Here is a 60948-nt window from a genome sequence, read left to right on the forward strand (position 1 = left end):
CCCTGGGCACAGAATTACAGAGCCCTGAGCTGCCTCTGGAGGGGGATTGCCAGAGACAGGGCTGCCTTGGCTAAAACACTGGCCGCCAAGCAGAGAACTCTGCTTTTAAACACGAGTTTGTTGAAGCCTTTGTGTCTTTCTCCCACCACATCCCCAAATCTGCTTCTGTTCCTCCAGGGCCCAGTGCTGCCTACAAGGATGAACATCTGTAGGATGAACATCTGTATGTTTATTAGGATAGAGGACTTAATTCTTTAGGAATGCTTGGATTTGGAATGAGAACTCTCAGGAACAGCCCAGCAAACCCACCTGGTCTGTGTCTGACACCTGGAGTGCTTCCTAGAGCTGCCACATCAGCTCTTACCAATAAAGGGGGAGCAGGGAGCTGAGGGTGAGGTGCAGTTCCCACAATTTCTGATTGTGGGGGGTGATTCTGGATCTTCTGTTCCTTGTATCTTCATTTTTAAACCTCTGAAGTGTGTGGATGGAGTGTGGGAAGGGCAGGGAAGCCGCTGGTTCAGGGCAGGACAGACACTTCCTAACTGCCTTTAATCTCATTTCCTGATTCCAGTACCTCATCTGCCCCTCTGCTTTAAACCACAAAACTTCCTCCTTTCCCCATAAATAAATATCCCCAGCACAGCTGGGGCATGACATGGGCACCCAGCAGGCTGTGGTGTGGGGCACTGGGGCAAAGGCAGCAAAAAGGGGGGAGCCTGGCCCTGGCACCCCAGAACTGCAGGAAAAATGAGGCAGAAACATGAAAATGCATCAGAGCACAATAGCTGATGAGTTTCAGATAAGATTCAACATTGATAAGGGTTTAATTGCTGACAAAGGCGGGAGTCTGGCACTGCCTGTGCCATGGGAGGGTCACAGAGCTGCATCCAGCCAGGACTGACCTGCAGCTGCTGCTGGGGGCACTGGGGTAATCTGGGTGAAAAGAATTCTTTATTTTCTCCCTTTCTCTGGCACAGGGCAGTTTTAGAACCACAGCTTTCAGCTGTCACCTCTAAAGCAGCCAGGGCCAGCAGTGAGATGTGTCTCTGGAGAGCAGTGCTGCTCAGAGGGATGGCAGAAATGAAACTCCAGAGGCAGGGTTATCTCCTGTCAGGCTGAGAGGAAGCTTCCAGGATTCCTTAGCCCTTCTTTAGCCAATTTGTTTGTTTTGGAGGGGAATGCTTGTGACCACATGGCTGGCTGGCCACGGTGACCATGGTCAGTCCCTGCCTGGTCAGTGCCCCCAGGACAGTTAGGGGGTGTCTCTACCCTTGACCAGCTCTGGCATTTCTGTGGCTGCTCCACTTGGATGCCACCACAACTGGGGTGCAGCCAGAGCACTGAGCTGGGGGCTGGCAGGGATGGGGACCTGGGTGACATCCTGTCACCAGCAATGATGGGGTGCCAGAGGTCCTCAGTGCCAGGAGCCCCAGAGCAATCGGGATTTTCCTGGTGCTGTGCATGCTGGTGAGCACACAGGGGGCACGGGTGGGGTGGGGACTCCACGGGGCGGAGAGCGTGGGGACATCGGTGATGCTGCGGGCAGGTGGCACGGGTACAAGGCGGGGAAAGGAGCACACGGGGACACCCTGGGCGGGGGGGACAGGAGAGCACGGAGAGGAACAGGGGGCACACCCGGAGCGGCTGCGGGGACACAGAGGGGAAGGGGAGCGCACAGGGACACCCTGGGGCGGGGGACAGGAGAGCACGGGGAGGAACAGGGGGCACACACGGAGCGGCTGCGGGGACACAGAGGGGAAGGGGAGCGCACAGGGACACCCTGGGGCCAGGGACAGGAGGGCACCGAGAGGGAGGGGAGCGCACACGGAGCGGCTGCGGGGACGCGGCACTGAAAGGAGCGCGCAGGGACACTCTGGGGCTGGGGACAGGAGAGCACCGAGAGGAAGGGGAGCGCACCCGGAGCGGCTGCGGGGACACGGCGGGGATGCAGCGCACGGGGCGGGGACACGCGTGGGGCAGGCGGGGGTGGCCGCGGGGTGCGGGGGGGTCGGGGTGCGGTGCCGGCTGCCATTGGCTGCGCCGGGCTGATGTCACGGGCTGCTGTCACTTAAAAAGCTCCGCGGCGCCTAACGGGCTGGGACACGGGCTGGGACAGAGCCGGGACACGGCCGGGACGGGAGCGGAGCGGTGCCCGGTGCCCCAGCCGAGCGGCCCCGCACCTGCCCCGCACCTGTCCCGTATGAGCGGCTCCCGGAGCGGCGCCGCGGCCGCGGAGCCCCGAGCGGAGCCCCGAGCGGAGCCCTGAGCGCAGCCGAGCCGCCCCCGCCGCCCCGGGGCTGTCGCCGGGCCATGGCCGCGGCGGGGACGGAGCTGCCCGGCGGCAACGCCAGCGCCAACCAGAGCGCCGCCGAGCCCACGGTGTCGAGGGACGTGTGGATGGTGGGCATGGGCATCCTGATGTCGCTGATCGTGCTGGCCATCGTCTTCGGCAACGTGTTGGTGATCACGGCCATCGCCCGCTTCCAGCGCCTGCAGACCGTCACCAACTACTTCATCACCTCGCTGGCCTGTGCCGACCTGGTCATGGGGCTGGCCGTGGTGCCCTTCGGCGCCTGCCACATCATCATGGAGATGTGGAAGTTTGGGAACTTCTGGTGCGAGTTCTGGACCTCTCTGGACGTGCTGTGCGTCACGGCCAGCATCGAGACCCTGTGTGTCATTGCTGTGGACCGGTACTTCGCCATCACCTCCCCGTTCAAGTACCAGAGCCTGCTGACCAAGGGCAAGGCACGTGTGGTCATCTTGGTGGTGTGGGTGGTGTCGGGCCTGACCTCCTTCCTGCCCATCCAGATGCACTGGTACCGGGCAGACCACGAGGACGCCATCCGCTGCTACCAGGACGAGATGTGCTGCGACTTCTTCACCAACCAAGCCTACGCCATCGCCTCCTCCATCATCTCCTTCTACGTGCCCCTCGTGGTCATGGTCTTCGTGTACGCCAGGGTCTTCCAGGTGGCCAAGAAGCAGCTGCAGAAGATCGACAGGAGCGAGGGGAGGTTCCACACCCAGAACAAGGAGCAGGAGCAGAAAGGGGGAGCCGGGCACCGCCGCTCCTCCAAGTTCTTCTTGAAGGAGCACAAGGCCCTCAAAACCCTGGGCATCATCATGGGCACCTTCACGCTGTGCTGGCTGCCCTTCTTCATCGTCAACATCGTGCACGTCATCCAGGACAACGTCATTCCCAAGTACCTGTACATCCTCTTGAACTGGCTGGGCTACGTCAACTCCGCCTTCAACCCCCTGATCTACTGCCGGAGCCCCGACTTCAGGTACGCCTTCCAGGAGCTGCTGTGCCTGCGCAGGTCCGCCCTCAAGATGTACGCCAACGGCTACTCCAACAGCAACGGCCGCAGCGACTACAACGAGGAGGACACCGGCTACCCCCTGGCCCCGGATAAAACCTGCCAGCTGCTCTGCGAGGAGGGCTCCTTCCCTCGCCCCGAGCACTTTTTGCACGGCAAAGGTACTGTGCATGGAGGGGAGGGTGCTGGGGGCTCGGGAGGGGGTGGCACAGAGGAGATTTTGCGAGGAAAATCACCCTTCTTTCAGAATAATAGTGATTCTTTTATAGAGAGTGACTGAAACCTAACAGCTGGGAGAAAACCCCAAACTCCGCCAAGCGGGGCTGGCCCTGGCAGGGCGGAGGGGCTGCTGGCAGCCCCCCAGGTTTGGGGCACAATCCGGGGGTCTCTTAGCAGGGAGGGGGATGCCAGGCTGTGCAGAATGCTCGTCCTCGGGGGGACTATCTGGCCGTGGCCGGGACTGAACTGGCCTGGGACTGAGCTACCTCATGACCTTGATGGGAGCAGGCCCCCCCTGCCCCGGTGGGACTGCTGCCTGTCCCCTTGTCACTGCTGCCTGTCCCCAGGCCAGGAGGGCGCCTGGGGCGGGGGTGGCAGGACTGTCCAGCCCGGGGCACTTTGCCGAGAGCCCTGGATTTGATCTGCCACAAGCCGGCGGGGAGGGATGCAGGCGGCGGGGCAGACCGGGGCTGCCGGCTCTGGGACAGTTTGATCACAGCCCAGAAACTGCGAATGCTCTGGGGGGTTTTGCTTTGCCAAGTGCTACAGGGTTTTCTGTAGGGGGAAAAAAAGAAAAATAACGATAGAAATAAACGGAGCGTCTGCCTAGAATGTGAGCCTGTGACTGTGGGACTCAGGAATGTGGCACTGGGAAGTCGGGTGACAGGCGGCTGCAGTCACAGCCCAGCCAAAAGCTCGTAAAGCGCCCGGTTTGTTTAACTGCAGGGCTCGGATGACAGCGAGCCGGGGCAGCTGGGACGGGACGAGGCTCGGATTGTCCGGGGCACCCTGGAAACGCCGCTCCGACCGCGGCACGGCTGCAGGACCCTGGGGCTGGTGTGGAGGGGGGTTTGCCCCGTGTGCCAGGCTGTGCCAGGGGTGCCCGGGCAGGGTGGGCTGCGGGACAGGAACGGATAGGAACGGATAGGAACGGATAGGATGGGATGGGATGGGATGGGATGGGATGGGATGGGATGGGATAGGATAGGATAGGATAGGATAGGATAGGATAGGATAGGATAGGATAGGATAGGATAGGATAGGATAGGATAGGATAGGATAGGATAGGATAGGATAGGATAGGATAGGATAGGATAGGATAGGATGGGATAGGATGGGATAGGATGGGATAGGATGGGATAGGATGGGATAAGATAGGATAGGATAGGATAGGATAGGATAGGATAGGATAGGATAGGATAGGATAGGATAGGATAGGATAGGATAGGATAGGATAGGATAGGATAGGATAGGATAGGATAGGATAGGATAGGACAGTCCCTGGCTGGAAAGGAACAGCGATTTGGGCTGGGGGCTCACCCCGGTGTGACAGGCTGGACCCGGGGCAGGGAGGGTGTGCAGTGCCGGGAGGGTGTGCAGTGCGGGGTTCTTTAGGAGTTCTCGGGAAAGGGGCAGGAAAAGCTGCTCCCGGCACCTCTCGGGCCGCGGTGTCCCGGGGGATTCTCGGGGCACGCTCGGGCGTGCGGACCCCCCGCATTTCCACGCGCTGGGGATGTTGGTGGCGTTGTCGCATCACGGGGGTGTTGGTGGCATTGTCGTTGTCGCTGTGGTCAGTTTGGGGAAGCGGGGCTCGCTGGATGCCCGGGAGACGTGGGTGGGCGGCTGAGTCCCGGTGCAGGCGGAGGCAGAGCGGCTTGGGGGCAGCCGTGCCCGTCCCGCAGGAGCCGGGGGTAGATGGGGGTTGGTGGTACCGACACCCCCGGCAGTCCCTGGCTGCTCTGAGGGCTCGCCCCGAGCGCTGGTGCCGGCAGGGCTGGAGGGAATCCCCCGGCCGGGAGGGGACGTGGCTGCTCCAGGTGTGGCGACAAACTGCTCCGGCTGTCAGGGCAAAACGCAGCGCTCTGGGAGCTCCTGCTGCTCCTTTTCCTCCTTCCCAAAGTGCTGCTGATCCTGCCTGGGGAGGAGGAGCAGCTCCAAGAGCCCTGTGCTCCCCAAGCCCTGTGACTGACTGCGCTCCTCTTGTCCCCTGCGCATCCCAGCACCGCAGCAGGGACAGGGCATGTGCCCGGAGCCCTTCCCTGCCCTCTGCCCGCCCGTGCCCTCACTGCTGCCCGGGGAGTGGTGCCAGCAGTGCCCCAGGTGCTCGGAGTGCCAAGGAAGGGTGCGGTGACACGGTGACACTTTGTGGGGTGAGAGGCTGCGGGGCAGCCCCTGGGATAAACACGGACAGGAGAAGGGCAGGAGAGGGGCTGGAAGGGCAGGAGCAGGGCTGGCAGTCGGGCACTGCTCACTCCGTGCTGCACTGGCACTGAGAGAGAGCTCAGAGGCTGCATTTGCACTGAGAGGGGGCTCGGAGAATGTGCCGGGGTGGGGAGCTGGTGTAGGAGCACTCGCTGTAGGAACATACTCAGTGTAGGCGCACACGGTGTAGGTGCACACTCAGTGCAGGTACACACCCAGTGTAGGAGTACAATTGATGCAGGAAAACACTTGGTGTAGGAAAACACTCAGTGTAGGTGCACACTCAGTGTAGGAACATGGTGCAGGTACACAGTGTAGGAACACACTTGGTGTGGAATCACCCTCGGTGCAGGTACACACTCAGTGCAGGGGCACACTCGGTGCAGGTACAGGGTGTAGGAACACAGTATAGGAACACAGACAATGTAAGAATGGATTCAGTGTAGAAACACACTCGGTGCAGATACACACTCGGTGTAGGTACACAGTGCAGGCACACATTTGGTGCAGGTAAACACTTGGTGCAGGTGCACACTCTGTGTAGGCACTCAGTGTAGGCACTCGCTCTTTTGCTGCAGATGCAATTTAGCTCCGTGCAGGCTGTGATTACCAAACAACACTCAGGGAAATGAGAATTAACCTCTCGATTGCAGAGATCAATATCTCTGCCCTGCTTTCTCTCCTCTATCCCTTTATCTGCTGCCAGTCCCTGCCGCTCTGCAATGCCCAGGGCACCGTGGGTTTGAGGGGGCACAGAGGGACTGAGGTGTCCCACAGTGCTGGGGGTCAGGCCAGCCCCAGCAGGCTCCAACCTCCCCAGTTTGAGCCAGGACCCCGTGGCACAGGGAATTCCCATGCCCACATCTCTGTTGTGGTTTGTGTTTTCACTGTGATGAATTATTTGCATTTCGGTAGCACTGGCGGAGCAACAAATAATCCCCATTATTTGTTGTCCAAATAATTGTTCTCTTTTTTTGGCTTCCTCTTCTTACTTCAAATATTGTGGCTGTGGGTAGCCAAAGCTGAGAGATGAGCGTGTGTTTATTTGCAGAAGCACTCCAGCACCCAGAGCACGTGGCTGTGGAAGGGACAGGGAATTTTGGGCTGTTTGCACTGGACAAATGACCTCAGTGCTGCCAGGAAACCTCAAGCTTGCATGGGAGTCTGGGTGTTGAGGAACTGATTTCTTTTCTCTAAGGCAACATTAGTAAAACTGGTGAAATATAAACTGTAAAGTTCTGGGGGCAGCTGGAATCAAAAGAGAGAAATAGTGGAGGGAAAAATATTATGGCATCATCAAAGCCAAACCTTTCCATGGCTGGGGAAAAAAAACCAAACAACTTAGCCTTGTTAAAATATTTTATATTAAAAAGTTTCATAGACATATTTAAAAAATGGAGCACTGGAGTCAGGATCACTGTTTAAATTGGATTTTAGGATTTTCCACTGGCAGAGTTGGCTCAGGTTAAGCACATCTGATAAAACACACGGTGGTGACTTCATTTGAGGGAAATCAGTGACAAACATGAAATTCTTCCAGCAAACAGAGCAGGCTGAAGCAAACACTGTGCTGCTGGCTGTACCCTGTGCCCCTGCCACAGAGGAGGGGACACAGAGGGGACACTGAGATTTTTTAAACTTTCTCCATCATGAAAAAAAGTGGATTTGCTGCTTCTCCATGCATGCAATTTCAGTTTTGCCATTTTCCCTATGGCAGGAGCATCCAGCTGAATTTCTGTGCAATATTTCCAGTGCCAGGGAGAGTGGATTGGGAAATGTTCACTCGTTTCCTGTCCTTTGTAAGGACATTTTTGCACAAGTGCACATACAGATATGTGTCTGTGTGTATATATCCATTATCTCTATACAGCAATACTCAGAGCTTACATAAACAAGGAAATGGAAAGGGTTTGCTGTGCCAGATAAGTACAGAGATGAAGATCTGTATGTTCAAAACTCCAAGTATTTACTGCAGGTCCTACTGACTGACATGTTAAAATAAAGAGGATTTATGGGATTTATGCTGTAGTCAAGTGTCCTTGCTTAAAGCCGTTTCTCCCATATTTCCCAGCATTTTCCCAGTGAATCCCTCAGGTTTTATTAAAGAAAACCAACACCTCGAGGAGCAGGGAGGAAACACAGTGTGGACAAAAACTTCCTTAATTTATTATTATTTATTATTTAATTTATTTTTATTTTTATCTTTAATTTTATTTTTATCTTTAATTTTATTTTTATCTTTATTTTTATTTTTATCTTTTTAAATTTTAATTTTCATTTTAATGTTAATTTAAATGATTTACTATTTTATTTATTATTCCAGTGCTTTGAGCCCTGGCAGGGGAGGAGGCTGTGGGTGCTCAGCACTCTCTGGTTTTCCCCTCTCCCCCCAGGATCTGCAGACAGGGGTTTCAAACCCACCTGCATCTCTGTTTGGGCTGGCAGCACTCCCGTGCCCCCGTGGCAGCACTCCCAGCAGCTGGCAGGGTTTGGGATTTGGGAGGGCTGGGAGGGAGCTGCAGCTTCCCCATCTGTTGGGGGTTCGGAATTTGGGCTGGGAGAAGGTGAGGAGGTGACCTGTCCTGCAGGAAGGGGGTGGCAGCAGCACTCCTGCCTGCCCCAGGTTGCTTCACCTTGGAGAAGCTCCTGGAGGTGTTTCTCTGGACAGGTACCAACTCCTGTTCTCTGCTACCTGGTGTCCTGGTGTCCCTCCTGGTTCAGGTGAGGGTGAGGACAGAGCAGGAGTGATGCAAAGCAGGATGCCAGCCCAGAATGTTGCAATGACCAGGATTTTGTGTCCTCTGTGCCACTTAAGCCCAGGATGAAGCCTTGGCAGCACAGGACACTGTGCCCTGCACATTTTGAGGCTTCTCCTTTCCAGAAACAACAGCAGGGAATTGTTGTGCAGCTCAGACAGGGAGATTGCAGCAGGCACTTCCTGCCAAATTACAATAATTTGTGCTTTCAAGGGATGGAGAGCCCCAGCCCTGGCTGACTGCAGGAGGAAAAGATCAGCCAGACCTTCAGCATCTGTGGGGGAGCAGCAGCTGCCACCCACCTTTCCCTGTCCCCGTTACAACAGGACATTCCTGACAGGGAACATCTCACCTGGAAAGGTGCTTGGGCCTAAAAGGTGCTTAAATCCAGCCCTTATTTCCCCTGAGGATGCAGCAACCCCTCCTGGCTCTGATCCCCCAGGAATGCCAAGGGAAAGGCCTTGGGGAGCCACAGTGGCAGAGCCTGGGGGCTCACAAACACAATCACACTGGGGTTGTGCTTTCCCTTCTCCCCAGGGTTGTGAGTCCCAAACCTCCTCCCTGGGGTTGTGAATCCCAAACCTCCTCCCCGGGGTTGTGAATCCCAAACCTCCTCCCTGGGGTTGTGAATCCCAAACCTCCTCCCCGGGGTTGTGAATCCCAAACCTCCTCCCAGGGGTTGTGAATCCCAAACCTCCTCCCTGGGGTTGTGAATCCCAAACCTCCTCCCTGGGGTTGTGAATCCCAAACCTTTTCCCTGGGGTTGTGAATCCCAAACCTCCTCCCCGGGGTTGTGAATCCCAAACCTCCTCCCCGGGGTTGTGAATCCCAAACCTCCTCCCTGGGGTTGTGAATCCCAAACCTCCTCCCAGGGGTTGTGAATCCCAAACCTTTTCCCTGGGGTTGTGAATCCCAAACCTCCTCCCTGGGGTTGTGAATCCCAAACCTCCTCCCCGGGGTTGTGCTTTCCCTGCTCTCAGAACTCCCCTTGCCTCAGTGCTGTGCCAAAGGGATTTTTCTCTCTGTGAAGCTGTTGGTGCATCTGAAGCCAGCTCTGAGCCTGGCCTGGCTCTCTGGAGGAGCTCAGGAGCCCCTCTGGTGCCAGGGCAGGGCTCAGAGCAGGATCTGGGCCCCGCTGAGGCCTCAGCCCCAGGCCAGGCTGGTTCAGGTTTATCTCAGCATCGCAGGGCTGGCTGTGCTGCTGACACTGCTCCTCTCCAAAACCACCACCAGCAACAACAACTGATGCTCATGAGGCAGAGCTCAGCTCTGAGGGCTGGAGCAGAGGGTGGCAGCCTGATCCCAGCCTTCCCCAGCAGGTGAACAGAGAGGGAGGAAAGCTCTGAGCAGCAAGAACAGATTCCCTTGTGAACTGACCCAGTTCCCCCACAGATATTTTGGGGCTGCCACCAGCTCTGCTGTGTGCAGACACACTTCCTCTCACTACCACCAGCAGAAAACACACACAGCTCCCACTGAGACATCTGATCTGAAGGCCAGACTGCAAGAAACTTATTTAGGTCTCCAGTTTTTCTCAGAAGAAAAAGCCACACATTTCCACTCACGTGTCAAACACAACAGGGCGGGACTCTCAGCCTCTGGAATCCTGAAACCCCAGGGATATTTTGCACTGCTTCTGAAGTCTTCAAGGCTGCCTCACAATGTGCTGTCCCGTGGGACCTGCATCCAAGAGCCACCAAGGAGGTCATGTCCTGACAGGCACCATTAATCTGATTCCTCTGTGGCTTTGGGGGTGATAAGAAATGTTTTCAGCAGCGTGGTTCTTGCTTCAGCTGCAAGATATCAAGATGAAGCTGTTCCCACCCGGGGATGAACAAGCATTTCCTTCAGCCAGGCAGAAAAAAAAGAAGATTAAGGAGAGATTTTTCACACTCGCATACACTTGAGAGGAAAAAATATTTACATGAGGGAGAAAGGACTTGGCAGGGGCTCCCCAGAGGCCATTTGCTGTTTATGCATTTCTCAGGCCTGGGCTGAGGCTGCAGAGCCTGAGCCTCCCTGAGCCACTGGGGGATGTTTTTGGGCTGGAGATCCCTAAAACCAGTGGGGTTGTGTTTGTGAGCCCCCAGGCTCTGCCAGTGTGGCTCCCCAAGGCCTTTCCCTTGGCATTCCTGGGGGATCAGAGCCAGGAGGGCCTGCTGCATCCTCAGGGGAAATAAGGACTGATAATGATAGAACCGCACAACTCTTTTAGGACAGGTTGGGATGTCCAACGAGGCTCCCATCAGCTCTGCCAGGAAAGTCATACATCCAGCACAGACTGGTGGTGGGAAGAGAAGGAATCTGTGGAGGATTGTTACATGGAAAGATGGATGCAACCCAATAAGAGAGACAAAGTAAAATACAGCCCAAGGAGAGTGTAAAGAGATGGAGAAACAATTAAAGATGAGAAATCAGTCCTAGGAGGGAAAATGATTCAAGCACCAGCAGGAAACTCAAGAGGCTGGATCCCCTGAAAGGGAGGGAGAAGGAAGGAATGGATTGCAGAAGAGGAAGCAGGGCTGGGAAATGCTGTGAGGGCAGGATCTGTGTTTGTGTGCAGGATCCACATTTCAGAGCAGGATCTGTGTTTCTGTGGATCTGTATTTCAGGGCAGGATCTGTGTTTCTGTGGATCTGTATTTCGGTGCAGGATCTGTATTTCTGTGCAGGATCTGTGTTTCAGTTCAGGATCTGCATTTCAGTTCAGGATCCACATTTCAGAGCAGGATCTGTGTTTCAGTTCAGGATCTGCCTTTCAGTCCAGGCAGCCTGGCTGGTGCCTGTGCCCTCCCACGTTCCCCTCTGTGCCCCAGAGCTCTGGGGGATGATGGCTGCCTCTGGAATGAGCAGCAGCTTTGCTTCCTTCTCTGGGCTGCCCTGCTGCCTGCCAAGGCATGGCAGGAGGGCGTGGGGCAGGCGTTCCTGCCATGCTGGGGCCGGGGATGCCTTTGGGGTGAGTGTGTGACAGGTACGGAGACAAACCAGGACAGCCGCCTGGCCCTGAGGATAGAGAGGTGGGAATGGGGAATCACAGAGCCACTGAGATGGGAAAGACCTCCCAGAGAACCCAGCTCAGCCTCTGACACTTTGCCAGCCAGGAGAGTTGAAGGGGAAATGGGATTTTCCCTGTGGAAGGGCTGTGGGTACCTGGGATGCTGCTGGGCTTTGGCATCAGCGTCACTCCCAGGAGTTTTGCTGGTCTTAATTTGCTTTTTGTTTGTCATCTTGGGGTCTCCACAATGCCAGCCAGGAGCTGTGGTGTGTTTGGGAGGTCAGCGTTGTCACCTCTGCTGGTGTGTCCAGCACGCAGATCTCCCTGTGTGACCAGCGCTGTGGCCCTGCTGTTTCCAGTGCCCCTGGAACACGAGCTGTCACTGTCACTGTCACTGCACTGTCCCTTTGCTGAGGTGGCTGATCCACGGACAGCCCCAGGGGATGAGTGGAGGTTTTGAGGTTTCTCCTTTCCCCAGCTCACTGTGCCCCAGGGAATTCCAGGCTTCCCACAGGAACAGGGCAACCCACAGGATGGGGCATGGGAGGGACCCTGGCTGTAATAGGGATGCAAACCATGGTCCAAATGTCCATTTTTTCAATGGGACACTTCTGAAAGAGATCCTTTCCTAATAATGGAATAGGATTTTCTCTATTTTCTAATAATGGAATAGGATTTTTCTAAAAATACTACCTTGATTAGGCATTGCAAAATTCAGATGCTTTGCAACATGCATTGTTAAATTTTTCAGGTGTTTGTTCTATTCATTACCCAGCCCATGAATTATTGCAAGGAAAATGAAGTTTTAGAGGGAAACCCATGCTGAGTGAGGAAGTTTTGAGTGCCAACACTAGCAGGAGCCCTTGGAGCATGGGGATGTCTGTCCAGGGCCACGTCCACCCTGAGAGCAGCTGCCTGGGTTGTGCAGTCCCTGGGCAGGGATTGTGCTGCTGCTGACACACACACACACACAGGACTTGGAAAGGCCAGACTGTCCCTCCTTGGCTTGGGTGTGACTCGTCAGAACCTCCTCAGCCCTGTCTGAGCCTTGTCAGTGGCAGGAAGAGTGAAAGGCAGCATGAAGGTGTCACCCTGCTCGTGGTGACAAACAGCAGGGCCCAGATTAGAAACCAGCCTGTGCCCTGGTGAGTCACAGCCCAGCCCGGTGCCACCTGCCACTGCACCTGCCAGGACCTGCCACTGCTCCCTGCCAGGACCTGCCATGCAATCCATGCCTGGCAGCAGTGGAAATCCATTTTATGTTGTATTTTTTAGGATGAAACCCTTCTCTTCCTTTGCTGCTTTTGGGGGTGGCTGTGAGACAATGAGATCTTCCAGATCACAGAGGGGATGAGAGCTGGACCCCCAAAATCCTTCACTCCCAAATGTGCAATCCATGCCTGGAAATAGTAGAAATCCATTATATGTTGTATTTTTTCAGACTTTAAAAGTGCAGGCAGCCCCTGCCAGCTTGTTCCATGGACCCTGAGCACCTGCTGAATTCTCCTCCTCCCCGAGGGCCCAGGTTGTGTTTGCAGCAGCTTTCCTCCCTCCCCTCCCCTCCCCTGGGTGATTCATTCCTCGGGCAGTGGAGAAGGCATTGCATAATGCAAATAGGGCTGAAAATGGCAATTTCTGTACAAATGCTCATTCCAGGAACAGCCAAGCCAGGTCCCAGGCTGATAATGGCAATTTCTGTACAGATGCTAATTCCAGGAACAGCCAAGCCAGGTCCTCTGGGGCTTTGCTCCTCGAGGAAATAAATCCCTGTGGGTTTAGCCAGGAGTTCCAATTCATTTTTGTTACAATTAATGAAAGAAACTTGTGGATTTATGAAGGGTTTCTCTGCTCTAGTGCAGACCCAGAGATGGTTTATCCTGCTCAGAAGTGGCCTGGAAGTTTTTCAGGCTGTGTCTTTGCAGAAGGAAGGGGTATCCACTTCTCCCCTGGATAAAAGAATCTGGGACAAACCATAATTTCCTAAATCTGCGTGTCCTGCCAAGGCAGAGGGATTCACCTCCTCCATCAGTGTCTCCTGCCCCACCCCACAGGAATCCTCACCCCCATCCACGGCACCTTCAAAGGATGGTGATGGCAATAACGAGGCCTTTGTTGTTAATAATAGAGACAATCTGGAGAGGAGCTGCTGAGGGATTACAGGGCTGCTGGACTGGTTTTGGGGGTGAGAATAATGGAGCTGAATAAATGTGTGGAGCGGAATAAATCCCACCCGCTCCTCCTTTCATCTTCCTTACATGGAGTTCACTGAAGTTTGGCTTGCAGTCATTTATGGGAGGCTCAGTTATCATTCCCACACCCCTCTTGCTGATTTCTGTGCACAGAAACCATTCTTTTATTGCATAGAACAGGGGTTTTTGGGCCACTTTATGTGATCCTGAGCCCTGCTCTGCCCTCCTGCCTTTGCAGTGAGCCCAGGGCCAGGTGTGGAGGAACCAGAGGACTCCCCCAGCTCTGGGCTCCTTCAGATTTCAGTGCTGTCGTAACTATGAATCTGATTTAAAATAAAACACGCCTGAAAATCTCCCATATCGGACCCTCAGAGGGCTGTAGTGAGCTCCTTGAACTCTCCTCCCATTCCTGCACCAGTCTTGGCACCCCCCATTCCCAAGTGAGGTTTCAGGTGACAGCTGGGCTCCTCAACCTCCCTAAACAGGAGGGAAATCGCAGTAAATAAATAACCAAAATGAAAACTTTGTGTGCCCCTAGCATCCTGCCCCTGCCATTTGGGCACATTCCTGCACTTTTCCTCCTGCAGGGAGTGTCTGTGTCACTGTCAGCCCCATCTCTGGGGTCAGGATTTGCTGGCCCTGCTGCTGTGCTCAGAGCTGGGTTTGCCCTGAAAGGGGCTGTGCCAACATCTTGTTTTTTAAACTTTAAAAGTTTAATAGTAATAAAATGGTTATAAAAATAATAATATAATTAGAGTAATAATAATTTGGACCATTTGGATTAGGACAATATGAGACAATAAAAACAAACAGTTAAGGACAGTCCAGGTACCTCTTTCTGGGAAAAAGAAGCCCGAAAATGGACCCATGTTAACAGAGGATTAACCCTTAAAAGCAAGAACCTGTTGTATATTCATACATGATGCATAAATTCCATTCAAACACAGAATTCTATCTGGGCAGTGTCAGCTTCTTCCACTGAATCCTGAGAGCATCGTTCTGCAGAATGAAGTGGGAAGAAGTTTATTTCTCCTGATAATGGGGTAATAAATTCTCTTTCTCTGAAAGATTCAGGTGTCCTGTGGCTGCTATCTCAGTGCTAGTCCTTGCTTTAAAAAGATGTCTTACATAACATCGTTTCTATTTTAACATTTTGCTATAACCTAAAACTATATTTAACACACTACTTAAGAAAATTAATACAGCATAACTTTCTAACACAACACATATAATATTACTAATTTTAATATTAACTTCATTTTAACAATAACTTTGTAACACAAGAGCCAGCAGCTGTTCGATATTTCATTTAATTATTTTAATATTATTATTATTATTATTATTATTATTATTATTATTATTATTATTATTATTATTATTATTATTATTATTATTATTATTATTATTATTATTAATATTATTATTATTATTACTATTATTACTATTATTACTATTATTATTAAATAAATTGAAATCCAATCATAAAACAGGCATTTTTCACAGGGGGACAAGGCAAGCCCAGGCTCCAGCAGTGCTGCTGCTGGCAGGGGCACAGAGCAAGGGCTGCATCCATCAAGTGCAGCAGGTCACCGTGACTGGAGCCATGAGATCACCACCACAGGCTCCACCCCGCAGGGAAATCTTTTTATATCTCCTGGCAGATGCCAACCATTTGCTCAGTGCCTGCGGCAGGGGCTTGGTGGGGAGCAGGGCAGGAGAGCCCAGCCCTGGTGCTGTGAAAACAGGCTGTGTTTGTCCAGGTGTGATGGGTAAACAGCCCTGGGTGCCTGGCCCTGCCTGGCTGCTGCCTGTTGTGTCTGCCTGTGATAGCATCAGCACCTTCTGCCAGCCCAGCTGGGCTGTGCTGAGACAAAGCCTGGGGTGAGCCCAGCCAAACCAAACTTGGTGTGAACCCAAGCAAACCAGAGCTTGGGGTGAGCCCAACCAAACCAAACCAGAGCTTGGGGTGAGCCCAGCAAAACCAAACCAGAGCTTGGAGTGAGCCCAGCAAAACCAAAGCTTGGTGTGAGCCCAAACAAACCAAAGCTTGGGGTGAGCCCAAACAAACCAAACCAGAACTTGGGGTGAACCCAGCAAAACCAAAGCTTGCTGTGAACCCAACCAAACCAGAGCTTGGTGTGAGCCCAACCAAACCAAACCAAACCAAACCAAACCAAACCAAAGCTTGTGGTAAGCCCAACCAAACCAGAGCTTGGGGTGAGCCCAACCAAACCAAGCTTGGGGTCAGCCCAACAAAACCAAAACTTGGTGTGAACCAAACCAAACCAAACCAGAGCTTGATGTGAGCCCAGCCAAACCAAATCAAAGCTTGGGGTGAGCCCAGTCAAACCAAAACTTGATGTAAGCCCAACCAAGCCAAAGCTTGGGGTGAGCCCAACCAAACCAGAGCTTGGGGTGAACCCAGCAAAACCAAAGCTTGGTGTGAACCCAACCATGCTGGAGCCTTTCCCACCCATGTTCAGCCCTGGGAGTGTTACCAGGCTTTGGCACAGCTCCTGTGCTCCACCCTTTGATGTGGGTGAGAAGGATCAGGGAGAAAAGTCAGGATTTTCTCTCAGCCAGGAGCAGCTGCTGCCATGAGTGATTGCCCAAGGAGGTTTTAGGAATGGGGTTTGAGCTCTGGAGCAGTGTTGGAAAGTGTTAGTGGGGATGTGGTGCACAAGAGGCCAGCTGGGGCTCTGTCCCCCTCCCAGCCCCTGTAATTGTGCATTTCTGACCTGCTTGTCACTGATTTAATGGATGGAAGATCCATGAAACCCCCCAGGAGCAGCATCCTCCAAAATCCGGTGATTGAACCGTGAGTTGGAATTGCCAGGAATTGCAGGAATTGCCAGGAATTGCAAGAATTGCAGAAATTTTCCCTCCTCCAGGATGAAATAAATGTGTTTTTTCTGGGATTGCTCCTGTGGGAAGTGAGGAACAGGGGCAGTTTGAATCCCTGAAGTTCCCTGAGGAGGGGATGGAAGGAGCTGAGGGATGCTCCCCCCTGGGCAGGGAATTTCTGAGGGGCAGGCCACACTGCTCAGGCTGCAAAGGAAGATTTTCTCCTTGTCCCCAGGTGGGAGACAGCAGCATGAGAGGATGGAGAGCATATCCCTGGTTTTTGTGCTGGGAGGCAAAGCCCTGGCTGAGCACTGATTTTCCAGGCTCTGTTGGAATTCCTAGAATAAAAATCCTTCTGCATTTCACCCTGACACTGAGATATTTCACATAAAACAATCAAGCTGACCACCCCACGTCCATTTACAAGTTTTCCAGGAACTCCTCGGGGCAGTCAGAGGAAATCAGAGCCCAGAGCTGAATTCCACAAGCGATGACGCCGAGCCTGGGGAGGGATTTTCACTGCTGGAATCCAAATGTCCACAAACGCTGATTTCTTACAATGTGGGATGTTTCTGGTGTGGATCCCCTCCAAGCATTCACAGGCACCTGCTGACAATCCCATTTCTGTCAGATCCCTGGCTCTCTCCCACCTGGAGGATCATTGTTTGCTATTTTCTTGTGAGGATTTGGTGGTGTCTCCATGTTTTTGACATTCCTGAGCTTGGCACACAGCAGTGCTCTGTGTGTCACAGGGCTGCAGGAACTGGGAGGGAACCCTGGAGATCATCCCAGCATCCCACCAGAACCCCCTGCCCACAGCAGGGACAGGGAGAGCAGCCTGGCAGAGCTTTGGGTTGGAAATCCCACCCCAGATCTTCCTTTGTGTGGAGTCAAGGCAGATGGAGGAGAGAATTCAAAACTCCATCCCAGATCTTCTTTGTGAGGAGCCCAAAGGCAGGTGGAGAATTCAAAATTCCATCTCAGATCTTCCTTTGTGTGCAGCCCAAATACAGGTGGAGGAGAGAATTGAAAATTCTATCTCAGATCTTCCTTTGTGTGGAGTCAAGGCAGATGAAGGATAGAATTCCAAATTCTATCTCAGATCTTCCTTTGTGTGCAGCCCAAAGGCAGGTGGAGAATTCCAAATTCCATCTCAGATCTTCCTTTGTGATAAGCTCAAAGGCAGGTGGAGAAGAGAATTCAAAATTCCATCTCAAATTTTTCTTTGTGAGGAGCCCAAAAGCAGATGGAGGAGAGAATTCAAAATTCCATCCCAGGTCTTCCTTTGTGAGGAGTCAAGGCAGGTAGAGAATTCAAGATTCCATCCCAAATCTCCCTTTGCGAGCAGTCCAAAGGCAGGTGGAGAAGAGAATTCCAAATTCCATCTCAGATTTTCCTTTGTGAGCAGCCCAAAGGCAGGTGGAGGAGGGGATCTGTTGTTCCTCCAGGGAGAAGGTTGTTCTGCTCATTGTTAACTTGTTTGGCTTGGGTTTAAGTCCTGTGTTAGTTGGAGTATCTGCAGAGGAAATTGGGTGTGAGCCAGGCTTAGGGACACATCTACACTCTGCTGGCATCACACCAAGAAAAGGAAATTACAGTGCCACAAAGCAAGGGAAAGTGTTGCCTGCATTGGTTTAGGTGGGATATTGGGATTAAATCCTTCTATGTGAGTGTCCAGGGAAGGGTTTGGAGCCACCTGGGACAGTGGGAGGTGTCCCTGCCGTGGCACGGGTGGCACTGGGTGATTTTAAGGTCCCTTGCATCCCCAGTCATTCCATGGTTCTATCCCTGCTCCCTCTGTTGGGATCAACATCCAATCTGCTCAGTGATTAAAAACCCCACAAGACCCAAAGCAAACAACGCCCTTCCATTTCCCAAAACTGAACAGAGGAAAAAACCCCTCAGAAAAGCTGGGGCAGGGGAAGGAGAGGGAAATGGGGTAACAGAGCTTTTAAAATCCTGTTGCTTTGCAGCTGTTCCCACCCTGGCTGCTCTCCAGAGGGACATGCATGATCTCTGCCTGGAAAAAAAGGAGTCCTTCAAACCCATCACTGGATGGGGACATTATTCCTCAGCAAAGGAGATTAAAATATGGGTTTGGGGTTTAGGAATGGAGCTGCACCAGTGTGGAGCCAGGGATCTTCCCTCAGGTGGATTTGAGTGATATCCCAGTGCTGGTGGGAGTGACGGGCACAGAGGACTTGGGTCTCCAGAGCAGTTTGACACCACAGCCAGCAGTAGATATATGGAGGTTATTTGGTGCTTGTTCATGGGGAAAGCTGTGCTAAGAACTACCTGGGAATTTGTGTCCCACTCTGGCTTTGTGGCTGCTGGACCAAGAGCCCAGCCGGGCTGTGCTGGGCTTGGCACAGCAAACTGGAAGGGATGAGCTGGAGTTTTTCCTTTCCTAGGTAAAAGTCACCATAAGCCAGACTAAATCTGGGACTGGGGCACTCTGGGGTTGTTTTTTGTGCTACACCTTGGCTTCCTGTCAGGCATTCACAGGTTTTTCTCTCCCGTTGAGCTGTGCAGGAGCACCTGATGGTTCCTCTCCTGTTGCTGAGCCCCGGGGCCCCTCTCACACCCTGCACTCGCAGCAGATGCTGTTTAAACGTTCCAGGAGGAGCTGTTGGCAAATGGGGAATGACAGGTTGCAGAAACAGGATAAAATAGCAGGAGTTTCCAGGGAAAGCTTGGAGAGGCAGGAAAGGAAGGGGGCACAGTCTGGGAGGGGCTGTGCCAGGCCTGGCTGGGTTGTGAGACCCCTGTGGAGCTGCAGGCGGTGCAGGGCAAGGCTGGCAGATTTTCCTGGCTCCTGGAGGGCTGGGGCAGGAAATTCTGCCTTGCTCTGCCCTCATTCCACCCTGAATCCTTGGATTGCCTGGGGAGGAGCTGCTCAGTGCCTTGCGGAGAGCTCCATGTCCATGGACATCCAGCTCCCATGGAGATTTCACAGGGCACAGGGCTCAAATGGAGTGAAGCAAATCTAACATTTATGGAATCAGAGATTCCCAGAATGGTCTGGGTTGGAAGGGACTTAAAAATCATCTCATTCCACCCCTGCCATGGGCAGGGAGAGCTCCCACTGTCCCAGGGTGTTCCAGGTCTCATCCAGCCTGGCCTTGGGCACTGCCAGGGATCCAGGGGCAGCCGCAGCTGCCCTGGGCACTCTCAGGGCCTGCCCACCCTCACAGGGAAAGATTTCTACCCAACATCCCACCTAACCCCTGCTCCCTTGCAGTCTGAAGCCATTCCCCATGTCCTGTCACTGCTGTTCCTGCTGATTTGTAAAACCACTTAGTGCAAAGCACTGAGACAACCCACAGGGAATTTGTTTTCCTCTTCATCCTCTCCTTGACCCCCTGGGAAACGTCCCCTGGGAGCCATTTCAAGCTCCTGCCGTGACTCTGTGGGCAGCAATCCATTCCATTGACTGGGAAGGGAATTCTGACTTTCTCGTCAGCTCCTCACCCTGTGCAATGGCTGTCCTTGAGCCTGGGATTAATTAGGACTAATGACCAAAAACGTCATCATCATCATCAGGCCTCCACCTCTCCTAGGAGTGTCTGAACCAAAACAGGGAATATAAAGGAGAGGATTCCAGCTGGGAAGTTGCTTTGTGGGGTGTGGATGATCCATCCTGCTGAATCCAGGATTCCCACAGGTGACCAGGCACTGCTCATTACCAGAGCCTGCAAGGTTTCCTCGGCCAACTTCTGTTTTCAGTATTAAGCTTTGCCTTGTGAACCTTGAGGAACTCGGCTCCCAGGGCAGAGGAAATGTTGGAAGGGGTCAGGCGAGCTGTGCTCTGTCCGTGTCACTGGGAGCAGCCAGCAGCATTCCAGGACAACATCTGATTTTGTGCTTTTACGAGGCAGATGTTTGGGAGAAGGGCTGTGCTGTTTATTCCAGCTGCCATCTCCCAGCCCCGCTCCCTCCGCACAGAGCAGCCCATAAATAAAAATCCTTGGGATTTTGCCACCATTTGGGCAGCCCTGCCTTCCATCAGGGCCTGCTGCAAACCCCCTCCCCCTGCACCTCACTTTTACAGGGGAATAAATCAGTGAGGGCTAAATCCTCTCTGAGAGACACGAGGATAAATCCGGAATGGCCGCGCTGACGTCGGCGCCGCGATGGAATTGTGAAGGGGGTTTGATTCCTTCATTGCAGAGTCCTGCTGCTGATTTCCTGCAAAGGAGTTTGGTTCCTTCATTGCAGAGTCCTGCTGCTGATTTCCCGCAAAGGAGCTCGGGCTCAGCATGTCCTGGGACTCAGCAGCAAGGCAGGGCTTGCTCTGGGGTGCAGAGCTGATGGCAGAGCAGTTCCATGGGTTTTGCTGGAATTGATTCACAGAATTCGCAGAATGACACAATCACAGAATTCACAGAATCACAGAATCCACAGAATCACACAGAATTCACAGAATTCACAAAATCACACAGAATCACAGAATTCACAGAATCACACAGAATCACAGAATCACACACAGAATTCACAGAATCACTCTCAGAATTCACAGAATCTCACAAAATCACACAGAATCACACACAGAATTCCCAGAATCACTGGGTTGAAAGGGACCTTCAAGATCATCGAGTCCAAACCCATCCCCAACACCTCAACCAAACCCTGGCACCCAGTGCCACATCCAGGCTTTGTTAAACACCCAGGGATGGGGACTCCATTCACCTTCCTGGGCAGAACATTCCAGAACTCCTATAGACTGTGTGGCCTGGATTTGGAGCACCACAAAGTCATTATTGTGACCATCTTGTGGTGAGACATCCAGGAACTTCCTTTGTTTTCCCAGGAAAAGCCAAACCAGGATCTCAGCCCTGCAGGGATGGGGGTGGTGAGCAGCACCACCATAATGAGCAAAACTCCCCAATTACAGCAGCAGCAATTAAACCCCAGTGGTGAGGGATGCAGAGCCTTGCTGAGCTCCGTGGCTCCATTTCCTGAGCACAGAAATGGAATTATTTTGGATCTTCCCATTTAATCTCCACCAGTGCTCTGCCCTGGGAGCTGTGTGAGAGGTTCAGGTTTCCTTGGAAGCTGACAAGCACCATCTATAGGATTGCTGCAGAAGAGGCCTCGGGCTGCCAGCTGATGGAAAAGGGCAGAGGAATTCACCCTGAATTTCCAGATTTGTTCTGGAGAAACCCCAGTGTGCCCAAAGCCACAGCTGCCCTCATCCATCCTCCATGGCTGGGGCATTGCCCACCCTGGATGAGCTGCTGCTCCTTGGTCCCCTGGGGGAATGCTGCCTGTGGAATTGCTGGAATTGCAGAGCTGGGATTGTTTCACACAGGGATTTCCTAAAGGGCTCATAATCTGCAAAATTTCCAGTTTTCCTCGGGAATTGTAAGGACAGGACAAGGGGGAATGGCTTCAAATCAACAGAGGGGGAATATTGGGAATAAATCGTTCCCTGAGAGGGTGGGGAGGCCCTGACACAGGTTGGGAAGGAAGAAGGGGAAGAAGGGAGCAAGGAAGGAAAAAAGGAGGGGTAAACACACTTTCAGGGCAGATGGAGTACAAATAATGCTTTTAAAGAGATGCTGGCAAGGGACACTGGTGCAAATCATCCCTGTCATGTTGGAACTTCATCCTTGATTTGCACAAGAAATACAGCTCCAGTTTGGATACCCAGAATTCTTCTGAGAGAGGCATTGTGTTCCCAAAGAACAGATATGGGGTTTTTTTCCCTCTCTGCAGATCCATTTTGGCTTTAAAGCTGTTTTCTTCTCCTACACACACAGATGATAATCTTTTACATGTCCTTATTAAAAAATATCACTTCCAGAAAATAAAAACACTGGCATATTCTGTACTTGTTCCTTTCTCTATCTCCGAATTAATTTCCCATTTTTTCATCTGCCTTGTCAGTCATTTCCTATCTCCACAATCAAGGAAAGAGGTTTAATCTCTCTCCTGGCTTTGGCATCCGAATCCCTCCTCTTTCCCAGCCTCTCTGTGCTAAATTAATGCTGCCTTTCCTTTCCTTTCCTTTCCTTTCCTTTCCTTTCCTTTCCTTTCCTTTCCTTTCCTTTCCTTTCCTTTCCTTTCCTTTCCTTTCCTTTCCTTTCCTTTCCTTTCCTTTCCTTTCCTTTCCTTTCCTTTCCTTTCCTTTCCTTTCCTTTCCTTTCCTTTCCTTTCCTTTCCTTTCCTTTCCTTTCCTTTCCTTTCCTTTCCTTTCCTTTCCTTTCCTTTCCTTTCCTTTCCTTTCCTTTCCTTTCCTTTCCTTTCCTTTCCTTTCCTTTCCTTTCCTTTCCTTTCCTTTCCTTTCCTTTCCTTTCCTTTCCTTTCCTTTCCTTTCCTTTCCTTTCCTTTCCCTTTCCTTTCCTTTCCTTTCCTTTCCTTTCCTTTCCTTTCCTTTCCTTTCCTTTCCTTTTCCGCTTCCATTTCCATTTCCTTTCCCGTTTCCATTTCCCGTTTCCATTTCCATTTCCTCCTCTTTCCCAACCTCTCTGTGCTAAATTAATGCTGTTTTCCTTTCTCTCTGTTCCCCACAGAGATCCCTGGATGCCCAGGAATGGTGGAGAGCTGAACCAACCTCTGTTCCTCACCGCCCTGAGCTGTGAGGGCTCCGCAGAGATGGAGTGGGGCACAGCTTCTCCTCCCTGAGCCAGGGGATGCTGTGGGAAGTGACTGCCTTGGCAAGGTCCTCATCCCAACCCATCACCCACCACGCAGCACCTCCAGGAGAAGCTGGGCAAGGACCACCACGGGACCAGGAGAGGCTCTGAGAGCCTTGGAGGACACCAGGAAGCCACAGGAACTGAAGGAGGTGGTTTGGACATTTATCCAAACCGTGACAAACGTGCTGAGGGGTTTTCCCCTTGGAAAAGCCTTTGCAGAAGGGAGCACCAGGCGCAGTGTGGGCTCCAGCTGGATTGGAAGAGGCACAGCCAGGTCTCACAGCAGGTCAGGAGCCCAGCGGGTCATGGCAGCCTGTCTTCTGCTGGGTGGGGATCCAGGTGCAGCAGGAATCTGTCCAAGACCAAGAGACAGGAGCATGGAAGATTCCTTTGATTTATTCTGTGCTTGTTTCTCCTTCTGGTGTCTTCTCTGTCTACCTCTTCTCCTCTAAGAGCATGGAGGGCCCTGACTGTCCCCAAGGAACAGCAGGATTGGTGCAGGGCAGGAATGGGGCCTTTCTTCTCTCCTTGCTCCAAAAAATCTCCAACTGCCCTGCCTTGGCAAGGCTGGGACCTGGCAATCCTTCTCCTTGCAGGAAGTCCCATTTCAGCAGGACCAGCCACCCTTGGGAGCCAGGATTTCCCACCTGAGGCTCAGAATGAGACAGAGCATCCATGGCAGAGCATCCATGGCAGAGCATCCATGGAAGAACATCCATTTCACAACATCCATGGCACAACATCCATGGCACAAAATCCATGGCACAGCATCCATGGCACAACATCCATTGCACAAAATCCATGGTAGAACATCCATGGCACAACACCCATGGCACAGCATCCATGGCACAACATCCATGACACAACATCCATGGCACAACCATGGCACAAAATCCATGGTAGAACATCCATGGCGCAACATCCATGGCAGAGCATCCATCCCTCTCCTGCAGCTGTGGGAAGGAGCACACCAAACTCTTGATTTTGGATTGTGGAAAACTCACTAAGCAGAGGAAAAGATGGAGTGACTTGTGGCCTCAGGCAGAAAACAGCAGGAAAAACTGGCTGGAAACCATAAAAACATGCACCTTGGACTGGCAGGTGGTGGCCCAGCTGCAGCTCTGTGGTCACTGAGCTGGTACTGAACTGTGGGAGCCCCATCTCAGACCTTCCCCTCGGGCTTCCAGCTGCAGAACTTTCCCTCCAGTGCAATCCTATTTATTTATTTATTGTGAAGCTGCTAAAGGAGCCCCCTGCAAGGCCGGGCTGGGCAGGGCTTGGAGCCACCTGGGACAGTGGAAGGTGTCCCTGGCCATGGCAGGATGGGAATTAAATGATCTTTAATGAATTGAATGGTCTTTAATGAATTGAATGATCTTTAATTAATTTAATGATCTTTATTGAATTGAATGGTCTTTAATGAATTGAATGATCTTTAATGTCCCTCCCAACCCAAACCATTCTGGGACTCTGTGATTCCATGGGCAGCAATCCCTGGCAAGGACAAGTGCTCAGCTCAGCCAAGCCCAGCTTACTCTGGCAGTGGGGATGCTCCAGTATTGCTGTGGAATTGTACTGGGAACGTGTGGGGAATAGGGAACTGAGCTCTGCCCTGCCTGGCATCCCAGCCAGGGGCTGGGGGCACACGGGGGGCTGGCATGGGGGGCTCTGGGTGCAGCTGGAGCACCAGGGGAGGGTCCCAGCTCTGCTCCTGTCACTGAACAAACTGCTCCCACAAATAAAGAATGGAAAGTGCTGCTCTTCCCACTCTTCTTTATCCCAGCTGCCCCTGGCTGTGGGCACACAGGAATGCCAGGGCAGTGTGGGAGGGCTGGATGCAGGCAGGAATGCCAGGGGGGTTCAACCAGGGGCAGAGCCCTGCGGGGATTCCTGGTGGTGCTGGTGGGTGATGGGTGCCAACAACTCCAGCAAAAATGGGCTGTGGGACCCGGCTGAGCAGCAGCAGGGCCCTGGCTGTGGGGCTGCAGGAGCAGGAGGCACCAAACCAACCCAGGAGGAGGAGAAAAGAGGGTGATGAGGGTGCTGAAAACCAAACCAACCCAGGAGGAGGAGAAAAGAGGGTGATGAAGAAGGTGCTGAGCATCCCAAGGGTTTCACAGGATGGCAGCAGAGGAATCTGCAGTGCTGTGGCATTGTGCTGTCCCCTGGGCTGGTTCTTCACCCAAATCTCCTTTAAATCTCCAGATCATCCCCTTAATTCCATCCCTGCCGTTCTGCCCCTGAGCCAGGGCAGGGTGGCAGTGACAGCACTGGCGCTCCTCAGCAGCGTTTGGCAGGGGAAAAATCGGTCCCCAAACAAGGAAAGAATCAAAATGACACATTTCCAACTGAATTGATGGCGAGACAATTAATCACCCCAATTAAAAGCAGTGGAGAACCCAGAGAGCCCTAATCCATAAAGATGCTGCAGGCAGCAGCACCCTGGGGCTTCACACTGCCCTGGCAGGAGCTGCAGGCAGCACTGCCAGGAGAATTTGGGAATCTTATCATAGGAGAGCCTGAAAAGGAGAAGTTGGGAATTTCATCACAGGACAGTCTGAAAAGAGAATTTGGGAATTTTATCCCAGGCCAGCTTAAAAAGGGAAATTTGGGAATTTCATCACAGGACAACCTGAAAAGGAGAAATTGGGAATTTTATCACAGACCAGACTGAAAAGGAGAATTTGGGATGGATTTTCCCCCAGGATGGATTTCCCTCCAGGGTGGATTTCCCTCCAGCATGGATTTCCCTCAGGGTGGATTTCCCTCAGGATGGATTTTCCCCCAGGATGGATTTCCCTCCAGGATGGATTTCCTCCAGCATGGATTTCCTCCAGCATGGATTTCCCTCCAGCATGGATTTCCCCCAGGATGGATTTCCCTCCAGGGTGGATTTCCCTCAGGATGGATTTCCCTCAGGATGGATTTCCCTCAGGATGGATTTCCCCCAGGATGGATTTCCCTCAGGGTGGATTTCCCCCAGGATGGATTTCCCTCAGGGTGGATTTCCTTCAGGGTGGATTTCCCCCAGGATGGATTTCCCCCTGGACAGATTTCCTCCATCTCCCGACCTTTCCCTCTGGATTTGCAGATCTCTGTGCTCAGCCCTGGGTTTGGGACTGGAGCAACGTGAGCTTTGTTCGCCAGGAGCCCACACAAGCCCAGACAAGTGTCCAGACACCTTCCTGAAGCTCCTAAATCCTGAGAGCCAAGGGCTGTGAGGCGATGGCTGCCATAAACCCTCTCTTCATCCTTTCATGGTCCGGGGCATGGACATGAGTTATGGCAGCTTTAAACCTTTCCCAAATGCCGCTGAAGGCGTTGTTAAGCCGGGGTGTCAGCGCTCCCGCCTGAGTGAGGCTGTTTAACGAGGCACTTTAATCCTTCCAGGAATCCAGGAATCCAGCGACCCCTTTGCCACCCCCAGATCTTCTCCTGGCGCTCGTTTTCTGTCCCGTTTGTTCCTCCAGGCGCCGTCACCTCTGCAGACAGAGCAGCCCCAGCTCCTTGGTGGCTTTGTTCCCTTTGCAGAGCTGAGGGTTCCCTTCCACCCTCCTCAGCCGCAGAGCTTTTGGGATTTTGATGGGTTTAAACAGCAAAGGAGGGCGCTGGGAGAGAAATGAGAGAAATGAGAACAACCTGGGCATCATCTCCACAAGGGCATGGCAAACAAAGAGGAAATTAAATTTTCCAATTTTCTTTTATCACCCAAAGCAGAGCGAAAGGAACGCGTCGATCCAAAATTAAATTTTCTACGTTTAAGAAGCCTCTCCCAAAAGGTGTAATCAGAATTTTTTTTTTTTTATTTTGGAGAAAAGAGAGATGGATGTGATGGAATCAGGCTCTTTGATCCCCAGGTTGTGGCTGAGCAGGGTGGGGTGGCCTTTCCATGCTGTGGCTGCAGTTGGGACTTTCCCGCTGGTCCTTGGGCAAAATTGGATGGTTTTGGTAAAAGGGGGAGAATCCCAGCTTGGGTCCAGCCACAGACATCCCACACCCCATGGAAAGCTGGGAACAGGACAGATTTTGGCAGGATTTGGTCAGGATTTGTCAGGATTTTTACAAGATTTTGAAAATATTTTGGCAGGATTTGGACAAGATTTTGGCAGGATCTTGCCAGGATTTTAACAAGATTTTGAAAAGATTTTGACAGGATTTTGTCAGGATTTAGACAAGATTTTGGCAGGATTTTGTTGGGATTTTGGCAGGATTTGGACAAGATTTTGATGAGATTTTGGCAGGATTTTGGCAAGATTCTGACAAGATTTTGGTACGATTTGGACAAGATTTTGTCAGGTTTTTGTCAGAATTTTGTTAGTTAGGATTTTGACAAGATTTTGGCAGGATTTTGACAAGATTTTGCCAGGATTTTGACAAGATTTTGGCAAGATTTTGGCAGGATTTTGACAAGATTTTGGCAGGATTTTGACAAGATTTTGGCAGGATTTTGTCAGATTTTTTAGGATTTTGACAAGATTTTGGCAGGATTATGACAAGATTTTGGCAGGATTTTGGCAGGATTTTGACAAGATTTTGTCAGGATTTTGTCAGATTTTTTTAGGATTTTGACAAGATTTTGGCAGGATTTTGGCAGGACAGGTGTGAGAGGGGAAAGCCCTCCTTGCTCTCCCATCCTCCCACCTCCATCCCAGGCTCTGCTGCACCCCAGGTGCTGCTGTGGGAAAGGAGCCCAGAAATTCCAGAGGCCCCAGGCAGCCCCTGCAGGGCATCACCTGTGCTGAGGCTGCCTTGGAGGGAGCTCAGAGCTGTTCCTGGAGCTGCCCCAGGGCAGGGAGGATTGAGGAGCCCCAAAGGCACAAGAGAGGGCTGGGATCTGCTCAGCCACAAACCCAGCTGGGAAACGAAGGGCCAGGCTGGAGCCCTTGGGAGATTTAAGTTAAAATCCTTCCCTGTGAGGGTGTGAGGCCCTGGTAGAGGGTGTCTAGAGAAGCTGTGGCTGCCCCTGCATCCCTGGCAGCGCCCAAGGCCAGGCTGGATGGGATGGAGCAGGTCCAGAGCAGGATGCTCATGGCTGGCAGCACTGGGGACAATAACGACATTTATTATTCATGGTTTTTCCCCGTATTTGCTGCCTGGCTTTTCTTCTGGAGCAGAAAGACTCTGAGGTGGGGTTTTTGTGCCTGGGCCATCTCCCTTCTGCCTGTTTTTCTGGGGGGGGATTCTTGAATCTAAACTGGCTCTCCCTTCTCATTTAAATGCTGTAAATCCCACATAGCTCCAGCCCCGCAGGGCTCACACACAGCCAGGCTCTCCAGAGACCCCAAAGCTCTGCTTTTCCCTGGAATCCTCTCCCAACACCTCCCAGGGCCCCTTCTCAGGGGATTATCAGAGGGCAGATAAAGAGCCTGACTCACCTGCAGCTGGAATTTCCTCCAGGATCACTGCAGGGCTGATTTTCCATCTGCTTTTCAGGATTAACCCCCAGGGCAGTGCCCTGAGTCCCTCCTGTCCTGGCCAGGCGTGTCTGTGGTGACAGAAGTGTCCCTCACACCTGGCCTGTGACCCTCACCTGCACCTGGGCAGCTCCACCCTCGCTGACGCCCCTGCTCTCCCCAGTTCCCTCCATCCTTGGGGGTTTCAACCAAACCATGGAAAATCACCAGCAGCTCTGAGTGGGAAATCTCCTTCCAGAGAGCTGTGTCTGCATTCCCTGCCCAGGCACAGGGATAAATCCCAGTGGGAGATGGATTCCTGTCTTTTGGTGATTAATGCAGCCTTCAGCAGCACCAAATGCTTCTGCTGATGCAGAGGATTTACAAGCAAAATGATCATTTGCTGCATGTGGGACTGAATAACAGTTCTTTCAATCCTGCCATAAATAAATGGAATTAATGGAAGTGATCATTCCCACTCAGGGAATCCCTGGGTGCCCAAGGCCAGGCTGGACTTGGAATAACCTGGGATAATAAAAGGTGAAGGGAAAGGTGTCCCTGCCCTCGGAATGAGATGGTTTTTGAAGTTTCCAACCCAAACCATCCCATAATTCTGTGATTCCTGAAGAGAAAGTTTTCCTCTGATGAATCCTTGTAGGGAGAGAGTGGGACAAGAACAATAAGGAGGCTCTGCCATTAAATGACATTAATTGCAACACAATCCTGCAAACACGTTCCTGGCTGCCAGATTTGCTCACAGCACAGCAGAGCACTCCCACATCCCTCCCCAGGAGCTCAGTGCTCACAGAAAGCACAGCAGCTCCAGAATTCCTCCTGCTGCTGCATCTTCTGCTGTGCTTTCTGCTTTAGCACACTCACTGTCCCTCTGGTGAGTGCTTTTTCTGTGTTTTCCTGAGCGTGATCCAAGCAAATCATGGAGCCACAGCCCAGCTGCCCATGGCAAGGTGCCCGTGGTCAGTTTGGGTGCTGCCACTCAAAAATCAGGGGAGTTGTGACCTAATTAAGGAGATAAAAAATGAGTTTGTTGCCAAAGTAGCTCTGGTGGGAGGGCAGCCCCTGGCTGGACCCCCCAGGCCATGCAGGGGTTTCATTCTCTCTGTGGTTTGACACCAAAAACACCCCTGAAACGCCAATGCTCAGGTGGGAACTTTAGTGGGGATGTTCTGCCTTGCCCAGCACTAAAACCCCGCAGCACCCAGGGGCTGTGCAGTGTGTGAGGGGCAGATGTTGGGCTCCTTTCCCTTCCCAGCCTGGCAGATCCCTGGGGAAAGCCCTTTCCCTGTCCCTGGTGACCCCACAGTGGTGGGAGCTGCGCAGAAGAGACCAAACCCCAACCCACAGAGCCCAGGCTGGCCCTGAGTGTGGCAGGGGGCTCAGAAACCACTTTCTCATCCTGGTTTCACACTAAACCACAGCTTGCCCTGAGCCCTGCTCCTGCAGACCTCGTTTGGCTGGAATTCCGTGCACAGGGGCAGCAGGCAGGAGCCTCTGCTTCCCAAAATATCCCTGACAGGTGCCCTTAAAATCCTGGCAGCAGAGTGACACCGCTGAGAGAGATCCCAAAATGGATTCCACCTCTTTGAGTCCAACCAGATGCAAGCCTGGAGCTGCAGGTCAGTTTGATTTGTCCAGCTTCTCTCAGGCACAGGAGAGCAGGAACATCTCCATGCTCCCAGGCACAGAGCTCAGGCTGGGGCAGGCTCTGGCTCCCCACTGCCAAAATGTGGTCATTAAAATAATTAGAGAATTCTCTCTGCCCTAATTAAGGTGCAAACAAACCCAAAGTCAGTAGTGGAGATGTTTATTTAACAGCAAATGTGAGGAGCGCAGGGATGGGCAATGGGCAATGTTGGATGGATGGATGCATGGATGGATGGATGATGGATGGATGGATGATGGATGGATGGATGATGGATGGATGGATGGATGGATGGATGATGGATGGATGGATGGATGGATGGATGATGGATGGATGGATGGATGGATGGATGGATGGATGGATGGATGGATGGATGGATGATGGATGGATGGATGGATGGATGGATGGATGGATGGATGGATGGATGGATGATGGATGGATGGATGGATGGATGGATGGATGGATGGATGGATGGATGGATGGATGGATGGATCCATGCATGGATGGATGGATGGATGGATGGATGGATGGATGGATGGATGGATGGATGGATGGATCCATGCATGGATGGATGGATGGATTCCCAATGGGAAGGCAGAGCACTGCATTGCACTGGGGTTTTGGGATTTCTTCCCAGCACTGCCCAGAGGAAATTTGAAACATCAACTCCATCCCCTCCTGCATTTTGTCTCCTGAATTCCCCTGTAAAGGCAGGAAGCTCTCTCAGGACAAGCACTGTTATTGTCCCCAGGGATGCCAACCACAGGCAGAGAGGGATTTTGGGATCCTCTGCCTTCACTGGACCTGTCCTGTCCCCTCTGCTCCAGCCTGGCCTTCCTGGGCAGGGCCAGCCCGAGCTGCAGGAACTGCAGGGGTGCAAGAACTGCAGGGGTGCAGGAGCTACAGGAACTGCAGGGGTGCAGGAGCTGCTCTGCCCATGGTGGCTCTGGGGACCCCAGAGGTGACAGTGACACAGGTGGTGTCTCAGCTGTGTGGTCACATGAGGTGTGAGTCCTCCAGAGCTGCAGGGCTCCATGCAAAGGCCACGGGGGAATTCCTCATCTGTAAAACCACACTGTGTTCCACAGGGAAAAAGGAAAATATCCCCAGGAACGTAACTGAAACCAGGCCAATCTCCAGCAGCAAATCCAATCAAGTTTTCCTGTTAAGTACAGGTTTGGAGAACATTGGATTGAGTCATTTACAGGGCTGGATCGATGGGAAACATCTGGAGTGAGTCCCAGCAGTAGTGTGTGCTCGCAGAGAGGTGAATGCTGGTGCAGTGCCCACTCCTGCCGTGTCACCACACGGGGGGTGACACAGGCCCTGGGCCACCAGAGCAGGGGCAGCTGTGGAAAAATGCCCTGGAAACATGAACGAGGCTGTTCTGGGTAGGTGTGGGGCCCTGAGGTGGCACAGGGCACAACCCACAGGTTCAGGGCTGCTGATAACAGAAACCACAGCACCAGAGGGTCCCTGGCTGGGATGGGCTGGGAAGAACCTTAGATATCATCCAGTGCCACCCCTGCCATGGCAGGGACACCTTCCACTGTCCCAGGTGGCTCCAAGCCCCATCCTTGGACACTTCCAGGGATCCAGGGGCAGCCACAACTTCCATCTGACGCTGCCCTCTGGCACTGGGAGCCATTCCCTGTGTCCTGTCCTTCCATCCCCCGTAAATCCTCTCTCTCTCTGTTTCCTGCAGCCCCTTCAGGCCCTGCAAGGCCACAATTGTGTCACCCCAAAGCCTCTCCTGTCCATGTGAGCAACCCCAGCCTCTCCTCCCAGCAGAGCTGCTCCATCCCCTGATCCCCCGGTGCCTCCTCACCCAGGGCCAGAGGATGCTCCCCCATCCCTCTGCCCCCTCCATGCCCAGGGTCAGGCTCAGCCCCCTCCCCTGGACCCCTGCCCACCCCATCCAGAGCTCTGGGGTGTCCTGGGACCATGCAAGGGGCAGCACAACTCCACTTTTCCACTTTTTTTTTTTTTTTTTAGAGCAGCCCAGCTGCCTTCTGCCTTTTTCCCAGTGCCAAGAGGAAGGTCCCAGGGAATTGGAGTGATGCAATCCTTGAATCATCCTCTAAAGAGCAGTGGTGGGCGAGAGTGGGGTGTGAATCACACTGCTCCTAATTGCAGCCCCCGCTGGCAGCCAACTGCCCGAGGTGTTGTTTGCTGTCCTATTTTCCCTTTCATTTGGCCATTTGACAGAGTTGTTCATTACAGGACTTTTTGAGATGCCTGTTGCAGTTGGCTCAGGGCTGCCAGCAATTTTTTAATGAATTTCCCCCCCCGGATAGAGATGAACAAAAGAGCTGGAGGAGAGGGTTTGATTTCCAGCCTCTGGCTGCACTTTATAAACAGCTCAGATGATTAAAAAGACAAGGGTGCTCTTTTAATAACAGGTTTTGTCAGGGTTCAGCTAATTAATTTCAGAGAAAAATGAAGCATTTTGGTAAAGCAGCCACTTGAGTTCCTTTCTCTGTTCAGCTTCTCTTTGGCTTCGTGATAAAATTTCCCCTCTCGTTTGAAGGCTGGTGGAAGTTTAGGATGGTTTTGGTCCCTTCCAGCCTGGCCAAACCTCCCCATCCCCCTGGAAACGTGGGCAGGGTGGGAACGAGGAGCTCTGCCAGCTGCAGCCCTGGCATCCTGCAGGATAACACCGAGGGAAAGGAAAAAAAGAGGAATTCAAATTAGCCCCTTTCAAATTAACCCCTTTCAAATTAACCCCTCCTGTCCTCTCCTGACACGCTGAGGGCTCCTGACTGGTGAGAAATCAGGTGTGAGAAGGGGATGGAGAGAAAGGACGTGGAAAATTGGGATTCGGGCAGTGGGGAGCAGCAGCAGGGAGTCTGGGATCCCTCCAAAGGTGAGGGACCAACCCCATTCCCAGTTCTGCCTTGTTTCCCCTGCATTCCTGATGCAGCCTCCCTCTCCCCCTCCCTGCTGTGGGAAATACCAGGACAAGCAGGAACCAGAACTCCTTCTCTGGGCACAGCAGACAAGAAAAAATCAGAATATTGCAACCAGCAGGTCCTGCTGGATAAATCCAGGTTGGTTTGCCCTGCAATCTTCACCTTATTTAGAGGCAGCCCTGTCGGCCTCCCCTTGCTCCACTTGTGAAATAAATGTCTATTTTTGTGCTCAGCTCCTGCCTGTTCCCCACGTACTGCCAGGTCAATGAAGAGCTGTGTTTATTCCAAATGGCTTTATTGAAGCATCAGGAAGCACAAATCAATTTCCAAACAAAGTCCTGTGGTACCCCAGGAATCAGAGCTGACAAACACAGAGATTTGCTGGCTTAAATTAATAGCCAGGCAAGATAAAAGGCAAGGCAGGCCATAAAATGAGTCAGGTACAATTTACTCCCTAAATGTAGAGCTCAGCAGTAAATAACCAGCAGAGGGGTTTTAAAAATCAACCCGGAAAAGCAAATTCTGGGGATTTGCCATGGAGGAGTCGCTCCTGCCTTTCTTCCCTGCCCGTGGTGGGGCTGCAGGAGGAGAGCGCTGCTGGAAATTCAAATCTTCCACTTTTCCAGCTGCTTTGGGCAGAGAAATTCAGATTTCCTCATGTTCCCCTCCAGTGCTGTGAGGCTGAGAGCTGGGACTGGTTGTGGTTGCCTGCAGAGATTGGGAAGTGCTGGGTTTGGCAAATAAATGAAAGGAAGAATTGGAGCCCTGGGCAAAAAGGGGACAGAGGAGGCAGCAGGAATCCCAGCACCTCGGCTGGAAAAGTCGGGAATTACCTGGGAATGTGCCCTGGGCACTGGGCACCCAGTCTGCAGGAATCACAGCACTTCAGGGAGCGTCCCCAGGGCTGGAAAAGCTGGGAATAACCTGGGAATGCTGCCCTGGGCAAGGGGGCTGTGGCACAAGAGGCTTTGGAGATGTTCCCTTCCTTCCACCTGCTGGAAGGAAAAATGTGAATTTTCTCTTTTCTCTCCTGCCCCTGAGCTACTATTTTATTTTATTTTATTTTATTTTATTTTATTTTATTTTATTTTATTTTATTTTATTTTATTTTATTTTATTTTATTTTATTTTATTTTATTTTATTTTATTTTATTTTATTTTATTTTATTTTATTTTTTATTTTACACCATTGCACTGAGTGGTTTTTCCCGTTGCTTTTCCCACCGGGGCTGTCCCGGAATGTTCCCAGGGCCACCTTTGGTCCCTCCCTGCCGATGCCCGGTGACAGGGACAAGCTGCCCCAGGCGTGGCACCTCTGGCACCGCTGCCTGAGCTCGCTGAACATTTTCACACCTTCTGTGGGGCTGCTCCGGCTTCTTCCTGCGTGCTCTAATTAACTAATGAGACGTGATGAGGCTGTGACACCACAGGGAGGGACGGGGCCGCCGAGTGTGGCGTTTCCCTGGCAGCATTCCGGAGGGGATGCGGTGACAAACACTGGAATGGGAGCACCTGGAAAGTGAGAATTGCACAGAAACCATAAAATTCTTTAACCCCCGGGGTTCTCCTGCATTCCCAAGCGGCCGCAGCTGGAAGGGGATGCTGCTTTTCTGGGAGTGTGTCCCCCATCAGGGCAGTGAGACACGGCCTTTTTTAAACCCTTTTTTTGGGGGGGGGATGTGGCTAAAGCTGCCCTGGAATGTTCCAGGTTTGAGAGCTAATAAAGCTCTCCCACATAAATTAAGTTACAGGCATCTCATGTTCATCCCTTTGGGTTTCATCACTTTTTGTATGTGAAACTCAATCCAACGATGCATAATAACAATAATAATAATTGTCTAATGAGCAGGAAATCGATCCCTGTTTCCTGGGCAGTCACTGAATATCAGATTTTTTTTAATCTGTTGATTTTTTTTACAAATGTGATTTCTGTGTAACTAAAGCTGAATGAACAGGTTCAGCTCGTGTGTGCCGGGGTGTGCAGCATCTCTGGCTGCTGGGGGTGATTTCTGCAGGATTTCTGCAGCCTCCAGCTCGGGCTGGGAGGGATGCAGGACCGGGAGCAGCTCCTTGTCATGGTAACCCCTGCCCATCCTGGCTGTGCTTCGTTTCTCTCAGGCAGGTTCTGGGTTTTGGAGATGCTGGCAGCAGGGAACGGGCTCCAGTGAGCTGAGCAGCCCGGGCTGCCCTTCCCTGCCAAAAAATGAATCAATAAATCACCACCCTGCAGCTGGGCTCTGCTCCTGGCGTGCCCAGGGTGAGAAATGCTCCTCACTTTTCATAGTTTAGGAAGGTTTATTAAACCTTATCAAAAATAAAACAGAAGACTGAATAAATAAAAAAGTTACAGTGCTGGGAGCAAAATATTTTCCCCACCATGTGCTCAGCCCCTCACAGTGGAGGTTTTTCCTTTTTTAACCCTTTAATCTCGTCCAAAGTTCTGCCCATCAACCCCTTCTTCGCTGCCCAGGGGTGGAGATCTCTTCCTCAAATCCTGACTAATGTATAACCCTCCCTTGTCATTTTTAATTCTTACAGAATCTAGAGGTTTTTCTTCTTCATCGCTCCTTTCATCTCTCAATGTCTGATTTCGTTTATCAGCAAACCTAAAGTTTATTTGTGAAAACAAATATCTTTTTCCATTCATCAATCAGTGGAATCCTTCCCATTGTTTCTTTTCTCTCCCAGAGCTGGTTTAATCTACCAGCAGACCCAGAGATTTTTTGGAAAGACAAATCCACCATTCCTCTCATTGGGGAGGCACTCCCACGGCATCCACGTCCCCATCGTGGTCCGTGTTTATTTTTTCTCCCAGCCAAGCCTCTGTGCCTTGTTTGAGGGCAGGGAAAAGGAAAGGGCTCATTTCGCTGAGTGCCACAGGAGCTGCGGTTTGGCAGGGAACGCTCAGAGCTGCGGGGCCTGGGAGGATGCTCGGGCTCCAGACCTTGGGCCTGGAGAGCAGGAAATGTTAACGAGCTGTTCATTAGCGCCGGGTTCCTCTCACACCCACGCCCTGCACCCCTGCACGGGGTTGGGCCAGAGGGTGTTGGCAGCACCTCGGCCACCCAAAAATAAAAAGCGTGAGCAGGGCAAAAATCGGGTGGGATTTCCAGCTGCTGTGGCGTCACCTGCTGAATTCCACAGGCAAGAACCTTCCTGCCCAAAAATAAATCACCAGAGCTCCGGTAGGATTTGCAGAGTGTCCAACGGAGCCTTTCCTCAGTGTCCCTCAGGCTGTTGTATCTTTCCAGGTGGAAATACAAGAAGATCAAGGGGTTTCCAGCTGGAGGTGAATTCAGAGGGAGAAGAGGGATGCATCACAAAAATTTGTGCCAGTTTTTAGGGCAGGCTTGGAAAGGATTTGAGAACAAAGCAGCTCGTGGCTGGGAGTTTATCAAAACAGCAGCAAGAAAATTTCAGAAGAAAATCTGTCAAGGCCAGCAGAGGATCTGTAAGAAGGAGTTCAGGTGATGCAGGAAAAAAGGACTGAGAGGAAGCAGGACAGGGACACCCCCCAAATCTTCTGGGGTACCAAATAACTCCCAAAATGAGGGTTGTACAGACACAGGAGACAGAGATGGCTCTGAAGGTGCCAGGTTTGGTTTCCTTTGGGTACCCCCCTGCCCCTCAGTGCTCTGCCCCAGCACAGAGCTCACAGCTCATCCTTCTGCCACACCATGAGATAAAAACAGCAAAACCCACCTGATGGGTCAGGGAAACCTGGGAGAGACTCCTGATGCTCTGGAGTCATGTAGGAATTCATGAAATCCTTCCCAAGGTTTTTTTTAAACCTGATTTATATTGTAGGAATACTTTGGGATCAAGCCTGGCTTAAATCTCAGACAGGGGAAGGAAAAATCGTGCTGCCATTAAACAATCAGCTGCAAGGAGCTGAGGGTGTTCCAGGGAGGATTAAACCCCACAACCAGCCCATAAATCCTGCAGATATAGAATTTATAACCAGTGTGGGTTTGTGCTCTTGTGTGGCCCCAGTGCCACGGTCAGAGCAGGTGCAAAAGAAAGAAAAAAACCCAAAGAAAACAGCAAAAGAAAACAAGCAGCCCATAACCAGAGCACAGAGGGAGTTTGGTTATGTAAGAATTCATTCTTCCTTCCTCAAAACCCATCTGCTGCTCAGGAGCTCATTTCTGTGAATTCATCCAGATTCCTGGACTGCATTCCAAGAGTCTCCACGGCCAAATGTGGAATCTTTTTAATTTCCCTCCCTCTCCTGCAGTGTGACAGGAATTGCTGGCACTTGTGCTGCATCCTACACTTGGCCCCAGTGCTGTGGGGAGAACAGACTCCTATGCCAGTTTTCCTGCCAGTTTTCCTGCCAGTTTCTTGACAGTTTTCCTGCCTCTTTTCTACCTCTCTCCTCCCAGATTTCCTGCCTATTTCCTGCCAGTTTTTCTGCCTTTTTCCTGTCTATTTCCTCCCAGTTTTCCTGCCAGTTTCTTCCCAGTTTTCCTGCCTCTTTCCTACCTTTTTCCTGCCTCTTTTCTGCCAGTCTTCCTGCCTATTTCCTCTCTCTTTCCTGCCTATTTCCTGCCAGTTTTCCTCCCAGTTTTCCTAGCTGTTTCCTGCCTATTTCGTACTTGTTTCCCACTTGTTTCCTCCCAGTTTTCCTGACAGTTTTCTCACAGTTTTCCTGCCTCTTTCCTCCTTCTTTCCTGCCAGTTTTCCTGCCAGTTTCCTCCCACTTTCCCACCTCTTTCCTGCCTTTTCCCTCCCTCTTTCCTCCCAGTTTTCCTGCTTATTTCCTGCCAGATTTCCTACCTTTTTCCTACCTCTTTCCATCCTCTTTTCCTGCCAGTTTTTCTGCCTCTTTTGTCCCAGTTTTCCTGCCTTTTTCCTGCATCTTTCCTCCTTCTTTCCTGCCACTTTTCCTGCCTGTTCCCTGCCCGTTTCCCTCTGTTTGGAGCTGTCACTCTTGGCACAGCCCCCAGGAGCTCTGAGCAGCTCCCTGGGTCCCCATTTCCCCCTGACACCTCCTAACCCAGGACAAGGCAGGAGCAGGGATCTGTCCCCATCCCTGGCACCCAGCAGAGCCACATCCACACGTCCCTGGCACTGAGGTTTTACCAGCTGCGTGCTTGGGTTGTGTTTTCTGCCCCATTTTCCCAGTTCACTCTCCCTGCCCTCTCCATGCCCACAGGGATGCTCTCCCTGAAATGCCCATCCCAGGTGGGGAGTGCCAGGGACACTGAGGTGACAGAGCAGTGCCAGGAGAGGTGACAGCTCCAGGAGTGCCCGCTGCCCGATGCCACCTCAGCACAAGGAGTTTCAAATCCCTGCTGGATGTCTATTCCCCATCCAGAGTCACTTTCCTGCCCCTTCTGCCCTGCTCCAGGACAAGGTGAGCTCTCAGGGCAGCCCAGCAGCACTGCAGGAATTCCAGGCCTGTTCCAGGTGTTTTCATCCCAATTCACAGATGGAGAGTTTATTCAAGCCCCTGCAGCCACAGTTGGTGACTCCTGGCTCTGGCTCAGCCTCAGCCCCTGCTCCTCCTCCCCCATCCATATTTATGAGCCCAATTATCACTGAACAAGCAGGTTGCTATGCAAATAAATGATTTTTAATCTAAATTACCCAGTTTACACACTCCCCCCAGCTCTGCTTAGCAGAACAGCTGGTGTTTACCAACTCCTCATTACTGAGCCAGGCAACAGCAGGAGATGCTGCCCAGAGAGGAGCAGCCACCTCTGAGATAAGCTGAGCTCAGGGCTTATCTCTGCCTCAGCCTCACTGCTCCTCCACTCCAGGTCTCTCATCCAGCCCAGCTTGCACCGGTGTGCCACGAAGGAATGATGAAAAAATGTCTGCTGATAACAGCTGTTGTTGTTGGGTGCTGTATTTCTGCACAAACAAGTCATTTCCACAAAAATCCAGATAAACCCAGCTCTGTGTCCATATCTGCATTTCCATTTATCAGCATTTCCTTTCTGCCCATTCCACGGGAGGCTCACAGCAGAGCTCAGATGATGCAAGAATTATTCCTGTCATGGTATTTCCACTGTCCAAGAATGAACATATGGGAGAGAAATCCAGCCCCTGGTCGCTCCAGGCCTTAAATGGCCTCCTGAGGCATCAAACAAACAGGGGATCACAGTGCCAGGGCTGGGAGTGCTGGAAGGCCAAACTGGGGAAGGAGTGGAGCACCAAATCCAAGGCAGGGATGTCCCAGCACCCTCTGGAAGCTCTGGGAGGAAGGTGCTGCTCCAAGCAGCTCGTGCTGCTGCACGTGGCTCCCTCCAGGCCTATTTCCAGCCTGTCTGGCTGCAGAGAGGAAGGAAAACTCCTGGCCTGGGCATGGAGCAGGCAGTCACATGTGGCTGGGGCAGGAGTCACGAGCCACAGCCCCGCTGGTGTCACAGGAGATTTGATCCATCCCTTCCCTTTCCCCTATTTCCGCGGTGTCGGGGCAGGACGCTGCGGTCGATGCTTTCTGCAGGACAATTCTGTGTTCCCACATTCCTTCTCTTCCTTCCAGAGCCTTCTCCTGGAGCAGCAGCCCAGCCCTGGCCAGGCTCTGCACCCCTCCTGCAGGGTCCCACAGAATGCCCCAGGCTGGAGGACAACATCCCCATCCTGGGCAGGCGGGAGGAGGACAGGAGCTGCAGGAGCTGAGCCGCCACTGGTGACCTCCTCTGGCACAACGTCCCCAAATTCTCTGCCCACAAAACTGGTGGCTGAAGGGATGGAATATCCTCATCTTTCCTTGGGCACCGACCCTGGACTTGGTGCACATGAACAGCAGCTTTTAATTTCACTGAATTGTGAATTTTAATAAGCCCTGGCCCCCCTGAGCTCTCATCCCACTGCATGTGGGAGCAGGCAGGCAGGTGAGGGACAGGGAGAATGATATTTTACAGGATGGTCCCAAGGACAAAGACTTTTTCCCCCCACAGGCACCACAAATTTGTTTTGCTGTGATTTAAGGAGGACACATTTTGTTCCAAAGCTGCTCCAGAGTCTCTGTTTGACTCCTGGAGCTCAGCTGAGTCAGGCCAGCTCAGACACTGAGCTTGAGAGTTTAAATAAACCCTTCAGGGCTTCCAGAGCCATTCCAGCTCCTCTCCACACCCTGATTTCCACCTGTCCATCTTCTCCTGGCACAAAGGTGTGACACCCTGCTTTTCCCCGCGTGTGAAAACATCCAGAGGATGCTGAGGGGTTGGAATGGTCCAAAAGAAAAAGGAGAACTGACTGAAAAACTGCAGAAAACATCTTGCCCTGGCATGGCGAGCCCCAAGCAGCTGCAGTGAGACCAGGCAGCCCAACAGTGGGGTGGGCAGGGAGGTTTGGGGAGCCCTGAGCCGGCTGGATCTCACCCAGGATGGAGATTCCGCTGCTCGGGGCTGGTGTGAGGCTGCCCCGCAGCCCCGCAGCAATGCTCGGTAAACAAGAGGTAAATAACCATTGCCCCGGTGACAAACGCCTCGAAGGGACTGCGGGAGGCAGCTGAGCCCGGCGTTTGTAGAGAGCGGCGAGGGAGGAAATAAATATTCTGCATTTAACAATCCGAGCAGGGCAGCACGAGCAGGGTCCGGCTGTGAAGCCCAGATGGCCGCTGGTTGCCAAAGCAAAGAGATCCGCTGGGAAAAGCTCTCCCTCTTCCCTGAGCTCCAGAGCCGCGCTCGGGCTGTGCGGGGAAGCCGCTCCCGCTGCAAAAATGGGCATTTATTGCTCTCTGCTGGCGAGCCGGGCTGAGCGGCAGAGCTCTGCGTCCTCCTGCGCCTGGCATCTGCTCGGCTCGGGAAACCCCTCCAAGGTCGGGAAATCCCTCTAGGATCATCGAGCCCGACCCTTCCCCAGCACTAACCGTGTCCCCAAATGCCACATCCACGTTTGGACACTTCCAGGGATGGGGACGCCAGCAGCTCCCCGTTCCTGTGCTCCTGCTCTGCACCCGGAGGTTGGGTGGCAGGGCTGGGGTCCGGGTGGCTCTGCCTCCCCCTGAGCAGTTTGTTTCTGCCCCCAGATGAGGCTGGACCAGCCCCTTTATTCCTCCTCACTTCCCTAATTCTGTCCCTCACTGCCAAAAGCTTTGGTGGTGCCTTTTACAGGAGAGGGGCTTGGCAGAGATGCCAGCCCAGACCTCGTGGAGCAGATGAGGATAAATCCAGGTGTAAATAAAGGAGTTGCTGTTCCAAACAAGTTTGGGCCGGGCTGAGCTGCCGTAAGGTGTGGGGACAGGCACATGGCAGCACCCCCCAGTCCCCATCCTGGGCAGGGCACTCCTGAACCCCCCAGGAGCTCAGCTCTGCTGCACGCTCAGCTCTGGCACCACTGCTGTGCCACCTGCCCTGTCTGTGCCACCTCTGCTCTGGGCACAGCCCTGCTCCTGGAAAACAAAGGCAGGGTCCCAGTGCTTGGGAGGAGGAGCCCAAACCCCTCCAGCCCCTCAGGACGTGGTGCAGGACTCTCCTGGGCTGGTCCTGGTGGGCACACAGACCTTGCATGGTGCTGCTGGATGGCTCCACTGGTGTCCCCAGGGTGGCACACGGGTCACACCACGTGGCCACCTTGGCTCAGCCACCGGGACCGGTCTGTGGCACAGCCTGGGGTGCCCTCAGGTCCCCCTGGGGCTCCGGGGATGGCATCCAGCTTGGCACGGAGCAGGGCCTGCAGCTCCTGGTCCCCCAGCTCGGTGGCTGCAGCCAGGGCCAGCAGGAAGTAGGAGGCTGCATCCTGTTCATCCTGAGAGAAAACACAGGACAGGAGTTAGGAAGGGGCTTCACTGTAGGAAAGACATTCTGTGCTGTTCTTGTGGGCCAGCAAAGGCCTCCTAAAGAGAAGGGAAAGCCCCAGATCTCTCCTGAGAAGGACACCAAGGTTGTCACCATGGAGATGTGATGAAGGAGAGAAAGTTAAGAGATGCAGACTCTAGCTGGCTGACAGAAGGATGTGGCTCCTTAGTCACCCACTGAGTACTTTGTTTCTTTCCTATAACCAATGGGCAGTGAATGTGTATGTTGGATGAATGTAAATATCTTGAATAAGTATTAAAGCAACTTTATTACTGTAATAAATCTCTCTTGCACCCTTCTGATGGAGTTGTGGTACTTTGTGCTGTGTTGTGCTCTATAACAACACTTCACTGGAGCTGGAGCAGAGCCTGGGGGTCCAGCAGGACCCAGGGACACCTGATTTCATGGAATGGTGCTAAGTGCCAGCAGTTATTTCCAAATTCCCTTCCTCCCTTCAAAACCAGATGTGATCTCCACCCTCAGCCCTCCATGCAAGGCACGGGAGGGCTCCTTTCTTACCTTCAGCTTGTGCAGGGCCAGGTTGCCCAGGTGCCAGTAGACCTTGCAGTAGTACAGGGCCTCTGCTGAGCTCTGCAGCACGGGGGGACGCATGGCCAGGGTCTTCAGGTAGCAATCCTCGGCCATCTCGTGCATGCACAGCAGGTCATAGGCTGTGGCCAGGCGGTGGAAGGCAACCAGCTCCTGCTGGTGATCCCCTGGGAGAGAGAGAGGTGGGATCAACCAGCTCCTGCAGCTGGGAATCAACCAGCTCCTGCAGCTGATCCCCTGGGAAAGCAGAGGGACCAACCAGCTCCTGCCATTGGATCTCCTGGAAAAGAGAGGGGTGGGATCTCCTGGAAAATAGAGAGGTGGGATCAACCAGCTCCTGCCATGGATCTCCTGGAAAAGTTGCTGATCCAGCTCAATCCATCCCCAGCCCTGCTGAGCCACTCTGGATGCATTTTCTCTGCAGCCTGAGGTATGGACACCTCTGAGAGAAAGCAGAGCCATGGGCGGGGTGGTTGATGCCACAGCTGGACGGATTGGCCCAGGAGTATCATCCAGCCAGGGGATTGTTTAGGGTACTGGAAGGGGCTGGTACAAGACTGGTCCTATCCCAGACATTTTAGCTGGCATTTTGCCCATCCAAACTATTTATGTAATGGGAAGGGGTGAGGTTTTTAGCAGCAGGGCAGAGAGGAACTGCTGAGTCCTGTGCTTTCACCAGACTTCCTGTGCTCTGGGGTAACACAAACCCTCTGCTCTCACACAGCTGAAAAAAGAGGAAGTGGCCTCAAAAAGCTGTCATGATTTTTGGTAAGAACAGGTCCAGCAGTGTTAGGAAAGCAGGAGATCCCCTTTTCACATGGATCTGGTTCTCATCCACAAGATTCAGTGGCTCCCCAATAAATCCCAGTAACTGCCAGTAACTTTAGGGTGTAAATCACTCACCGACCCTGAGGCTGAGCCTGGCTGCCAGCGTGGCAAACTCCAGAGCCTTCTCATAGCCCTGCAGGCTGATCTGCAGCTCTGCCAGTTTGTTGAACAGCCTCAGCTCTGTCTGGGTGGCCTTGAGTTTCCTGGCCAAGGGCACAGCTCCTCCCTAAGGAGAGAGAATGGTGAGCTCAGGATGTTCCTGGAGGATCAGCACTGCCTGAGAGGGGTGACAGAGCAGCAGGACAGGGACCAAGGCTGGGGATGGGCGCTGCAGGTTTGGGTTTTAGTCCCTTGAACATGAGTTTTAAATCCCAGTGGTTCTCAAAGCCTGACCCTCACATCCCTGCCCCTCCTTGGGTGTCTGGAATTCTGACTGGGTGTACCCAGGAGTGACCAGCTCACACTTAACACCACCAGGATTTGTAATGGAAGGAGCCCATTCCCAATCCCAAATAATTTTGGGGTTTCTTTGCAAATTTGTTCTCCAAGCCTCCCACGCTGGCACCCTTGGGATGACCTCGTCCCTCTGCACCCTCCATCCTTGGGGCAAAGCCCCCCCAGCCACCACAGGGGGACAAAGGGACAGAATGCTCAGGGGACTCCATACCCTGTAAAACTCCACTGCCCGGGCCCTGTTCCGGCTGCCATTGAAGAAGGTGTCACCTGCTTTCTCATAGAGGTCCATGGCCAAGGAGAAGTTGTCCCCTTTCAGAGCAGTTTGGATGGCTGCCTGCAAGGAAAAAGGGGCTGGGGTGACATTTGGAAAGGCAGAGACATTGGTGTGATTAAATAAACCTCAAATTTAAGGAGCTGCTCATCCACTTTGCAGCTCAGCTGATAAAATAACGCTGGGGATGGAGAGGTGTCAGAAGTCTTCAACCCCAAGGACTTCCCTGGCTTTTGTCCCTTATTTATGGATATTTCAATGGGAACTGCTCACTTGGCACCTCCAGCTTCTTTTGGCACTCTCCCATCACTTCTGACTCAATGAACTCACTTCTTTTCACCCCCAAATCCTGTAAACTCAGTGGATGGAAAGAAAGAGAGGAAATTCAGTGCCTGAGGGCAAGGCAAGAGCTCCTCCTTCCTTCCAGCCGCAGGTTCACAGTGCTCAGAACTTTCCCTTCCAGGTTTCCCAGCCCCAAAAGGCTGTGATGGGAATGCAAGGCACAGCTCCAGCCACCTCCCCCATACCTGGAAGTACATTTCCACCAGCTCATCCTCCTGCAGGAGGTAATAGAGTTTTCCTGCCTGCAGCCAGGCCTCTGCTGCCTTCACAGCCTCCTGCAGGTCGATGAAGATCCTCAGGCTCTGCTTGGTGCAGTCCAGGGATTGTCTCAAAGCCCTGCAATGGCAACAGGCAAAAAGCCACCTCAGAGGAGTCACAGAGCTGTCCCCAGGCCACCTCCCCATGGCACTGACCCCCTGCCCTCTCCTCCTGGAGTTACCAAAGCCTGGGGACAGAAGGACATGGTCAGCTCTGAGCAAGGTGTCCTGGTAGGATCATGGATGTCTCCATGCTTTAATGGTCAGGTTTAATGGGCACTTGGCCACCTTAGCACAATTCAGGACACCAGTGGTCCCACTCAGGCTGCTCCTCATCCCTGGGTGATTGAGGGTTTCATCCAGGTCACCTCCAAACCCAACCTGCCTCCCTAAACCGAGTCCCAAAGTGACTCCCAGCTCCACATGGGAGCACAGGCAGGGAAGGCTTGTACCTACATGTCCCAGACAGCACCTGGCACCCAAACCCACACCTCTGCCTGGTGTTTGTCCCTTGGGAGATCTCTGGCTACATGTCCAAGCCCCTTTCCCAGCCCCTGGTCACTGGAGGACACAGGGCCAGGCAGTGGCATGAGCCAGAGGGGTGGACATTGACTCAGCTGTGGGAAGGGAGAGGCAGCAGTGTCCAGGGCAGTTTGTTTGCTGGCAGGCAGGCCCCAGCTGTCCTGGGAGCCCAGGCAATGGGGTGCTTTGTGATCCTAAATAGCACCGTTCACATGACAGGCATCTGCTCCCTGAATACCTTCCCCCTGCACTCACCCTGACCTGCCTGCAAGGTGAACATCCCAGCTGGGGACAGCCCTGCCCATTTGTCCTTCTGGCACTGGGAACTGCCTCTCCACTCTTTGATCTGATTGCCTTCAAGGTCTGTGGCCTGTCCCAGCCTCTCCTCTCCTCTCCTCTCCTCTCCTCTCCTCTCCTCTCCTCTCCTCTCCTCTCCTCTCCTCTCCTCTCCTCTCCTCTCCTCTCCTCTCCTCTCCTCTCCTCTCCTCTCCTCTCCTCTCCTCTCCTCTCCTCTCCTCTCCTCTCCTCTCCTCTCCTCTCCTCTCCTCTCCTCTCCTCTCCTCTCCTCTCCTCTCCTCTCCTCTCCTCTCCTCTCCTCTCCTCTCCTCTCCTCTCCTCTCCCAGTCCCACACACTGTTGGGCAGGGATTAAAGGTGAGCTGATACTGGTTTTAAGCACCTCCTGTGGGTCTTTAGGCCCTCCCTGGGGACAATATCACAGCAGATGTAGGAAGGGCAGCCCTGGCAGCTAGAGGCTGAAACCAGACTTACTCAAAGAGCAGATAAGGAGCCTGTTCTTGCTGGGGAGTGGTGATTAATCATTGGGATAAGCTTCCAGTGGAAGCAATGAATTCCCTGTCACTCTGCTGAAGCCTGGATGTGTCCTGGAAAACTGTGTTTGGCCACACTCCAGCTCTGTCTGGGAGAACGTTTGCCCAGCTCTGGTTGACATTGAGCTGCTCCCTCTCAGAGCACAGTGACAGCTCATAAACCTCAGAATCTGAACTGTGGGGCAGATGGAGCCACCACCACCCTGCTTGAGGGGCACGCCAGGAAAGGCAGCACACTCTGGCAGCATCCCACAGCCCAGGCACTCACTGAGGTGTGCCCAGAGCCTGGTAGAGCTGGCTGAGGGCCTGCCTGGCACTGGCCTCCAGCTCCCTCTTCTGCAGCTGCCGTGCCAGGGATGCCCAGTGCTCGTGGTAGGTGATGGAGGCCTGCAGGTCAGGGCACACTCTGCTGTAGAAATGGCACAGACGCTCCGTGACGTGCAGCTGACCTGTGTGGGACAGGGAAAGGGAAAAGAACAGTTCAGGGGACAGCTGACCTGTGTGGGACAGGGAAAGGGAGGACAGCTCAGGGGACAGCTAAACTGTGTGGGACAGGGAAAGGGAGAAGGACAGCTCAGGGAACCGCATTGGGGACCTAGCAGGGTCAAACACTTCCTGGCTCCTCTCTATACTCACTCCTCAGGTTCTGCCACTTCAGGGCAAAGCCCAGCGCCAGCTCGTAGCACAATTTGGCCTCTTCCCTCCTCTGCCTGTCCACCATGGCCTGTGCCAGCCACAGCAGCACCTGTGCCAGCTCCGTGTCCATCTCTCGGTGGCCCTGGAGCTCGCTGTAGAGCCGCACTGCCCACAGCAGGTACAGCTCGGCCAGCTGGGCCGCCCCGCACGACAGGCTCAGCTGGCCCAGGTTAGCCAGGGCCACCGCCTGGTTCCTGCAGCTCCCCGCATCCTTGGCCTTGTGCAGGGCCCTCAGGAAGTTCTCTGCGGCCTCCTGGAGGCGGCCCTGGGCGGTGAGGGCCATGGCCAGCAGGTTGTGCACGGCGCCATGCGGGGTCTCGCAGGCCGCGCCGCACAGGCCGCGCCGCAGCCGCCGCAGGAGCTGCCCCGCCGGGCCCGGCTGCCGCTGCAGCACGTACAGCCAGGCCAGGCACAGCGAGGACTCAAACGCCTCCTCCTCCCCCAGCAGTCTGGCCAGATCTGCTGCTCTGGCTGCGTAAGGGATGGCTCCATCCAGCAGGCCGTGCTGGAGGTACATCCTGGACAGCACGGCGCAGAGCGTCCTCTGCATGGGCACGGCCCTGCTCTCGCAGCAGAACTGCAGAGCCTGCCTGAGGTACACACAAGCCACTGCTGGGATGCTGCTCCTGTCCTGCTGCTGCCTCCCCAGGAGCTTGGAAGCGTTTTGGAGGATGAAGCCGGCTCGCCAGACGGGGGTTGGTGTGCCCTTGGTGCTGCTGGGAACAAAGGACCTGACGGAGGCCAGCGCGATGTTCGGCAGGCATTTCTTGTCGTAGAGGTAGCCCAGGGTGGCAGTGGCATCCAGGGGCCCAGCACGGCTGCCTGGGCTGAGCCAGGTGGTGCTGAGGCACTGGAGATGCTCCAGAAAGGGCAGCACCTCCTCGGTCCGGCCCAGCTGCAGGAAGAGTTTGACAATGAGGAAGCAGATCCGGGCCTCCAGTGGGGCATTGCACACAGCGATGGATTCCCTCAGGATGTAGGTGAGGAGCTCCAACTCGTTCTCTGAGCTGAAGGAGCGGCCAGGCAGGCACACGAGCAGGGTCACCGTCTTCCCCAGCAGGGAGGAGAACTTGTGCTTCATGTTCTGCTTCAGGTAGATGGAGGCAAGGCTCCCATGCAGCGCTGCCAGCAGGGGCAGGTCCCCAAAGCCCCTGTCAAGGACACTCATGGCTTCCTCAAAGTACACCCGGGCCTGGGAGAGCTTGAGCTTTTTGATGCAGAGCTTACCCAAGAGGAAACAAAGCCTGACGTGAGCCCAAACTGAGCGAGTCCTCTTGGCCCAGTTGCGGGAAGTCTCGAGGTACAGGACCAGTTCATCCTCATCAGAGAAACCATAAAAAGTGGAGTGGAGAAAGGAAAAGCTGAGATCATAAAAGCTTTGGAAACCGGGCACGAAACTGTCTTGGTTGAGGAAGGTCAGTATGGGGTCAAAGACATCAGCATCCTCCATGTGGCCAGCGTTGAGGTCGATGAAGAATTTGGGATAATCCAAGTCATCCAGCTTCTCCAGGAGGACATCTTCCAGAGTGGCAGGGGCTGTTTCACTGCCTGGGCTGGACAGCTCTGAGGTGCTGCTGGTGGCCCAGTCATTGATCTCCTCCCAGGACTGGAGCACCTGGATTTCTTTACTGCCATGGAGAGCAGCCTCTGGAAGGGACAGGGAAACCACAGGGGGATCAGGAGGAAATTCTTCCCTGGGGCTGCCCCACCCCTGGAAGTGTCCAAGGGCAGGTTGGACAGGGCTTGGAGAAATTTGGGATAGTGGAAGGTGTTCCTGACCATGGCAGGATGACCTTTAATGTTCCTCCCAACCCAAACCATTCTCTGATGTTTCCTCCTGTCCAAGTTCACCCTCAGCAGCCATCACCAAAGCCTCCCCCTCTGTCCCCTCCTCGTACTCACCTGCTGGCACTTGTGGGAACACGGCTGTGGGTTCAAACCCAGCTATACAAAGAGACAAACAGAAAACAAACCCCAAATCCTTGGTCAGGGTCAGTGTGCAGAAATCAGCTGAAGTCCCAAAGCCACCCAGCCAGAACAGAGAAAGTGAGAGCCCTCAGAAACCCCAACCCTGGTGCTGCAGGCCAGGCTCAGTGGAGAGCAGCACCTGCCAGGGTGAATCCCAGCCCAGGAGCTGCCCTGGCAGCACAGAAGGGCCCTGCAGACTCCAGCATGGCAGGGTCACCTCCTGAGGACACCTCCAGCCTCTGTCACCAGACTAAGCACAGGTGTCACAGACACTTTTTATGGAAAATCCTTTTGTTAGGGAGAAATGAGAAATGTAAACATTGATTATCTGCTGCTGTGGAATGCAACAGGTGCATCTGGGATTGGTCTCCTGTGGTTGTTTTTAATTAATGGCCAATCACAATCCGGCTGTCTGGACTGTCTCAGTCAGTGACAAGATTTTATTATTATTCCATTCTTTTTCCTTTCCTTCAAGCCTTCTGATGAAATCCTTTCTTCTATTCTTTTTAATATAATATATATAATAAAATAATAGATCAGCCTTCTGAAACATGGAGTCAGATCCTTGTCTCTTCCCTCGTCCTGGCACCCCTGTGAACACCACCCCACACAGGTTTGTGCTGCCTCCACCCCAGAAGGTGCCTCCACTGCACCCCCACGGTCTTGGGGCTCTCCAGGCCTGCCCAGCTCTCCCTGGGGATGCAGGACTGGGATATAAAGAGAGGGGACACTCACCCAGCCTGTACACAGAGGTAATGTCAGTGTGTGCCAGGTCCCCCAGGAGGGTGGCAAAGTGCTCCTCGTCACCATTGCAGGGGATGTGCAGCACTGGGGACTTCTCCTCTTCACTCAGAAACACAAAGCCCTTTCCCCTGGGGTGGGGCAGGAGCAAAGAGTCAGCGTGTGCCCAGCCCCAGCCCCTGACACTGCAGCTGGGATGGGATGGGATGGGATGGGATGGGATGGGATGGGATGGGATGGGATGGGATGGGATGGGATGGGATGGGATGGGATGGGATGGGATGGGATGGGATGGGATGGGATGGGATGGGAAGTTTTCCCATGCCTTCTCTTCCTCCCACCACAGAAGGTGTGTTGCAGATGAACACAGGATTCTGGACACCTTCCCCATCAAGGTTCTCCATGAAGGAACAGAAAGGCACCAGAGGAAAGGACCTATTGGACTGTTTTGGAATCCAGAATCCACAGGACACCACCTGATCTGCTCTGTCCCTTCTGGAGTGTCAGAGAAAAGTGCTAGAACTCACCTGGAGTGACTCTGAGAGGGGAAAGCCCAGCAGACCCTGGTTAAAACCTTGTCCTCCTACCCATACTTCTGCAATGGAAGCCACCACCAGAGCCAGCTGCAGAGTCAGGGTGGGATTTAGCACCCTCCCTCCCTGCACAGCTCTCCTTGTGTCTCTGTGTGGTGGGTGTGCAGTTCTGCTCTGTGCCAGTTCTGCCTCCACACCCAGGGCAGGACGAAGGAGAGCAGGATTTGTTTCCTGGGCAAGGAATGCTCTCCCCACCCTTGCCAGGCTCCCAGCCCCTCAGAGCTACAAACTGAACATTTCTAGGACAAACTGGGAAGCCAGATTAGCCCAGGGCTGGATCTGTTCCTCTCCAAGAACCATCTGAGGCAGGTGAAATGCAATTTTTGTGTCTGGGCTGCAGCAGAGCCTGGCCAAAGCTTCTGCTCACACCTCAAACCCACCCTGTGTGAAGGTCCTGCAAGGGAAATCACCTGCCCTAGGCTCTCACACAGCCCTGAGGTGGGATTTGAGCCCCCCTTCTCTTTTCTCCAGAATTTAATTTAAATAAACTCACAGGGGTTCGCAAGGCTCGGGGTTTACGTGTCGGGTGGGAACGAAGCCGATGCTCCTGGTGCTGAGGGATTTGCCCACAAACCATGGCAGCCCAGGGATGAAGAATCCAATGATTTCTATGGCATCTCCTTTGGAGAAGCTCAGCTCATCCCACGCTGCTCCTCTGTGGTCCTTGGTGGCGATGCACCTGCCTCTGACTGGGAAACCAAGGCAAAAAAGGGAATTTCAGTGGGATCCCTGCTAAATCCTCCTCACTGGAAAAGGCCTGGGCAGGGAGAGGCCATGATTCCAGCTGGAAAGGGCTGGCCCTCTCTCCCCTAAGATTTATTGTGATCTTGGGTCCAGCTCTCTGCCTTTTCTCCTTGAGAAGTGGGTTATAATACAAAATAAAAGAGGGATGAATAAACTCCACCCTTCTCAAGCTGCAGCCTGGAAGGTGGCTGGAAATTTTACAGATTTTCACAGAAAAATCCCTGCCCTATCTCAATTCTGCCAAATCCTGGACAGTGCCAATGTCCATCCCTACATGACAAAGTCACACACAGCTGCAGGGACCTCCTGTGTCCAGCTTGCTCTGAACCAGACTGGACTGGGGTTAAGGGCTGAGTGGAGGGCACAGGTTTCATGTGAGCACAAGGTGGGAACCTCATCATTTGAAACCTCACTTTGAAAGAATGAAAAGAAACATAAAATTGAAGTTGGACAGGGAAAAGCCAGTGGCAGGGGGTGTCACCAGCAGCTCTCTGCTCTCTGTGCTCCTCAGAATGTGGTTTGCAAGTTCTGATCTGCATTCCAGAGGGCCCAGAGATGCAGCATTCCCTCAGAGCCCCTGTGGTGGGGTCAGTCCCAGAAGAACAGATGGATCTGTGGCCATTTGTGGCCAAACCCAGCTTTTGTGCCCAGGTGCCACTCACCAATGGCCCGAGAGCTCGTCCCGCTGATCTCCTGGGAGAGGCCAAAGCTCACAGCATAATTCCTCAGGAACCACCTGCAAGGCAAAGGGGACCTCAGTGGCCCTGGTGAGCGCTCCTGAGCTCAGGCCAGCCCAGGGATGGTGTCCCACCACAGGGGAGGAGCAGGGTAAATTTGCCATCTTTAGGAAAGGTTTCTCCAAGTGAAAGGCTCAGCCCGGTGACCAGTGTGAAGCCCCACTTTGGCTGGCATTGCCTGAATTTTTTCTTCATCTGTTAATCAGAGATAACCTCATGTATGACCTCAATCAATACCTTACAAAATCACATCTGAAGCAGGAGCGTGTCCTTGCTGTGTCCCATTGACTGCACCTGCATTAATTCCAGTCTTTATGCCTAATGTGGACCCTCCTGGAAATATCGTCACAGAATTGTGAGGCTCTTGTCCTTTGCCAGAGGCAAGAGGAGCTTCCCAGCCAGCCTTGGTGCCAGTGATGGATCAGGATCAGGAAAGAATCCTGGTCTGAGCCCTTTCATTCAGCACTTACTGGTAAAAGGGTTGAGCTATTGGCTCCAGAGCAGTCACGGGCACCACGCCTCGCTGTCCCGTCAGCAGGGACATCCCTTCCCATCTGGAATCCTGTCCAGCACTCTTCACATGAACAAGCTCATTCCTGCAGAGCTGCAGACCCTCCTCTCCCTCCTGCTCCAGCTTGCAGACCCCAGGCACTGCCCTGCAGAAAAAGTTCCCTGCAGAGAGAGAGTCAGAGGTGGAACCAGTGCGCCAGGGGCTCCAGCCCAGCCCTGCTGGGGGATTTGCAGGAATTCCCCCACGTGCATTCCCATCACACCTTCCTGGAGGAGCAGATCCATGTAGATGGCGGCCAGGTGCTCCTCATCCACGGTGACCCTGAGCTCTGTGTCCTCCACCAGGGCACAGTCCAGCCAGAACTCCTGGGCAAGGAGCAGCTGCTCCAGGCAGGTCCCCACGAACCCTGAGAAGCCAACAGGGGCATCAGCATCAGCACCTCCCTCTCTGGGCAGCAGGAAGGGTCTTGGGGATTTCCAATTGTCAGGCAAAAGTTTCTAATTTTGCTTCCAAAATTTCCCAAAAGGGATCCTCCCGATTCTCCCTGATCCAAACAGAGATTTCATAAACAACAGATTGCAAAGTTTTCTAATTCATTTCTCACTGTCCACCCTGAACATTGCAATTCTGTAGTGTCAGGCAATGCCTTCTCCAAAAACCCTCCTCACACTGTCTGTTTAGACCTTGGGAACATTACCTAAAGTCAGATAGGTGGAAAACTTCCAGACTTCCTCGGGGGTTTTGAAGGTGAGGAGGAAGCGATCCTCGTGTGCCTGTGTGCAGACCAGCCTGGCTGACAGCTCCTGCACAGGGAGACAAAGCAGATCAAGGGACACTCCTGGAGCCTTGAACCCCGGAAGGGAAGGAGAGTTCAGTCCGGGCATCCTCTCTGCAGCTGGGATTTGTTTGTATAAAATCCAGCCTGGGAACTCTGTGCCTGTCCAGAGCAGGACATGGCTTTGGTGATCCCAGCCCTGGGAATTCCTATTTAGGCTCAGATCTGTCCCCTCCAACAGGGACATGGATTTGGTGATCCCAGCCCTGGGAATTTCTATTTAGGCTCAGATCCCCAAAACAACACAAGGCTCAGATTTGCCCCTCCCTTGCCATCAGTTCATATTCCCCATCATTCCAGTCCCCTCCAGAGCCCCCAGCAGTGGCCTTGGAGGAACTCCACAGCTGGGTTTGGCACCCCAGCACACCTCCCACCATTCCAGGACATGCCAGCACGCTGGCACAGGGTTTGTACCTTGAAGAGGGCACAGACACTGCTGTCATCGCTGTCCAGAGCCCACAGCCTCCTCCTGGCAGCCTCCTGGAGCTGGGCATTGCAGCGCCCGCAGGAGCGGCTCTCCACGGAGAAGGAGAGAGAGAGCTCTGGGAAGGGAAAAGAGGAGGGATGGAAGGGCAGGAGGAGCTCTGTGCAACCCAGAGCCACCCCTGCCACCCTGCCCGGGCCACCAGAGCCTCCAGCTGGGGGTTTCTCTGGGGCTGCACTGAAGGCACTTGAGATGATATTTCATGTTCAGACTCAGGTGTTTATTATTTCTTATCAGTAAAACGGTCTCACCACTGTGAGTTCTGCAGCTTTTCATTAGAAGGCACAACATTACCAACAATCTCTTGTTCCAAGGTCTTTTAAGACTAAACTATCCAATTAAGAACTGACACCCGGATTAGTTTCCATTTTAACCCAATAACTGATCCCAAAGAGCCCACAATGGGGACTTTTCTGCCCAATTGCAAAATGCCCCCGAAACCCATGGAGAAGGAGGAAGAAAAAGCATGAAGAAGAAACCCAGGATGACACCCTGTGCCCTCCATCTTGCTTCCATCCCCAACACACTAAAAATCCCAAAACCTCAATTTCTCACCCGGTGACACACCTACACTGCTCTCTATCACCTATTTCACACTTTTGTGGGTTCTAGTCTATTCTGGAGTTTAGGAAACTTTCTCCATGAATGAAGGTCAGAGTCAGTGCTGCCCTGGGGGTCAGGGCACCCAGAGCAGACAGAGGAATATTCCCTGTGTGCCCTGGGTTTGCACATGTAGCCTGGCTGTGATGCTCATACAACGCAAGCCCAGCCCATCCTCATCCCTCAGCACCAAGGTGAGACCCAAGGCACTGTGGGGAGCCAGGGAATCTGTGAGGTGGCCCAGGAGCTCCTTACCTGGGGGACAAGTGTTCCTGAGAGCCAGCAGCACCACCGGGGGCTCCGGGGAGCCGTGTCCTGCCTCGGGAGCGGGGCTGCTCCTCTCTGCCAGCCCAGCCTTACCTGGAGAGGAGGGAACAGCAGAGCTGCTGGAAACGCTGTGGGATGTCCTGCCTCAGCTGAGAGCTCCTGGGAGCACAGCCCTGCACCTCTGCTGGGGACTGGGCGACTCTGGAACCAGCCTCAAGTCGTGCTCAAGGTCGGAGAGATCCATGGGAGTGATGGGGTCTAACTCCATCATTCCCTTGATGTTGGTTTTTTTTCCAGTGCTGGAGAGGCTCTGGAGTGAGGAGATTTCCCTTCTTTCTCCTGGCCAGACCCTCAGATGAGCAGATCTGTTAAAAGGGTGAATCCCCAGCAGAAATTTTTTTGGAGGAGACCTCAACTCCCCAGCACAGGAGAGCCAAGGCCTTGCAAAACTCTTTGTTCAAAAATTCAAAAATCAAAATGAGATTTTCTCCCCTGCCTGCTCTGCCGGGTATCCAAAACCCAAGCAGCATTCTCCCTGCTCCACACATCATCAGCTATTGCCATAAAGGATTCAGGGCCTGCTATGTGAGCTGCTAATTATGTTAATGAAAGCTGAGGCACACACAGCTCCAGCCCTGCTCTCCACAGCTGCATTGGCAGTGGAGGGATAACCAGATTAAACCCCAATTTTTGTCAGCAATCAGACAGGATTTGTAAGATAAACATGTACCTGGAGATGTGGAGCTGGAATGTGCAGCAGCTTTTTAAAGTCATTCCTTTGACCAGAACTCTGCTCTACAGTTCTTTTCACTGAGCCAGCTTTGCCAGCCACTCAAATAAACTGGTATTTGCATGCAGAAATAGAATTCTTATTTAAAGAAATAGAATTCTCATGTAGAGCTAGCAAGAAGAAAAGAACAGCCCAAGGCTGGACAGGCCATGAATGAGTTTTGCTTTGAAAGAAAAGGGTCTACATTGAACAAAGTCTCAACATTTCATGTGGCAGCTCCACATGAGGAAATGGAGAAGGGGAAGTGAAGGGAGGCAGAGGCAGAACTCCATCTGAGCTGGCTCCTGCCATTGCTCCACTCCTGGCTGCCTTCCTCCCCTCTCTGTGCCCACCGAGCCTGGCAGGGCCTGGGGGGGGTACCTGGTGCCATTCCCTGGGGATGGGGATGTGTACCTAATGCCATTCCCTGTGGCTGGGTACCTGATGCCATTCCCTGGGGGTGGGTACCTGATGCCATGTCCTGGGAATGGATCCCTGATGCCATTCCCTGGGGAAGAGGATGGGTATCTGATGTCATTCCCTGAAGATGGGGCCCTGATGCCATTCCCTCAGGATGGAGATGAGTCCCTAGTGCCATTCTCTGGGGATGGGGATGTGGCCCTGGTGCCATGTCCCATGGATGGGTACCTGTTGCCATGCCCTGGGGATGGGTTCTTGGTGCCATTCCCTGTGGCTGGGTACCTGTTGCCATGTCCCGGGGCCGTGTCCCTGATGCCATTCCCTGGGGATGGGGCTGGGTACCTGGTGCCATGTCCCGGGGCCGTGTCCCTGATGCCATTCCCTGGGGATGGGGTTGGGTACCTGGTGCCATGTCCCGGGGCTGTGTCCCTGATGCCATGCCCTCGGGATGGGGATGGGTACCTGTTGCCGTGTCCCGGGGCCGTGTCCCTGGTGCTGTGTCCGTGTCCGTGTCCCTCCACCATTGTCCCCGGCGGTGCGGGCTGTCCCCGCGGGGCAGGAGCTCGGGGGGCCGGGGCCAGCAGGACTCACACTCCTCACCTGCAGGGGGGGCAGAGGCGTCCGCACCCCTGGCAGGATCCTCCCGGCCCGAGAGGTGTCCCTGGGGTGTGACGGGTGGCACACTGCTCGTGCCACCCCTGCCAGCAGCAGGACACAGCCCGTCCATGGGGCCCGGGGCTCGCTCCGGTTGCTCTCACGGCTTCAGTGTTTATTTTCATTTGAGCCAGCTCAGAAAGGGAACTGGGAGCTTTCTTTTCAAGAGACCAATTGAAACTGCAGCTGGGGAGTTGTTCCCAGCCGTGCCAGTGACTCACTGGCCTCCTCAGTGCCAAAATATTTTGTGCCAGTGGGCAGCAAACAGCGCCAGCCCCAGGCAGGTCCCAGCACTCAGGGCTGCACTCCTGGCTCCAGGGCTGGTGCTCAGGGCACCTTCTGGCTGATCCTGAGCCATGTCCCTCCTGCAGCTCACTGGGGCACCCTGGGATGGGAATGGTGCCCTGGGGGATGCCAGCACCCACGGGCTGTGCCTGGAGAGCTCCTGGGCAGCGAGGGGGAGCAGCAACAACATGGGAATAAACCAGCCCCAGAGTCACCCTGTCCCCTCCCTGGCCAAACCGTCCTGCCTCACCCCCCACACACCCCGATCCAAGAGGAGAGAGCACAGGAGCCATCCCAGAGGAAAGGCAGGTGGCAGAGGGGCCAGTGCTCAGTGCCAGGTGTCCCCAAGGCTCCCAGCCCATGGCAGGAGCCCTGCGGCCCCACGGGCACCTTACCTGTGCATCCCAGCGCCAGCTCCGGGTGCCAGGGGGTCCCCAGGCAGCAGCCCATGTGTGGCTGCAATGACAGCAGCACAGGGCTGGCACAGGGCTGGCACAGGGCTGGCACAGGGCTGGCAGGGGCAGGGCTGCTCGCTGCCCGCCCGGCACGGGGCTGGGCACGGCCACAATGCACAATGTCCCCTTTGAGAGGGCACTGCCACCGCGGGGGCGGCGGGCACGGGCTCGGGGGGGCACAGGAGGGACTCACTGCAGCAGCTGGCTTTGGAAAGGCCCTTAAGGGCATCAGAGAGCTTTGGAAACACCTTTAGGGCATCAGAGAGCTTTGGAAACACCTTTAGGGCATCAGAGAGCTTTGGAAAGGGCTTTAGGGCATCAGAGAGCTTTGGAAACACCTTTAGGGCATCAGAGAGCTTTGGAAAGGGCTTTAAGGGCATCAGGTCTGGCCACACACCTAATAGTGCCAAGGGCACCACTAAACCGTGTACCCAAGTGCCACAGCTATGTCCTTTAAATGGGGACTCCACCATGCCCTGGATGGGCTGTGCCAGCGCTTGCCGAGCCTTTCCATGGAGAAATTCTCCCTGATATCCAACCCTGGTGCAATTTGGGACCATTTCCTCTCCTCCTGTCCCTGTCCCCTCCTGTCACAGCTGTGCAGAGCCAGCAGGGCCCCCTGAGCCTCCTTTCCTGCTCTCTGCCTCCAGGAGGGCAGTGCCCGTCCCACACGGCACATTCCTGCCATTCCTCCCCTCGCTCTGCCAAGCCTGCCCCAGCTCCCAGCTGCTCTCCCCCATTCCCAGAGGCAGAGCTGCTCCCTCACCTTTGGGGGTGTCCACCTGGGGCCCATCCAGGGTCCTCCATGTGGGTCTGGCTGTGATCCTGCTCCTCCTTCCTGCCTGATGCTTCTCCTGTGTCACCCTGGGGGCAGCTGGCAGCACCATGGGCATCTCTGGCACCCACAGCCGGGTGAGTCCTGCAGCCCCGGCACTGTGGGCACCTCGGGGGCAGCGCTGTGCAAACCCCAGCTCCAACAGCAGCAGGAAGGGCTTGTCTGCCCTGCAGGATCCCTTGGGCATCCCAGGATGAGGGTGAGCCTCATTCCCCCCTCACTCACATCCTCAGAGCATCCCCAGCCCTGAGGGCCGGGATTTGGGGTGCCTGGGAGGGCTCAGTGAGCTGAGCAGGGTCTGCAGAGCATCTTTGGGCCACAGCAACACAGCCCCTGCAAAATAAAACCCACAAGGGCTGAGGGAGAGAACTTGCAGGTTGGGAGGGGTTTTAGGGATGGGTTTTTACTGCAGCAACCAGGCAGAGCCACCACTGCAGGGATTTGTGTGCTGGGGGTGCTGCAGGAGCATTGCTGGCTCTCCCAGGCTGCATCCCAGGCCATGGACTTCTCCAGAGCAGGGAATAATTAATCCAGGGATTAATTATTACATTAATTATTATAGGTGGGAATAATTAGGCCAGGCTGGAGGAGGCTGTGAGTACACTGGTGCAGTGGAAGGGATTTAATGGGAGGATTTAATATTTTAATTTTTTTAACACAAATGTCTTCCTTTGTGGTTGTGAAATGTCTTTTTGTTTTTAAGTCTACCTTGACAACTTAACAACCAAACCCATCCCTGTACAAGCAAAGGTGTCACCTCCTGTTTGACCTGAGCTGGAATTTGCCTTTTGGCCAGCAAGCTGAAAACCTCTCACTCCACTTCCTACCCTTCTGCTTCCCCACAAATAAATGCTGGATCTGCCCTGGAGAGCCCCCATTGCTGCTGCTGCTGCAGCCTGGCCTCCCTGGAAAAGCCAGGGATGAGTCTGGAATATTTCCTGGGATCTCAGCCTGTTCCAGAGGGGGTTCTCTGCCTGTGCCCGCTCTCCAGGGGCGCTGCTCCCTCTGCAATCCCAGTGCCAGCCCCGCTCCCTGCCCTGGGCACAGAACAGGGTCAGAGTGGCTGTGCAGGCACCCTCGGCTCGGGGACAGAGCTGCCGCAAGCCCCAGAGCTCTGCAGGAGCTGACACCCAGCCCTGGCACCAAAGCCCCTTTCCCAAACCCATTTCTCAGTTCCCAAAGCACCCAAACCCTCCTGTCCCTCCCTCCGTACCCATCCCTGAGCCCCTGGTGCCAAAGTACCCAAACCCTCTTGTCCCTTCCTGAGCCCCTGACCCAGGCAGCACCAAAGCCCCGAACCCTGCGCTCCAGCCGGGAATTCCAGAGGCGCTGGATCACTCCAGCCGGGAATTCCAGAGGCGCTGGATCCAGCCTGGATTCCAGAGGCCCTGAATCTCTCCAGCCTGGAATTCCAAAGGCTCTGGATCACTCCAGCCGGGAATTCCAGAGGCTCTGGATTGCTCCAGCCTGGAATTCCAGAGGGGCTGGATCCAACCGGGAATTCCAAAGGCTCTGGATCGCTCCAGTATGGAATTCCAGACGCCCTGGATCGCTCCAACCCGGAATTCCAGAGGCTCTGGATCGCTCCATCCACCCGCACCAGCTCCCGGCTGGCTTTGCCCAGCTGGGCCCGAGGGCAGGGGACAGCCCCGGGACAGACACACAGCGGCTCCACTGACCTGCTCCCAGCTCCGCTTCCCTCCCGGAGAGCTCCCGCACCCAATTCCAGCCTCTCTGGAGCTCCCGCATCCAATTCCAGCCTCTCCGAGCCCCAGGGAACGCTGCTGCGCTGCCGGGATGGAGCTGCCGGGGCTGCGGACGTGTTTGCGAGCGTGCCCAGCGCTGCCACTCCCTCACACGAGGGGAGGAATTCCTTCCAAGAGCTCCTTATCATCCTGGGAACCTCCGCTTCCCGGCAGAGGTCAATGAGTTACGCGGGGCTGGGTTAGAAGCCGCGGCTCCCGCAATTCCCAGGCGCCTCCTTCGCCCGGCCGGGCAGGAAACAATTCCAGGGGGGCTCCATGGGCACCGTGCGCCCGTGCCAAGGGCTGGGATCTCCCTTCCCGGGCAGGAGCAGCCTCTCCCGGCCTCACCTGTGCCCTGCTCGCAGCAGAGTCCCGGGAGAGGCATTCCCTGGGGAATCCCAGCTCCGACCCCCCTGGCAAAATGCAAATACAGGCTCACAGAACAAGAGATCTGTGCACCCAGCAGTATTGGTGCTAAAGTCCGCGGCACGGCAATCACGGGGAGGGTTTTCCTCTTGGAAGCGATGAAAATAGTTAACACCGAGATTTCCCAGCGCGGAAACCATGAAACAGTTAACACGGAGGTTTCCCAGTGTGGAAATCATGAAACACTTAACACGGAGATTTCCCGACGTGGAAGGGATGGAACAGTTAACACCGAGCATTCCTGAAACACTTAACACGGAGATTTCCTGACGTGCAGGGGATGGAACAGTTAACACCGACATTTCTCGATGTGGAAATCATGAAACAGTTAACACTGAGCTTTCCCGACGTTCCTGCTCCTTCTGAAGTCGGCCATTCCTCGGCAGGTTCAAAAACGAAGCCTCGTGGCTTTTCAGCTTGTTATTCCACACTGGAGCTGAAAGCAAAGGAAGTCAGCCCAGAGCCGGCTTCGCTGGAGGAAAAAAGCAAACAGAAAAAGATGAAAGGTTTTGTTTGAGGCCAAAGGAGCTCCTGGTTCGTGGTTTGATCCTCTGGTAGCCACTTTGGTGTGAGACGGAGCAGAGCTTTCCTCCCCTCCCTCTGAAATCCCGGTGGGGGAGGGCTGGGAGCTGGCAGGAGCACAGGGGACAATTCCTCGGGGACATTTCCTCATTCCACAGCTCTGCCTTTGCTGTCACCCTGTGCGAATGGCCCAGAGCAGCGATAAGCACCTGCCCCTCCAGCTTCTCCCGGAATCCAGGACCCCTTGGCCTGGAGAACCTGCCTCATGTCCTCCATCCCTGGGTGGCTTTGGGACAGCGTTTTCCCAGCTTTTCTGGCATTTGGGGCACTGGGGAAGGGGGGGTCATGCAGGACACACGGAAATCTCAAGGCTTCCACAGCCAAACTGGTGTGGCCAGTCCCTGAGTGCAGCCAGACTGGCCTGGCCTTGAGACTTTTCTCCTCATTGATTGCCCTCCCTCAGGAATTTTCTTCCACCTCCAAGCCCTTTCTGAACTCGCTCAATCCAAAGCTGCTGCTCCTGCCCTGGGAATTCTGCTCCATCCCACAGCGAAAGGGTTAAGAGGGCTCTGGGGCTGAACTGAGCTGAACTCAGCGCTTCAGTGTTCAGAAATGCTGAGTCCTACTCCTCTCGCATTGTTTTCAGCCAGGGGAGGAAATGAACCCTCCTGGAAAACTGCAAAACTGGGAAACTGCAAAACTGGGAAAGTGGAAAACGGGA

The 60948-nt window shown here is 53.7% G+C and overlaps 2 protein-coding genes across 3 annotated transcripts; one reads left to right on the forward strand and one right to left on the reverse strand.

Annotated features, from left to right (window-relative positions):
* The first annotated feature begins 2310 nt into the window (after nucleotides 1-2310).
* Nucleotides 2311-24592, forward strand: ADRB2 (adrenoceptor beta 2). Its single transcript, XM_063169055.1, has 2 exons — nucleotides 2311-3484; nucleotides 23043-24592. The coding sequence occupies exons 1-2, from the start codon at nucleotides 2311-2313 to the stop codon at nucleotides 23075-23077; spliced, it is 1209 nt and encodes a 402-aa protein (XP_063025125.1). The 3' UTR covers nucleotides 23078-24592.
* Nucleotides 24593-38689: 14097 nt separating this feature from the next.
* Nucleotides 38690-59333, reverse strand: SH3TC2 (SH3 domain and tetratricopeptide repeats 2). 2 transcript variants are annotated; one of them, XM_063169056.1, is made up of 19 exons: nucleotides 59214-59333; nucleotides 57466-57867; nucleotides 55768-55905; nucleotides 54105-54209; nucleotides 53180-53307; nucleotides 52628-52733; nucleotides 52193-52336; nucleotides 51890-52091; nucleotides 51345-51418; nucleotides 50432-50627; nucleotides 49340-49476; nucleotides 48539-48580; nucleotides 46577-48283; nucleotides 46209-46389; nucleotides 44518-44668; nucleotides 43931-44053; nucleotides 43339-43489; nucleotides 42406-42602; nucleotides 38690-41836 (listed from the first exon to the last, which is right to left on the reverse strand). In XM_063169056.1, the coding sequence occupies exons 2-19, from the start codon at nucleotides 57719-57721 to the stop codon at nucleotides 41645-41647; spliced, it is 4230 nt and encodes a 1409-aa protein (XP_063025126.1). In that variant the 5' UTR covers nucleotides 57722-57867; nucleotides 59214-59333; the 3' UTR covers nucleotides 38690-41644. The 2 variants fall into 2 exon arrangements, with proteins under 2 accessions (XP_063025126.1, XP_063025127.1); XM_063169057.1 differs by lacking the exons at nucleotides 55768-55905; nucleotides 57466-57867; nucleotides 59214-59333 and adding an exon at nucleotides 55588-55752.
* Nucleotides 59334-60948: the final 1615 nt, after the last annotated feature.

This window comes from Melospiza melodia, chromosome 14 (assembly GCF_035770615.1).
Source record: "Melospiza melodia melodia isolate bMelMel2 chromosome 14, bMelMel2.pri, whole genome shotgun sequence".
Taxonomy (NCBI): Eukaryota; Metazoa; Chordata; class Aves; order Passeriformes; family Passerellidae; genus Melospiza; species Melospiza melodia.

Coding starts and splice junctions, on each gene's coding strand:
- ADRB2 (XM_063169055.1), top strand. CDS start 2,311: ATGGCCGCGGCGGGGACGGAGCTGCCCGGCGGCAACGCCAGCGCCAAC. Junction 3,485..23,042: donor GCACTTTTTGCACGGCAAAG/GTACTGTGCATG, acceptor TGTTCCCCACAG/AGATCCCTGGATGCCCAGGA.
- SH3TC2 (XM_063169056.1), bottom strand. CDS start 57,721: ATGCCCAAGGGATCCTGCAGGGCAGACAAGCCCTTCCTGCTGCTGTTG. Junction 53,308..54,104: donor CAGGAACACTTGTCCCCCAG/GTAAGGAGCTCC, acceptor TTCCCTTCCCAG/AGCTCTCTCTCTCCTTCTCC. Junction 51,419..51,889: donor ATAGCTCAACCCTTTTACCA/GTAAGTGCTGAA, acceptor TTTGCCTTGCAG/GTGGTTCCTGAGGAATTATG.